This window comes from Vigna angularis, chromosome 10 (assembly GCF_016808095.1).
Source record: "Vigna angularis cultivar LongXiaoDou No.4 chromosome 10, ASM1680809v1, whole genome shotgun sequence".
In the NCBI taxonomy this organism is placed as follows: Eukaryota; Viridiplantae; Streptophyta; class Magnoliopsida; order Fabales; family Fabaceae; genus Vigna; species Vigna angularis.
Window position 1 is genome coordinate 29,137,509 of NC_068979.1, and position 53,612 is coordinate 29,191,120.

General features: G+C 32.6%; 4 protein-coding genes, 1 long non-coding RNA gene, 1 other non-coding gene and 1 pseudogene across 8 annotated transcripts; 5 read left to right on the top strand and 2 right to left on the bottom strand.

Annotated features, from left to right (window-relative positions):
• The first annotated feature begins 5,159 nt into the window (after positions 1-5,159).
• Positions 5,160-6,298, top strand: LOC128194352 (uncharacterized). The gene is made up of 3 exons (XR_008245783.1): positions 5,160-5,363; positions 5,481-5,623; positions 6,038-6,298. It is a non-coding gene; the product is annotated as an uncharacterized LOC128194352 (long non-coding RNA).
• Positions 6,299-13,495: 7,197 nt separating this feature from the next.
• On the bottom strand, positions 13,496-14,290 carry LOC108335016 (protein BASIC PENTACYSTEINE4-like; annotated as a pseudogene).
• Positions 14,291-21,615: 7,325 nt separating this feature from the next.
• LOC108335476 (transcription factor bHLH30) lies at positions 21,616-25,440 on the top strand. Of its 2 annotated transcripts, XM_017571495.2 has the most exons (4): positions 21,616-21,968; positions 22,203-22,853; positions 24,285-24,777; positions 25,135-25,440. In XM_017571495.2, the coding sequence occupies exons 2-3, from the start codon at positions 22,233-22,235 to the stop codon at positions 24,765-24,767; spliced, it is 1,104 nt and encodes a 367-aa protein (XP_017426984.2). In that variant the 5' UTR covers positions 21,616-21,968; positions 22,203-22,232; the 3' UTR covers positions 24,768-24,777; positions 25,135-25,440. The 2 variants fall into 2 exon arrangements, with proteins under 2 accessions (XP_017426984.2, XP_052725632.1); XM_052869672.1 differs by lacking the exon at positions 25,135-25,440 and having other exon boundaries at positions 24,285-24,901.
• A 6,603-nt stretch (positions 25,441-32,043) lies between these two features.
• Positions 32,044-33,564, bottom strand: LOC108335015 (putative pectinesterase 63). 2 transcript variants are annotated; one of them, XM_017570933.2, is made up of 4 exons: positions 33,060-33,564; positions 32,770-32,976; positions 32,453-32,694; positions 32,044-32,367 (listed from the first exon to the last, which is right to left on the bottom strand). In XM_017570933.2, the coding sequence occupies exons 1-4, from the start codon at positions 33,549-33,551 to the stop codon at positions 32,208-32,210; spliced, it is 1,101 nt and encodes a 366-aa protein (XP_017426422.1). In that variant the 5' UTR covers positions 33,552-33,564; the 3' UTR covers positions 32,044-32,207. The 2 variants fall into 2 exon arrangements, with proteins under 2 accessions (XP_017426422.1, XP_052725786.1); XM_052869826.1 differs by lacking the exon at positions 32,770-32,976.
• A 2,709-nt stretch (positions 33,565-36,273) lies between these two features.
• LOC108335014 (pectinesterase PPME1) lies at positions 36,274-37,813 on the top strand. The gene is made up of 4 exons (XM_017570932.2): positions 36,274-36,778; positions 36,862-37,068; positions 37,147-37,388; positions 37,474-37,813. The coding sequence occupies exons 1-4, from the start codon at positions 36,287-36,289 to the stop codon at positions 37,631-37,633; spliced, it is 1,101 nt and encodes a 366-aa protein (XP_017426421.1). The 5' UTR covers positions 36,274-36,286; the 3' UTR covers positions 37,634-37,813.
• Positions 37,814-40,605: 2,792 nt separating this feature from the next.
• Positions 40,606-40,712, top strand: LOC128194562 (small nucleolar RNA R71). Its single transcript, XR_008245937.1, has one exon. It is a non-coding gene; the product is annotated as a small nucleolar RNA R71 (small nucleolar RNA).
• Positions 40,713-42,471: 1,759 nt separating this feature from the next.
• Positions 42,472-46,693, top strand: LOC108335071 (SUPPRESSOR OF GAMMA RESPONSE 1). Its single transcript, XM_017571005.2, has 6 exons — positions 42,472-42,611; positions 43,340-43,481; positions 44,603-44,789; positions 44,871-45,349; positions 46,015-46,392; positions 46,471-46,693. Exons 1-6 carry the CDS (start codon positions 42,604-42,606, stop codon positions 46,525-46,527), a joined length of 1,251 nt encoding a protein of 416 aa, XP_017426494.1. The 5' UTR covers positions 42,472-42,603; the 3' UTR covers positions 46,528-46,693.
• The last annotated feature ends 6,919 nt before the right edge of the window (positions 46,694-53,612 follow it).

Genomic DNA, 53,612 nt, shown 5'->3' on the forward strand with positions numbered 1-53,612 from the left:
GATACTGATGAGCTTAATATAAAAATTCTGAAATCTTTAGACAGGTCTTGGCAACCAAAAGTGACTGCAATTTCTGAGTCACAAAATCTCAACACCATGACTATGGCGGCATTATTTGGAAAGTTGAGAGAGCATGAACTTGACCTCGGAAGACTTAATGAAGAAGAAGCAAAAGCCAAAAACAACAAGAAGAGTTTGGCGTTAAAGTCGGAGGTTGAAAGAAGTAAAGGTAAATCGGAAGATGAAGACTCAGACGAAGAAGAAGAATTGAGACTCATGATAAAAAGGCTCAACAGGTTCATGAAGTCTAAAGGTAAAGGAAAATTTAGATACGATAAGAAAGATAATCCAGTATCTTCCTCATATTACCGATGCTACGGTTGCGGAGAAAAGGGACATTTAAAAGCAGACTGCCCAAATCAAAAGAAGGGTGAAGAAAAGAAATGCTTCAAGAAAAAGAGAGCGTACATCGCATGGGAAGACGACAATGAGACCATTTCAGATTCAAGCTACTCAGATGAAGAAGCAAACATCTGTTTAGTGGTGAACGACGACGCTGGAAGCCAAGTAAGTACATTTAGCGATTCTGATAATTCTAGTCAAATTAGTGAAAATGAATTGCATGAAATTTATGCTGCTTTAATAGTAGAATCTGAAAAATTAGATAAAGCCCATCAGAAATTGAAAAAGGATTTCAAAAATTTAAAATTAAATTTTGAAAATATTTCTGAACAAAATAAAAATTTGAAATCAGACTTTGAAAATATTCTTGAAGAAAATAAGAATTTAAAATTAAATTTTGAAAATATTTTTGAAGAAAATAAAGATTTGAAAAATAATGTTTTATTTTTTGAAAAGGGTAAATTTACTAGTAGTGATGAATGTGCTTCTTGTGAAAATTTTAAGAAACTACTAGAACACACAACCTTAGAAGAATGTAGTAAAAATAATGAAAATAAGGTTGTTAAAAATAAGTATGTTCCTAAAATTAAACATAATAATAGAACCCGTAGAACATGGGTAGAAAAAGGAACAACTTATAGGAACACAAATGTTGTATCATGCTTTTATTGTATGAAAAAGGGTCATACATCAAACAAATGTAAAATTAAGCATTATGGTGTTCCAAGTGGTAGATATATTTGGGTTGTAAAATGATTTCAAATTTTCAAACTAACCCAAAGGACCCATACAAAATAGTTGGGTACCTATTGCTTAAAATTTAGAATTTCTTTAAAACAATATTTAAGAAAATTTTTAAAAATTGTTTTTGTTTTAAATATTTGAAAAGAAGAATTAAGAAATTTTTATTCCAAGGTAGATGGAACTATTTTTTTAATATACAAAGCATATATAGTTTTCAAACGGAAAACATTTGAAATAGAAGAATGTGTGCATGTTATCTTTGATGAAATTGTAGACCTTGAGGCAAAACCTCTTGAGTCAGTTGAATTACATGCAGGCAATGATGAAGATTTGTAGAAGACAACAAATGAAGCAAAGAATGATGACAATCCTCAAGATGAAGATCTCAACAATGTTTTATAAGCTCTTTCTCCTAAAAATATTTGCTTTAAATATCCTATTGTGCATGTTTGAATGAATCTTTAAATTTGAAATATTTTTAGCTCATATGCATACATGCTTTTATTAAGGGGGAGTATTATCTTAGGGGGAGAACATTCAACACAACTTTTTAATTATGATCAAAAAGGGGGAGAAAATGCTTAAAGCTTATTTGCTTATTTAGCTTATTTGTGTTTATTCACTAATGCATTGTTTCTTCCATAAGTTGTGTTTTAAATACAGAATATTACCAAAAGCTTTAAATCAAGAAGTTTTTGATCATCATCAAAAAGGGGGAGATTGTTAGCAAAATGATGCAGATGAAATTTTGATGATGTCCAAATCAAGTCAAGAGAAATCAAGATTCAAGATGTTATGAAGACTTGTATTGCTATGGAAAGCTTTTGTAATAATTGTAGTTTAGTATCTAGGACTTAGATTATTAGTGGTTTTATGTTTGCATTGAAAAATGATGTAAAAATGAACCAAGAAACAAAAATTTGTGCAGTGCTAATCGATTAGCAGGGGTATCTAATCGATTGTTCCAGAGACGAATGGAGAAGCACAGCAATGCAGACTAATCGATTAGCAGAGCAGACTAATCGATTAGCGTTAATCGATTAGCAGGGGCTGTTAATCGATTAACGTTAATCGATTAGCAGAGCAGACTAATCGATTAACACAGTGACCGTTTGAAAAACTAGCCGTTTTTAGAGCCGTTGGACTATCCGTTGGAGTGTTAATCGATTAACCACTGTAGCTAATCGATTTACACAGTCAGAAAGGCTGAAAACGAAAAATGGAAGAGCCTTTGGATGAGTCTATAAATAGACTCTCATTTCCTCTCAAGATGAACAATCAGAGACACAGAAACTCTTCCCTTGTGCTCAAAATACTCAGAAATTCTTGAGACTTGTGTGTTCTTGTTCGGCTTGTGAAACTCGTGTCTGTGGAGCTGGTGAAGTGCTGCTACGGTGACAGAGGAAATAGCCAGTTCATCCTTGGTGTGTCTAAGGAGGTGTTCGGAAGAGAATCATCCTTCGTGAAGTATTCGGAGGAGGTGTTCATCCTTTGTGAAGACTCAAAGGAGGTGTAGTTTCATCTCTTGTGGTATCAAGAGAGGTGGTTTCTAAACTCTTACAAATTGTTTCTTTGTGATTGTAATTTGTAATTGTTTTGTGATTAGTGAATTGTTTATCTTGCTTTGAGATAAACGACTGGACGTAGGATTGGTAAGATCCGAACCAGGATAAAATCATCTGTGCAAATTTCTCTCAACCTTACTCTCTTTATTTGTCTTTATTAATTGCTTGGTAAGTTTAATTGAGTAGAAATTAAAAGGCACACGTTTGTATTAAAAACCCTCTTGGTTTGTTATTCCACGCTAACCATTCCGCTGCAGCCGCTCCTGACAAGTTTCACCCATTCCTGGTTTCCACTAAACACATTTAACTTCACCAAGTTAAATGTAAAGTGTTTGAATTCTCTTCAAAATTTACAATCAAAAGATTGGTTACAATTCCATAGATGATAATTGTCGCAGAGAGATATGTGTGTAATACAAACTTACTGAATATTTTTTTTCTCTCTTCTTACAATTGTAAACTTATATATCAATGAAGCTTGAGAGTGTTTCTTTTCTTGAGCTTTTTAGTACTTTGACAAAAGTAGGCAACACGATTTTTCTAGCACGACTTTTGATGAGGAGAATATTCCATGAATGTCTTCTTTATTTCTAATGTCTACTTCTAATTTGTATAGGATGGACCAGGTTGATGCATGTAATAGGCAATCTGCACAAAGTAGAGTACATATGCATGCAACAGATATGTCCTTTCTCTTATCACTTTTGTTGTTTTTAAACGTTGAACATTTAATCATTTAATGCTTGTTCATAATAACAAAGTGCCTTTTACGTTTTTTATGGTAGGATTTGATAGTTTAAGCTTTTCACTAAGATACCCAGCAGTTGATGAACACTTCATTGTTGGATGAAGTAGATTGTTTGACACATGGTATCGTATAACATGTGTAAACACTTCTTTAAGTTTTCTCTGCTTTATTCAAGAATGCGTTTAGCAAGGTATCTTTCAACACAAGTTTTTGGAATATCCTTTGAGACTTTTAGTGTTCTTTCCAAAAACATTGTTTGACGCTTTTATCTATCAAGATATATTGAGAGTTTGTTTGACCATCGTCTAGCGAGGTATAACATTCGTTGCATTCAACAAGACTCTCAGGTGCATTAATTGGGGAAACCATTTAGTGATGCGTATGTTCATACCTAGTGTTTTTACTAAGGCTTTCCTTAATGTGTTTAGATTTTCATAAGCCACTTATATTTTAGTTGTATTGTTATTATAATTATAACATTGTCAAATGCTCATTTTGTTTAATGTTGTTTGTTAAACTTTAAAACATATGAGAACATTTAAAAGTTCAGTCTTATAGACGATATTGTCTTAACAATCTTTCCATTTTTGATGTTTAACAAATACACATCTAAACAATATGATTTTTCAGTTTACGCAGAAGTGCATTTATAAAACTTTAAAGTTTTTAGTCGTTTAAATATTTTGTTAATTCATTTTTATTATTAAGTTGTCTTACATGCATGCGGGTTAGTTTTCATAACAGTTGTAATAAATAATTAGAGCATGATAAATAATCAGAGCATATAATATATGTAAAAGACTCATATTTAAATACATAAACATGGTACATTAACATGAATGTGTATAGTGTTATGCACGAGAGCTTCTAAAAATCTGGAGACTTTGTGTTATCCTATTCTATTCATGTTGGTCTTTTTGGATTATATTGTTTATTCTTCCCTCTTATTTGCTAAAGGATAAAAAAGGACGATTCTATTACTCAACTAGGATAAGTCTACATGATGAATTAGATACGTAGAACATGAATAGTAACTAAATATATAGACACCAATTCAAAAAAATAGCTTACTTTTTCTTAATTCCTCTTGAGCTCTCTTGTATTTTATTAAGAATCTTAAGTTTTTCTTCTAATGAACCAAATAGATTTTCCTTTCAACTCTTTCTTTTTCTTTCTTTTCTTACCCATTCCTTTCTCTTATCTTTTTCTCTTTATACTCTTTCTTTCTTTCTTCCTTCTCTTTTTTTCTTTTCACTCAAGAGCTTTTTCACTTTTTTTTTTTCATATTCATCTTCTCTACTAAAGAATTCATCTTTACTTTTAATGAATGTTTTACCTCTTTTAATGAGTTCTCTCATCTCACACATTAGCTCTTGGTTTCTCTCAATTCACTAGTGGAAAAAAGGATTTTATGATGACTTATTATGACAATGTGAAATCTATATGTCATAATAAACTGACATGTAATATTCTTGTAATAAAAGTAAGAGTTATTATGATGTATTTTGAAATACCTATCGTAATAGTTGGACGAAGAAGCAAAATTGAAATTAAATTCAAAACGTATTAAGAAAAATCTAAGAAGACCTCTCATAGGCTTTCATAATAGGTTAGAAGTTCTAGTATTTTCATAATAAAGTTCAAAACTTATTATAACAAGTAGTAAACCACATGTCATAGAATCTGAATCCCTAATCTTTTTCTCTCTTCAAGTTCTCTTCATTTTCCCAATTTGATTTACACGTCCTCTATTCACGTTCTCTCTTTCTCAGTTCATCTTCTTCGTTCCTCTTGTTAATGTTGTTCTTCTCTTCTCTTTACGTTCTCCCCACATTGCATCAACGCCATATTCTCCCCACATTGTTAGTTCTCCATGCCGTCATCTCTGAGACGTCTTCTCTTACGTACAATCAACTTTTCTCCTTTCCTTCACTTAGGGTCACGAATTTTGTAGTACTTGTTGCCATTCAATATTTGCTTCAATGCAGAACTGTGATTGCTTTGTGGCCTATGCTTGGCAGATTCAAGATGACGCTTGTCCTCACAGATTAGCACTCTTGTCTTTCAGAAAGTGATGCGAACTCTGCTCCGAATCCTATCAAAGGCTCCTCTACTCCGTCTCCCACCGTTTGCCTTCTTCTCTCCGCCGCCAACTCTGCTTAAGGTGCTTTTGCTGGCTCCCTTTTCGGCTACGGTTCTCTTAATAATACTTATATTTTAAGATCGGTTTGTTTATTAATATAAAATGTTCATATACTCAAATAGATGAGAAGAGTGTGACCTTGTTTCCAATATCCTTAAAAAATGCAGTGAAAACTGATAAATTAGATAGTTGGAGGAAAAGTGTTTGTTAAAATGACATAAAAGAAGATGATGAAAGGAATTATGATATGATAGTATTCAAATGCTACGTGAAAGAGTATTTCAAAAAATATCAACAGAATACGTGTTCCTTCACCCAAGAGGTCTAATTTGGAAAAGCAAACTTTTAATTCTGTCAAATACAGTATAAGCTTACTTCAGAATCCTTCCCAGTACAATGTTCTTCACTCATAATGTGATTTCTTCACATCTGCAGCCATTAATGCGGGTCTAGCTGATGTTGTGCTGGTCTTGCTACAAGTTTTCCTGGTATCTTTTTTTCTAATAATTGATGAATTGTCAACATTTACTTGAAAATTTTGTTAACTTGATTGGTCCATGCACCAATTGAAATTAAGGATAAAAGCTCAGACTAATCTCTGCCTATTTTGATTGCATATATGTCAATAAAACAAAATATTTGCTTCACTTTTTTTTACATTGAAAAGTATGTTTGTAAACATGATCTTCAAGTCAAACAGTGCGACGACTATGTCTTCAATTGGTGACTGGGGAATGTTTTAAGGTTTATTAATAGTGTTTAGTTTCTATCAGTGATTTTAAATTGTTAACATATTAGAAATGGTTTCATAAAAATGGAATAGTTGGCTGAGTAACAGTTAATAAAATAAAAATGGTTTTAAGTTATTATGTAAATGGTTTCATAAAATAAAAATGGATGATAATGATTTCATTCACGAGATGGACAGTGGAGATGGCATAGTTGGCTGAGTAGCAGTTAATAAATGCAAATAACAAACTCTTATAAGCTTATTGCTTTCTTCTCTTCACATGCAGTGAACTGAAATCTCAGATTCTGTCCAGAATCTCATTTTTTTGTTTACTCATAAATGCGCCATGCGAGTGGTTGTGAGCGGTATTCTGTATTTATAATCACACTGCCATGCTTCCAAAACAAATTTTTATTGTTTTCAGAAAAGAACTTCCACAGTGTAGTTCTTAAGACGTAAAAAAATGTCAAAGTTCCCCTTCCTCCTCTTCACTCAAACTTGAATTTGAATTTATTTTCCTGCTATGAAAATTTAATTATGTCCTAATTTCATTTTACATTTGAGTATTTTCAATTAAAGTTTTATATTTTTTAGTTAAGTTTTTTTCTGTTTAATTTTTCTGTTGATTATTATTTTATTCCATCATCTTCTTTATTTGTCTTTACAAGTTAGAAAGATAGAGTTTTGTAATTAATATAAAAAGATATTGTGATTAGTGTAGAATATAATAAGTTATTTTTATTGATTTTGTAAAGAAGGTGTGAACAACAAAATGGTCATGTTTATTTTTCACTATAACTTCTACGTTATATTTCCTACAATGATCAATTGACAATAATAAAAATACATGAACAATAAAAAAAAACTATTATCCTTATACATTAATTTGCATGAGTTTTTCAAACATCTACAATTAGAATCGTCCCAATCAATTGGTCAAAGATTTCTAGTATCGAATTTATATTATGGAGCTTTTTGTTGTTAAGGATTTTAACTTCTTTTATTAGTGACTACTATTTTGTGAAAGTTTGAAATATCCTTTATTTATAATTATCAACCTACCTTCATAATTTCTTAATTTAATTAAAAAGAATTTTCATAATAAGAAATAAATAAAATATATAAAATTGTAAAGTACATAAAAATTAATCAAAATTAATTTTATTGTTGATTTAAAACAAAGTACATTTATTGATAATTATAATGTAAATATATAAAAAATAGATAATGTTTAAGGAACATTATAAGATTGACTAAAAAATCTAGCTTGATTGAAAATAACTCGATCAACTGAAAACACATGGGCTAATTGTTGATGACCTAAACCAAGTCATTAGAAAATTAGAGGTTTAGCTCGTGGAAATTTTTTGCACTTTGCAAGAGTGTAACAAATGGGTTTATAAGAAAATGTTTGAACTATAAATTTTGTAATGTTCTATTCTTAATTGTTAATTGAAGTTTGACAGTTGTTATCCAAGATGTAAGACAATGAAGGTGATGATTTTCTCAATCAAAAATGTAGCACCAAAGATAGGTTTGATGCCTCAAGTTTATCGGTTCGATTTGGAGGTCAAATAAGTGATTTCTCTTCAGAGCAGAAGGTTAATTGATGGAAAAAATGATCGATTGTTGGAGGTATTGCATTATTGTAGGCCAGAGGACACTCGATGATGCAATCCTGAGACAACAAGTCTTGACATTGTAAATCAAAAAATTGTTTGAAACTAATAAAAAAAAAAGACTATAACTTAATTTAGTTTTATTGTATCTTTATTGTTAGTATTAGTAACCATATCGACAAAATTAGCTTTTTTTGAAGACTAGTGTGTCCTCCAAAGCAAAATCGTTTTTATCACCAATTTTTCACAAAGCAACATAGTTTGTCACTAATAAGATAGTAAAATTTGCAAAACAAAACATGACGATTAAATATAAAGAAGAAAACCTTCATAAGACAAATATGTGAAAATTTAGAACATGTTATAATAATAATAATAATAATAATAATAATAATAATAATAATAATAATATAGAATTTAGTGAAAACAAAAAGTGTATGTTTAAGATGGTATAATGTATAATTGATGTTTATATATATATAATATGACAAATGATAAATGAATTTGATATCTCATTCTAATTATGATATTAAAATTCATAATAATGTTTGACATAGATTTTATTTTTAAGAAATATATAAATTAAAAGTATATTAAAAGTAGACATCAATGGAAAGAAAATATAAAATTTAGTTTTCGCACTTATTAAAACAATTGTTTTGACATTCATTATTTATTTACAAAATGCTTCATTGTGAAAAAATATTAAAAAAAAATTATAAATTTACAAGATATATAATATAATGAAAAGTTAAACATTTTATACATATTTATATATATATATATATATATATATATATATAATTTGGAAATATACAAATAAAATAATCTTAAAAAAATGGTTTTTATGTAAGAATGAAAGGAAAAATAAAGCAACCCACTAGGCTTGATTGCCTTAGAGTCATGTGATGTATGCAACCAAAAGCATAGGCATAACATGGAAATCTCATAGTCTTAAGGGTCACAATTGAGCCAAATAAAATGGGATAGGACCAACTTTCATTGAATTAATTGTCACAGCATGTGGGACACAAAAAGGGGTTTCCATGGGCATTAAAAGGGGTTCTTGCAGAGATTCAGGGCATAAATGGTGCCCTATTTAATGGAAACACAAATGGAAAAGGAAAAAGCGTGTGCAAAATGAGACACCACAAACAATAATTCCTATACAGCTGAGCTTCCTTTGCATCTTCACTCCATTTTTTTTCTATATTTGTACAAGTTCCTTTGTAATATTTTAAAAAAATAAAAATAAATAATTATTTTAATAACCTAAAATTAAAAGATCAGAATTGTATGTCAATTTTTAAAAGTTAAATTATGTATCAGTTAATTTTACTCTATGAAAAAAAAAATTTCTTCTTACTTTTTTATTCATAAAGATGTAAACTTATTTCAACAATTTTCGTATTTATGAATATGACAGGGGAGCGAAACTTCTACTTAGTTGCTCCACTCACATGTAACATATCTCATGTCCCTTTATTATCTTGTGTCTCTAAGTCCTACTCTACCACCCCAAAATTAATATAAAATAGTTTTAGAGAGTTTCATATAATTAATATCTCTATTGGAGTGTGACCTTTATATATATGGCCCAATAGTTACGTACAACAAGCAAACTTTTGGGGCCTTCACCTCCATATGTTTTTTCCTGCACTCCAATATAAATAAATTTCCCATTTTACCCTTTCTGAATTGCCCGTATAAAACTTGTTCTCAAAATTTATACCAAGAAACGGTTGGACATTTGACATGAAAACTGCATTATTTCTGTAGTTAATTACGAAGAAGATGAAGAAGATTTTGTGATTCATATTTATAACAATTCATTAACAATATGGACAAAAATAGTAAGTTTCTTCGAATGTACGAAAAAGTACGTGAAAGTTTTGAATGCAAGACCTATTTCCCTATGTCTCGCTGAGATAAACATATTAATATAACTCTCATTACGGGTAGTTCGGCTAGATTGGTCTCTTGACACCAATTAAATTTTTTTGATAGGTTGGTTTATATGCCATGTACCCACATGCGCGCACATGCACATGCACAAACGCACACACATACATAGGCACCCACACACGCACGCGCACATACATGCGCGTACACACATACCCACACGCAGACATGCACACAAACACACACACGCACATACACACACGCATGCACACATATATACACGCACACACACGCAGACACATATACACAAACACACACACATGCACACCCACGCACCCAAACACCCACACCATCACACATACACACACAAACGCACGTAGACACGCACACACACACACACTCACGAACCCACACACCCACACCCCTTACACAAACACACATATGCACGCACACTCACACGCACGCACATACGCGCAAGCATGCACACACATACACGCAAGCATGCACACACATACGCACGCACTCACACACACAAAGACACACACACACAAGCACACATGAATACACGTTTGCACACACGGCCCTACACACCCACACACACAACACACACACAAGCACACCCATGCACCCACACTAACACACCCCCCACACACATACATAGATGCACACACACACACACACGCACGTTCGCACCAACGCACAGACACACCCACCCACACACACTCACATACACACACGCACACACACACACACACACACATACGCACGCGCATGGAAGACCATACACACACACACCCCCACGGGAATGCACACACACACACACAAGCACGTATGCATACACGTTTGCACACACGCACCTACGCACCCACACACCCATAGACACATACACACAGTCACACAAGCACGCATGCATGCACACACATGCACACCCATGGATCCAAAGAAACACACTCACACACACACAAACGCACGCACATACGCACACACATAAACACGCACGCAGGCACGAACGCGCACACATACACACACACACGGACACGCGCACTGACTCATACGTACAAGTACACACGCACGAACGCAGGCACAACCACACACACACACACTCTTGCACGCGCACATAAACGCGCACACATACACACACAATGCACACACTCACACATATATTGAGACACACTCACACACACGCACACACATACCCGCACACACACGAAAATACACATACACACACAAACACACACACCCACGCAACCACACAAACGCACGAAGAAACGCATGCACATGAAAGTGCACACACTCGCACATACGCACATACACAGACACACGAACGCACAAAGGCATACGCGCGCACGTACGAGCTTACATACCCGCACACACACGAAAACACACTAACACACGCACACACGAACACACACACACACACACACGCACACTCACACACGCACAAGCACACCCACTCTCCCACACAAACACACCCCCGCATACACACAGATGCACACACACACACGCACACAAATATAAACACACACACACACGTACACACATGCACACACACACGCAAACACACACACAGACACGTACACACACATAGGCACACGCACATGTATGCACGCACGCACTTACTCACACACACACACAAGCACGTATGCATACATGTTTGCACGCACGCACCCACACACCCATAGACACACACACTCACACACGCACGCACGCATGCAAACACATGCATACCCATTCACCCAAACAAACACACCCATACACATACAAACACTCGCACATACGAACACACACAAACACGCACGTAGGCATGCACGCACGCACCCACACACCTTCACACCCACACCCCCCCCCCCCCACACACACACGCGCACGGACTCATACACATACACGCATGCACGCAGGCACAGACACACACACACACTCACGCACGCGCACATACACGCACACAATGCACACACACACACACACACACACACACTCACGCACGCACACAATGCACACACACACACACACACTCACACATATATAGACACGCACACACAAGCACACCCACGTCCCCACACACACACACACGCACACACACATAAACACACACACACATTCCGACCAACGCACTGACACACACACACTCCACCCACACACACACGTACACACATGCACACACACACACACATACACACGTACGCACGCGCACGGAAGAGCACGCACACACACACATACACAGGCACACGGGCATGCACGCACGTACTCACGCACTTAGTCACACACACAAACACACACACACACACACATACAAGCACGTATGCATACACGTTTGCACGCATGCGCACGCATGCACCCACACACCCTCACACCCATAGACACACACACTCACACACGCATGCAAACACATGCACACCCATGCACCCAAACAAACACACCCACACACACAAACACACGCATATACGCAAACACACAAATACGCACGCGCACACACACGCACGCACGCACCAACACACCCACACCCCACACACACACATACACACACACGCACACACGCGCGCTGACTCATACACATACACGCACACACGCAGGCACAGACACACACACACACACTCACGCACGCGCACATACACGCGCAGACATACGCACACAATACACACACACACACTCACACATATAGACACACACACGCACACACAAGCAGATACACGTACACACACACACATACACTCACACACGCGCACATACACATGCGCACATACACACGCGCACATACACGCGCACACATAGACACACAATGCACACACACACACACTTACACACATGTAGACACGCACACACACACACACATACACGCACATACACGTACACACACACACTCACACACGCGCACATACATGCGGACACATATGCACACAATGCACAGACATACACACGCACACACTCACACACATATAGACATGCACACACGCACACACACACACGCACATACACACACACATACACGTACACATGCATACACGCATACACACGAATACACTCACACACGCGAACACACACAGACGCACGTACGCATGGGCACACACTCGTGCACGCACGCTCTAATGCACCCACACACCCACATACACATGCACGCACGCACACATGCACTCACACACACACACACACACACGCTTATACACAACTACACAGACACGCACACACACACACACACAGACGCACACACGCGCACACACACACGCGAATGTAGTCGCACACACACGCGCACACACGGACTCCCACGTACACACACACGCACGCAGGCACGCAAGCACGCACACATATACATGCACACACACGCACACAGAAACACGTACATACACACACACATGCAGGCACGCACACACATAGATACACAATCACGCACGCACGCATGCATGCAAGTGCAGGCACCTGCACGCACTGGCACACACACACAAAAACACAATGATCTTTAAGCTTTTCAGAACAATATCCATAACATCCAGAGTTCCTCCAATTCATTTCGTTACTAGCTTCCTTCTAGTTTTCTGAAGTATATGAAGTCTGTATTAAAACAAAGTACTTTGGCCACATATTTTACATATTTTAAGCCACTAGTTCATCACAACCCAAGACTTAACTAGTGATATCACATTCCCAACATTAATAATAACTATTCAGCAATAAATTTCTTTCATTAGATGTAACCAAATTCAGGCCAACATCTTCCCTATGCCATTCAGATCGGATTTTTGTACCTTCAAAATAAGCCTTCCTGTTTAAATCCTCGCCCATTTTCTTTACTTTACTTTGTAGGGTAGGTTTGATGCCTTAGGACCAATTGCCTTATTCTCCTTTGCTCTATTTACTTGATGAGATTTAACAACTTCAGAAGGAATAACTGTAATCGGGAAGGCATCCTTTGTTTTGTACGCAGCTTCAAACATGATACACAGATGGTTTGAAGAATGATGAATTCGTTTTGATCAACATTGAATTCCACTGCCAAAAGGGAAGGTGACATAACTGTTCTGACTCTGAAGGGTTGTAAGGGAATTATCCTGTTCCAAAATGGCATTATCTCTTTGAACAAGTGCTTCATCCCTCTCTTGAATGGCTTCATCTTGAGCAGCCAAGGCATTCTTTTCAGATATTGCAGCCTCCAGTTCAAGCTTTAGAATAACAGCTTGTCTTTCAGCCATAATGGACCTAATCTTCTTATTCATAACTAGTGCATTTGGCTCTTTAACTTGATGCTAGGAACCAATATTCCACTGCAAATGCAAAATCCAATTCAATTAATGAATAAAGTGACCAGTTGTGCAAAGCTGAAAAAAAAAAGATCACAAATTCATGTATTCTATTTACCATGAAATGTGGTCCTCTGTAGTATTCCATCTTATGTATGTCATTTTCATTTTGACGGCAATCCTCCATTTTTCATCCAGAGGATTTTGTAAGAGATGTGGTAGTTGAAGTCAAGAAATCAAGGGATTTAATCAATCAACAATCTCCAGCTGAAAGGAGAATCCTGTTAACAATGAGAAAAGAAAAAGTGTAGCATTAGGTCAATAAGCAAAGAAAATAGAAATCAACGTTCCCAAACATTGTTCGAATACAATCTGAAGAATTTAGCAAACTTAAATGACTTCTAAATAGTTCTTAATTTTATGTTGCACATTACAGACAAAAATACATACAAAGAAACCATTTATTGAACAAAATCTTAGGCGTTAAATGGAGATTCTACCAGTCTACAACAAGAACTGCACTCAACCTTTCCTATTTCCATTTTATCTAACACTTGTGCGACTGAGCAGTGATCTTTAGGCTTGAAGACTCATCCTCAAATAAGTTATCTCAGGAAATACATTTTTGTGTCATAATCATACTAATAATTGTTTTGGATTATGAACCCACCCTGTTTTTAAGTTTATCAAAATTCATCCTTAATTTTTCTTTTTTATCCCCATTCTATATATATTTTAAAAAATTAATATTTCCTTTTTATTATTATTAGTATGATTATGACACAAAAATATATTTTTGTTATTGTGTGACATTAGGGAAGTATGTATAGTGGGTACCATGGATTGCCCCTTTCCTTTTCATGTTTTGTTAGTGGGAAATTTAATAAAAGTAAAAGGATTAGTCCACAAGCCAATATTGGCTTACAGGGTTACATATCTAACCTGGATTCTCACACTCATAATATATAATACCAAACCAGACAGAATATGCGTTTTGACACATTCATCCTTTTCCCACCGAATTAAACAAATCATCGTACGGAAGACCTCTCCACTATTGTTAAATCAATCAATACGCATTCATTAATACTTAAATGTAGACAGTGCTTCACACATTCTTTTCTGAGTAAAAAAATACACACCCACTTCTTATTAGATTTCTCATAATCTCTCAGCTTTGAAAGATCTTTAGAGAAAATTCTATCAACACGTTGTTATTCATATAAGCTAACGCACAAAGTAGATATGGTTTGCTCTCTTCAAAGTGATTTTTTATTTTTCTTAAGTTGAGTATGGTTGAGTTGCCATTTCCGGAGATAGATATTCAGAGAAAATTTAGTATTAATCAATGAATAATAAATAAATAAATGCATATAAAAGATTATGACATTATTTAAAATTTTAATATAATATTTGTAAATCTTTTCTAATTATATATTATTTGAATCTAGTGTTTGATTTTAACTCATTTGACTATAATAGATTGTTTATTTTACATCGATTAAAAATATAATCACATTAAAATATATATAAATAGAGCGTTAAAAATTCACTTTTAAACATGTATAAAAATTTATTCTAAAAAAAAAAGTGAAAGCCTCGCCATCTATACAGATAAAAGAAGCTTTTTCTTATATTTTTAAAAGGTAACATATAATTTGAGGTGAAAAAAATTGGTTCTTAATAATAAATAATAATTAAAAAATTTTGAACTCATGGTTATAATTTTATATATAATTAAATAAAGATTTCTGAAGTAGTATAAATTACCTGGATTTAAACAAAATGATGAGTATACTTATATTAGTATAAATAATTTTATCACATTGAATATATACATACAAAACACATTCTATCATTTTTATCAATTGTTATAATACAAATTTCAAGTGAAGAACAACATAATAGCTTCAAGTGACAACTAATTAAAATAAATACTAATATGTTGGAGTTATGATTTATGTATTTGATATATCCAATCTTATTCATCAAGATTTGAAGATTGACAAAGATAATGGACATGTTGAAGTGTCTAGGTTGTGTTGTCTTCATTAGAAACTCTTGTAAATCTTTTTTTCTTCATGATTTGATCCTAAATTGTAGTTAGAAAGTTTTTTTAAATGAATTAGAGCTTGGTGATAAACTTTTTAAATGTTATAAATGATAGGAAACAATGATTTTGTACATTACAATCGCGAAGAGAATGACTTGAATAAGTTAGAAAAATATATGAAAGAACATATATCTATGTATATATAACTATTAATTCTAAACACATTAATTTTTGTGTTTATAAGTGAGTTCTAACTATAAATTTTTAACGTTCATTAAAAATATATAATTTACTATTCTTTTCTTGAAAAAATAGGTATAATTAAACATAACTTATGAAGATGGTTGATTTATCACAACTTTTTTTTATAATTTATCTTTTTCAAATTGATTAAAAAATTTCAAATTACGTGACTTAATAATTCTTTTCAATAATTACTCATCTTGTTATGATCTTTCCTCGGAATTGTTTAGAGACAAAAACAAAAACGCATGAGTTTTTACGAGTCAGAAATAGGGATGACAAGGGGTCGGGTCGGGCACGGACAATGCCTACTCGCAATCCGATCCGATAAAAAAAAATTCATCCGCTATCTGACCCATTATTCGTACGGATACCCGCTTAAAAAATATATATGGATATTTTAAAATCCATGGATACCCGTGGATACCTGCAAATACCAGCAAATATTTAAAAAAAAATATATTTTTATAAATTATTAAAATAAAATTACAAAAAATATATAAAATATAATATAAATTTAATTAAATATAAATTAAAAATTATTTTTAATTAGATTTAACCTTATAAAATATAAATTAATGTTAATTTTAATTAAATTTAACTTAATAAAATATAAATAATTTTTTTTTCGGATAACCGATATCCATAGGTACAGATAATATAATACTCGAACCCGACCCGTTTATAAACGGGTATTAAAATACTCGTTACCCGCAACATACGGGTAATAAATATTTGTAAATGCCAACTATCATCGTGGATTTTATCCGCGAATATCCACGGACGCGAAATGTTTTACCATCCCTGATTAGAAAACTTATGAAGAAAGCAAGGGGAGAATGAAATCGAAAACAATTGTTAAGGAAAAACCAGCATTTTCTAAAATTGAAGAGGGTAGACGTCATGATAAGGTGGGATTGATGTCATGGTGAACACAACCAAAAGGGTCTCTTCTTCATAGTGGTGGTGCAGCTATCATCAAATGTTTGAATATAAGGTTCTTTGAAAACTAAAATCTATACATAAAACAAAAAGAAAATACATCTGTGGAGGGAATATTACAGAAACATCGAAAATAAAAATAAAAAAGGCAGCAATGGGACCAAAACATACATGCCTGTACCTGTGACCACAATGTGCCCTAAAAAAACAACCCACTCTCTCTCTAACCTTTGCTCATGCCTCACGACAAAAGGTATACCACATCTTAAAGAGAACTTAAAAGCCTTCCATCATGAAGTATGTTAAATGGACGTGCATGAAAAAAAACAAAAACTTCTTTGGAGTTACGACGAAACCGTGTCATAGCATTTTTATAAATTCTTCTTGATTTATTTTAATAAATTTGAAAGATAGTTTAATAAATGAATTGCCATGTAGTAAAAGCTTATTAGAGTTATAAGTGTAGATGTTCGTGTATTGAGTTCTTTATAGAATGTAATGTTTCGTCGTTATTGTCAAAAATGCCACCGCTAATATCTTTCAATGAATTGGTTGTAGTAAAAATTTGTTTCTCTTTCTCTTTCTAAAATTCTTTTAATCTATTAAGAAGTTAAAAAATTCTTTTCAATACCAAGATTCAAAAATACATGAAAAAAATTACAAGATATAAAAAAAAATCAAATACATAATTTGTTTAAAAAAATACTAATTCAATTCTTTAAAAATTTACATCTAGTTTATCTAACAACCTTAGTTATATTACCTCCAAATCAAAAGTTTACAGATTATTAGATACACCTATGTAATCTCTACTATATACAATGAACCTTGAGATAACTCTCAAGAACAAAAACAAGACCAATGTTTCACAAATCGTTTATACAAATATCACTTAAGCTGTGACAAATTACAAAAGAATGATTAACAGACCAAAATACAAAGTAAAGATAGAAAAAATATGTCACCTGATATGAAGATTTTACACTTAAAACCTATGTTAAGCAATAACCCTTTAAAACACCTCATGAAATCACAAGTAGTACTTTAGAAAGGAGGAGTTTGAATAATGTTTAAAACTTTTTCACAAAAAAAAGAGAGTTATAAACTATTTGCATGGATTAGACAATCTGCAAATAGTATTGAACATTTAAGGATCTTAAGAAGCATTCAAAAAGCCTTTAAAAATAATAACAAGAAAAAAGATTTATTTTTATACTGGTTCACTAACTTTGAGAAAATTACACAACTTTAATTACTCATGATTTTACACTAGTTCAACAAACTAGATGAGTTTCATCAACTTACTATATTGTTTAACTCGACTGAGTTAAACAACCAAGTATTTTAAATTACTTCTCATTCTACAAAAACAACAAAGTGTTTTTTATGAAAAACAAGTATAGATAATAATTTCGTACAAAGGATATGTTTGTAATACAAAGAATATTTGAAAAGGTGTAACAAAGATTTTCTTTTCAAAGAAAGCTTTAAATGATGCAAGCGAAAGAGAGTTTTGATAGCGTAAGAGCAATAATGATCATTGATTCTTCTTTCTTCTCTTCATGTGATCCTATAAATAGGCTTTTTTGAAAAAGATTTGTTACTCAGAACACTAACTTTCATGTAGGTGTATAGCCCTTTTGATAAGAGATCATATGTTATGTTGCTTTTCCAAAAACAATTGTGTTGCTTGTACATATACGATATTAGACAAAATGCATTGATGAAACATTCACATAATGTCTTAACATGACTTGAAGAAATAATCCAGATCATAATGAAAAATGAAGGATACGCCGTTAACCGTCCTCCACTATTTAAGGGAGAATTGTTTAAGCACTAAAAGCAAACAACGATCATTTTCTTTGAATCATGTCATCTTGGCATGTGAGACATAACCTCGTTAGCAATTTAAACGACATCAGTACAAAAAGACTAAATTGAATAATTTTTACAAAAGGATGAACCACTTTAAACATTTAAAAAAAAAGTGAGGATTATTTTGAACAAAACTAACTAATATAGAGACCAAAATAGGTTTTAAGCTTTTTAATTTAGTTGTATTTTCGTATATGGTTCATAATTGAAGATCAAAGGGAAAATCAAAGGGAAAACAATGACCGGAAAACTTGTTTTGAAGAATAAAGCTATTATTATAATAAATAATTTTTTGTAATTGTATAAAAGAAATGAAAGCAAAATAGTCTATGTTTGTTGGTGGTGTAAATATATCATTTCAGTCTAAACCACAGCACCAACTCCTTAACATTGAATAGGGAAACGTAAGTGTGTAGCCTTTAATGATTTACATTTTACTTTTACTTCTGATGGCCAAACTGCTTATGGGAACCGTGTAATTTGCTTGCAGACTTTGCCGGTGACGGTATGAGACTTGCCTTTTAAGCCTGGGCTAATAAATTACCATGCTTACTTTTCTTACCATAATAAAAGTCCTACTAAAAAGATAACCAAAACCATATTATGTAATCCTCTTTTGGACCAACCAGGGAGAAGCACAACAACAGCTACTGGTACAACATAAGGTAAACAGTAAGTATATTTAGAAGAGAAGAAGAAAAGGTGTGAAACTAGAGAGACAAAAAATAAATTAAACTAGAAAAGAAAAGTTAAGAGAGACAAAAACAAAAGAAAGCTAACACTACAATAGTATGCTATATATTTATAGCTAGATAGATACGGAGTTTCGAAAACTGTGCCACTTGTCAAAAGTAATTGGAAACATCTATTATTTCCTTGTGTGTGTGGCCTTTTCAAGTTGTAACATTTTATAACTATTCTTTTCATAAGAATTTTAGATCATCTTTTGGCACTTTCCAATAAACAAAAATGTCATTACATTATTATAAATCCACATTAATTGCCATCCTTTAACTTTGAGTCATCAACGTCATGGTGGTGACTATGGATAAATTAAAATACAAAGACAAGAAGTTGCCAAGAAATTAAAGTCACGTATTTTTTATTGTTTATTCTAAGAGAATATGCATTTTGCATCAGATTTGATATATATATATATATATATATATATATATATATATATATATATATATATATATATATATATATATATATATTTCATATCTACTTTTGCGCATAACAACAAACATGGAAAGGTATGCGTCCATTTTCCATATTTCTAGAATAACGATTTCTTTGTTCGTTTTCTTGAGAAGGAAAAAATTACTACAGAAGATGGCACGGTGGTGAATGGTTTTGCAAGTTGATGATTACCAAGTTGAAGGGTCAAGACTGAGACCAATAAAACGAATAATTTCAACTTAGTTGATGTTCATAAATGATGACTTGCTATGATTATAATGGAAAGACAAAACCCTGATGATCCTAAGCTCAATTTAGATTAAACTTGAAGTTTGGGTAACCGATGTTGAAGAAACATATTACTGCATGCCCACGTAAAATGAAGGTAATGCTGATCCACTATCTCCTATTGCAAGTTTCCACATCAAAAGGTGAAAGAAATTTCAAGCATTAACCTATAAGCTGTACTTTATTTTATGTTCATGTGTTGTCGTTTACTCGTGGACCACCTCCACTGCACTACTAGAAAAATATAGATCATGTATATGAACAAGTTCGCCATAACCCCCCAAAAGGATAGGGTAATGAGAACCACACATATAAATATGCATAAACATACACACTACACAGCTAGTTTCAACTGAAACCAAGACACTTATTAGGAGAAGCAAGGAGAGAGAAGAGAGGGGGAAGAGTGTGTTCCAAGACACAATGATTACATGGTGTTGGGGAAGCAGAAAGGGTGGCGTGGACATAGTCACATAGCTAAGAGTATGGAAGAACGTGGGGCTTGACCATGGAATCGCCAAAAGGGAAAGTGCAAAGTATAAAAATGACCCCCCAAAAGAGGGAAAATGAAGTAAAACAAAAAACAAAATGGAGAAATATATATATATATATACACTATAAAATTGTACTACTAACCCAAAATTAAAAAAATGAAAAAGAGAGAAAAGGTTAAGCTAAGCTTTTTTATCATGATGATAACTGTTCAGCCTTTCTGGTCCTTGGTCGGTCGACAATCTTTGTTGTGTTCACTCTGTTGTTCTTGCTTGTGTTTCCCATCTCTTTCTCTCTCTTACACATAGTGCAATTATACACTTTGAACCAATCGGAAGCAACGAAAAATTAGTGTTACTTTATGAGATTATACTATATATTTTATGGCTGTAAAACATTATATATTGTAGTTTTTGCTGTGTTAGAAAGATGCCACTCCACAGACAGCCCTGAAAGCTACATGGAATGATATAGATAAAGTTAATGCCGTAGGAAGAAAGGAAAGGGGACTAGCAGTAGTCAAACAGGCTCTATACATTTTAGAGTGCAGAGAGAAAAAGAGAGAGCAAAGACCAAACATAAGTCCAAAAAGACACCAACACAAAATAAAGGAAAGCTCTATTGGTGGTAAAGGATAAAAGGGATCATTAACATACCCTTGTGGCAGAAGTATAAACTTACCAAGTGAAAGAGATTTGATAGAGGGAGAGAACAAAAGGAAACATAGAAAGAAACTGATTGATCGATAGAATTACAAGACCGAACTAGAAGAGAACACAGTCAGTCATTCTGCATCAAAGGGATTAAGGTTTGTGTCTTTTTATAGTTTGATTAGTTCTCTCTTGCTCTTTCTCCTTGTCAATGTCCATGTCATTTTTATTCCTTGAGGAAATGAAAAAAATATGAAATATTCTTCTCGATACCCTTTTATCTTTCAGCTCTTGCTCCCTTTTTTCTAGTATTAGACAAAACAGAAAATACCTTAACCTTTCTGACTTTTGAACCCTTAAATCTTCTTCTGTTCACTCCATCACATATAAAGCTTTGGAGTTTGGATTCACATCAGAGGGAGATGAAAAAGGAATTAGATGATCAAGGACAGTGTTCCTCTCAACCAATCAACAACAATAACAACAACAATATTCAAAGCTACCAAGAACACCTTCTCCTTCAACAACAGATGCATCAGCATCAGCATCAGCAGCAGCAGCAAAATAGTGACAACATCTTCGGGGGTTCAAGAGGGTTAATGTTCCCTGAAGTTACTCCAATCATGCAACCATGGTCCATGCCTCCGGTTCACTCATTCAACCCGGGTCCGGTTCACTACAACCATATTAACACCAACCCTGTCAGAGACCATCATGACCAAACGTTTATAGTCCCTCCCACACCTTCACCCTATGCGAGCTTCTTCAGCAGAAGGGTCCCTTCTCTACAATTTGCATACGAGAGTCCTTCTTCTGATCTCCACCATCTAAGGATCATATCTGACACCCTCGGACCTATGGTTCAACCCGGTTCAGCACCCTTTGGACTCCAAGCCGAGTTGGGAAAAATGACTGCTCAAGAAATCATGGAGGCTAAGGCTCTTGCTGCATCAAAGAGTCACAGTGAAGCAGAAAGAAGACGTAGAGAGAGAATCAACAACCATCTTGCCAAGCTTCGGAGTTTATTGCCCAACACTACAAAAGTAAGTATATTCAATACAAGATCTTCAATACTATTAATTACTAAACCATTTTTAACTAATATAATTCTATAATAGTTATTATAAAATAACGAGTTTAACATATATATAATGTGATTGTTTGACTTTGCAAGACCTTTCACACATCATGCATAAACTATTTGTTCGTATGTCTCTCAATAAAACACATGCATGAAATTGTAACCGAACCCAGATTTTCAAATATTATTGCTGTTTTTTGATTAATAGAGTCATTCCTAACTAAAAACGTCATCATGTCATTTCTAATTTAAAAGGACAACAAAACTGACAAAACCTCGTATGAAATCACCTAACATGCCTTCCTTATCAGAGACCTGAGAGTATATAATAGGAGAATTTTCAACATGGTGCATGTTTTTAACCAAAATGGCATATAAAAAATAGGGTGCATGCAAAAGGTCTTGTTTGTTTCTCTTACTAACCTGCGTTCTTTGGCTTTCCATGCTCTTATTTTGTTTAAAGGAAGAGCGATAGCAACATTTTCATACATACTTACATGAGATAACAGATTTTAATTAACAAAAGACATGTTTGAAAGAACAAGCATGACATATATGTTTAGTGTTTTTAGCTTACTTGTTTTGGTATGACTGTGTGTGTGGAAGTTTCAGACGAGTTTAATAGTAAAAAGGGTGATTAAAGATGACAGAAAGGTATTAGTGTTAAGGTAGGTTGTTGATGCAATAAAGAGGAACCAAGCAGCAGTTGAAAAAGCTACAATGGAAATTTCTTGCCGGATATTGTCATCGGTCAAACTCAGCTCGATAATGAAAAAGAAATAAAGGCAGAGAGACAAAGTAGCACCCTTTTCAGGCACACACACATGCACCCACTCACTATTCTATATACCTATCTATCTCATCTCATCTTTCTCTCTATCTACACATGCTGCATGCCACTTCCACCATTCAAAATACCCCCATTACTTCCATTTCATAATCATCAAGCTACACCCCTACCTACCTCAACTTCCACACAAACCCCTCAACCTCTTTTCAAACATTGCACAACTTCCAACCTTTGCTATTAATCATGAGAGAATGTTAGCACTGATTACTGTCTTTAAAATATTCATTATTGCTAAAATATGTTACCGATTTGTACTTTACCATAACCACAAATATTTATCTATACACTTTAACTGTGATTTTTAAGGATAAAAAACCATTTATTTACTGCTGTTTATCAACAAATTAGTTTTATTCTCTTATTCACTGATCATTACCCAGTAAAGTAGTTGTTAGTGAGCCTCTAATGTATTAGTCTGTTAGAAAAGTTCATTATGTCACTAATATTTCACAATTTACCCTGAAAGAAAAGATGTTTGCTTTGTGCAGTTCAATCTTATATATAAAAAAGTTGTCTTGACAAGTTTTGATTATGTTGTTGCAGACAGATAAAGCTTCGCTGCTAGCAGAAGTGATTCAGCACGTGAAGGAGCTGAAGCGGCAAACCTCTCTGATAGCAGAAAGCAGTGCAGTGCCAACCGAGGCAGACGAGTTGACAGTAGATGCAGCAGACGAAGATGGAAAGTTTGTGATCAAAGCCTCACTGTGCTGTGAAGATAGATCAGATCTCTTACCCGACCTCGTAAAAACGTTGAAGGCCTTGAAGCTGAGAACCCTCAAGGCTGAGATCACATCGCTTGGTGGGCGTGTGAAGAACGTGTTGGTCATTGCTGGTGACGAAGAAAGTTCAAACACCAATGGAGAACAAAGCATTCAGCAGCAACAACAACAATACTGTATTACCTCAATACAAGAAGCACTGAAGGCAGTGATGGAGAAGAGTGGTGGTGGAGATGAATCAGCTTCTGGGATTGTTAAGCGCCAAAGGACTAATAATACCAATTTTCTTGAACAAAGATCTTTGTAATTGTTCCGAGGTAACACTAACACAACACTTTTTGTTGCTAAGGTTTTGATGTCAAAAGATGTTGTTGTATGTGAAAAAACAAAAGGATTATCATGAATACTCTAATTCTTTAATCCTACAATAGGATCTTCTCCTATTTTAGGGTCAAAATAGTTTATAAATTTTTTCTTTCCAACATGAAATTTTAAAAAAAAAACAGTAAAATTAATTAAATAAAGACTTATAATATATATTTTGATTGTCTGGCTTAAATATCTATATAGTATTATATTTTTTGATGTTATTCTGCATGGTCATGATGAAGTGATGAGGTAATGGTATAATGTGGTTTTGTACATGTACTTGTTTGCTTGTGCTGAATCCAAAGAGAGACAAAAGGGGTGGAGTTGGTTAAGGAAAGGAGCAGAGAGGATCTTTTTCGTGGGAACAGAAACCTTATATTGAATCCTAACATGGAAAATGATGCATTGATTGCTCTGTAAGAAGAAAATGAAAATGGCATCTGCATTAAATTCAAACATACACACACTATGTCTGGTGCAGCAACTGGTAGGAGCTGTCATTGTTTTGTTATGAAGTATATGTTTAGTATGTTTGTTTGTTTTATTGTCTTCACTCTCTGTATTCAGAAAGAGGAGAGAGCGTAGCCTTGCATCTCATCATGACTTTCAAGGAGCACATCACCAAATTTTTTATATGATGAATTATACACATCAACTTTTATATACATATAACTTCATTTCATTTTTGTTTTTATAAATTGTATAAATGAAAATAAATAATATATTATTTTTTAAATTTAGTAAAATATTAGTTATTTCATTAAATTTTATAGTATAAATAATATAATAGTATAAAGCTACAATTTATAGATTAAATCCACAACTTATTAAATGTTTAATGTTTAAAAGTTATGTTAATATGATTAAGTTATTTTATATGGTCTAATAGAAATACATATATTTACTACCTTCTTTTGTAATAAAGGATTAATTATTATAATAACTCAATAAAAAAATTATTTTTACAATTATGAAAACCTTCTTAACAAAAGAAGTTATATAATAAATTAATTTTTATAATTTTGTTGTAAGTAATTTTTTCTATAATGAAATGAAGTTAATTGAGTTTAAAAAAGAAAATAATAAAAACAAATATGTATATAAAAAAGAAATTACAAAATTGTAAACAATTATGGTCACATGCGTACACACACATATAGAGAGAGAGAAATTAAAGTGATATTATTGTTAATTAATGATTTTATTATTATCCAGCAGTTTTATTTATATTAAAAAAAATTATTATTTTTATTAAATTTAATCAATTTTTATGCATAAATTATTTTAATTTCGTACCTCCTCTTTTAATTCTTTTATCAGTATCAATCACACTAAATCCAAAATTCTGTGGAGCAACTATTGGAAAACTAAAACTATTTCAACTAAAAACATTAAAATAAAAAAGTTGTATACTCATATTTTAACTAATTTATTTTTAAAAAAATGATAAACATGGATCTTGATTTGTAATTGTAGAATTCTATCATTCTATAGTAGTTATACTTCAATATCTGATCTCTATAATTTGAGAGAATTTGATTATAGTTAATGAAAGCTATTGGACAGAATTTTTGAATCAAATGTTAAATATTAGACTCGAACAATTTCATAATATTTGGTTGGTACCTTGATTAGGTTTAGTATAATTTTATATGCTCTTAATTACAAAATATAAGTTACACAAATGATAGTGATCTAAGATTAGAAGAGATGTATTTTATTACAATGAAAAAAATTAGACATTAAAATTTTCTTTATACTCTATTTAATTTTTGTTAAGAAGGAAATTTTAATTTCATGGCAAACAATTGATAGATATCATTTTCTAATATTTTTATTTAGAAAAATTTAACACGGTAAGATTGACTTTGCAATAATCAATCAATATATAACTTTACATTAAAGGAATTTAATTTTTTGAAGAAATGTTGGAATGATAAACATTTTAGGAGATACGTATCTCTTTTAGAAATTTTATGGCTTTCGATTATCAAATGGGAGATATATATCACATATGCTTAAAATAATTTCATCTTGGATCTAAGTTTTAGAGTGTATATTAATAAGTTAACAATCTATTAGAATTGAATCCATAAGGTTAGAAAATCTTTTTGATTATTAACTCATAACTAGCATTCATAACTAGCATTCGTTGTATATACTCGGTTTAAAAGCAGTCCAATATCTTTAGCCTAAAAGCTGGTTACGTACGTACCCAAATAATGGAAGGCTCATTATAATAACCTGAAATATTGGGAAGACATAAAATTATAATTTATTTATCAGATATTATTCGCAAATATATTAATACTGATTTAAAATGTCTATAAATAAATTATTATCTTATTCAATACTAATATCATTTTAAATTTTTACATTATTCATCTATTCTTGCTCACACGTAAAAGAGTTTTTATAAGTGGAATTTCCCTTCGCTTACATAGATGAGACCAAGCTTCGTCTTGCCTCAAAGAATCAAACATTGGAAATATTTCATCTACACTAGTGTTAGTACTCTTAAAATGGGTTACTTGGTCCATTTTGGACCGGTGTACCACAGTTTGGTCACTTAGTGAGCTAACCCAACCCGACTCATTTATTAGCAAGCCAAAAAAATTTGAACCCAACTCGGCACACCATGGGTTGATGGGTTAAACAAATTTGCTGACTGACTCACTTAATTACAAGTTTTTTTTTAAATTAAAAAAAATTATAATTTTTTTGTAATTCAAATTTAAATAATTTTATTCTAAAATGATGTTAAACGTGCAAGACAATTCAAAATAAAAAAATTTAAAATATGTAAGGTCTCGAAAATTTAAACCACCTCCACCTGTCAAATCACGTCATTAATGCTCTAAAATCCTTCCCTGAAATTTTATTAAGAAACGCACCACACCCTCTCGTTCTGAGCACCATTTAATGCACCCTTGCCACACGTGCAGTACCATTAAAACGCACTCACACTTATTCTGCATGCAGCTGCCAAGTGTCACTTTGGAACATTCGAAAACGTTAGTGGAATCCAAGTGGCAGCAGGTGAATGGACGTTCGTCCTACGTGGGGAGAGAAATTACTTTTCTGAAAAACACTCTCCCACTTCTCTGCATGCTTCGTCTTCTTCCCTAAACTCTTGATTTCCAAATTCTCTACCTTCTCTCTAGAACCTCCATCTTCTCTCTACCATAACTTACTATCTTCTTCTCCGATCAACTTTCAGAAACCGTAGGAGCGTTCTCTGAGCCGTGAGCTTCAATCTGAACCGAACAGATCCAAGTTCTGTAACCGGTAAGTCGCTCGACTCTGGACGCTAATTCCTGGGTTACATGCAAGGGTATAAACTGAGTTCTCTGAGTTTCTTTGTTTAGATTTAGTTGAAGAGCGTAAGAAAATCGTTGGGGTTAGAAAGCCATATTTGAACGAGACCAAGTCATACTATTAGGAGTACACTGCTATCCAGGTAAGGGAAGCTTGTTAAATTTAATTCTTGAGTTATACTGTGATGCATGACTGTTCTGTGAGTTATACTGTGTCGGATGCATGTTCTGTGAATTTTATTGAGTATGATCTATGGTATCAGATTTTACTATATGATTTTGTTGATGAGATAATGTACGAAAAGTATGGATTGTGCTATGATAATGAACGATCGTTATCGAAACGGTCTTTGACAGATCGGTACTCTCAGTAACTCCTTTGAAATAGTTGAACTCTTTCATTTGGGAAGAGTTCTGGTTGAGGATGAGTTGTGTCGATCCATCTGTGTCGACCTACCGTGTCGATCACCCTTGTTACTACAGATCATCCATCTGTGTCGACCTACCGTGTCGATCACCCTTGTTACTACAGATCATCCATCTGTGTCGACCTACCGTGTCGATCACCCTTGTTACTACAGATCATCCATCTGCGTCGACCTACTATGTCGAGCACCCTTGTTACTATAGATCATCCATCTGTGTCGACTTACCGTGTCGAGCACCCTTGTTACTACAAATCATCCATTTGTGTCGACCAACCGTGTCGAGTACCCTTGTTAATACAGGTCGTCCATCTATTTGGTAGTCGGTTCTATTCTGTTTTGGAACGGAGTAAATTCTTCGGTCTTGTTCTCCACGTTTGTCCTCATTGTAAAGAGGGCTGAATGTTTGTGATTTTATGTACTTGGACTGAAAGACAAAAATGAAAATAAAGGTGAAAGATTATAAATGATGAACAGTATATGAGATGAAACTATGATTATGAAATTTGAACGAGCGTTCCAAGGAGGAACGTCTCTATGATTTGAATATGAGAAGTTGTGTAGTATGACCATGGTAAATTTACTGATGGCAGTTCATCCTGATATTCCGTGAGTGCTCGTCCTCAAGTAGAGGGGAGTAGGTCATGTGTGGGAATGGCAGGAGGTCCTAGTCCTATTGAGTACTTTGGACTGATAGGACTAACCTCGGGTGACAGCTGTTGAATGTTTACAGTTATCACATCACCCGGGTGCATGAACGCCTGTAGGTACATGGATTCATATAGTCCGGACGGTCTGTCTTATGAGAGTTTGAGCTGATTTTATGTGTTGTAATCTTTTATGAATATGAAAATGCTATGTGTATGAATGACTTGTGAATTAAATTCAATAAGCTTACCCTGTGTTATTTCCTTGTGTTGTCGTTCGTCCATGAACGTTCGTCTTGTCTATGCAATGATCATCCGTGTGGATGTGAGCAGACGGAGAGGCGTTGCTGGAAGAAACACTGGAAGAAGAAAATTTGGAGGACGCCAATCTGGTCGAAGTAGAGGTTAAAGCCGAGCCCTAGAGCGCTTGTTAAGTTGTAGTTTTTATCTTTGCTGTTAGCTTTTGGACGTTCGGTTAAAGTTTGTAAAACCGTTCGTCTCTAAACTTTGAAATACTACTGTATGGTATTTTTATCTCTGTACGTAAGCACGTTCGGATTTTGGAATTTTATCTTTAGTGTAAAACTGCATGTTTTAACTATTAATTGTAATTAATTCTAATTTATGCTAATTACTATATCTTGGGATGTTACAGCATACAACTTAAATATAATCCAAAAGCAACCCAAAAAGCGAATAAATAAGTTTATGAAAATTTTTGTGTGACTTATCCATTTATAAGATTAGAGTCTTGAATGGATAAATTTTTAATATTTGGCTCTCTTGAAACATATTTTTCTCTATTCCTATTTACAATACAATAAAAAAATGTTAACTAATAATATTGAAACAGAAAATAATAAATAATTAAATTAAACTAGGTGGGTTGGTGAGCCAACTCGGCTCACCCCTCACCACGGGTTCAACTCGGGTGAGCCGGTTTGAAAATTGACCCGTATAAAAAAATTTCATTTTTTTCAAACCCAATCTAGCTTGAACCCATGGTGGGCCAGGTTGGCCTGCAGGTTCTAACCCATTTTGACAACACTAACTAGTGTAAAAAATATTTTTTATAACTATTATTGGTTATAATCCACCAGGTATAAAAACTGGGACGATGACATTATAGTAAATAAGATAACATTTTTTATATCAGGTATAGTTATAACATGTGTAGAAAGTAGACACAATGACATTTTTATAATAAAGAAGAAAACTTTTTATACGATTATAACCTATAACAGGTATAAAACACAGACGTGGTGACATTTTTTTAATAAATAAGAAAACTTTCTATATCGATTCTAATTATAATTGGTATAGAAAGTGGTTTTTAATTCATCTATCGTAGACATATGATGAGTGCATATTTATGCTTTCATTTATCCTTTAATCTTGGACTCTTAGTTGGTTTTATACTTTAAAAGAATATTTTAATTAAGATTTGTTATAATTGAGTTTATTGGGTATGAGATACAAAAACATGATAAGAAAAACACCAAATATTAATGTTTAATGTACAATATAAAACACAAAAAAACTATGAAAATATTAGTTTTAATATTTTATTATTAAATATTTTTATCAGTTATGTTACTTTCATCTCTACTTATAAATGAGTCATGCATCTATTTCACACTACAAAAATTTACAATTTTTTCAGGGGTTATTTTTTTCATTTCCGACGGTTTTAACCCCCGAAAAATGCATTACCCGCGGTTCAGAAACCTCTGGGAAAAGCTACGTCGCTAAATAATTACCAGCGGTTTTTCAAAAAACCGCTGGTATTACCGCAGGTTTTGGAAAAACCGCCGGTATTACCGCAGGTTTTGGAAAAACCGCCGGTATTACCGGGGGTATTATTTGTGTTTGTGTTTATTATGTTAGAACACTCATACATTTGTTTGTTTTATTTGTGTTTGTGGTGATGATCGTATAATGTGTTATATGGAAGTTCATGTAGGAATGCATATGTTGCTGAAGTAATGTGATTGACGAGATAGGGGTTTGCAATAGGAGTTTATTTAATGTTTTGTTTACTTTATGCCGAGGATTAAGGATTTGTAAGAAATTATTTATTTTTCGTTTCGGATTTGGATAAATGATAATTAAAGTTGTAATGACTATATTTATTGGGAAGTTTTAATTATATTATGAATTTATCAAATTCTTTAATATTTGATATGCTAAGTGACTCCTAGATTTTGGAATGTTACAAAGAACCTTAATCACGATTTTGTTAATTTTGATTGAAGTAAAGACTCCTAAAGAACCTAAATTGAGTTTTGATTAAAGAAAAGACACATGTATTTCTAAGTGGCACATCGTTAGCTAGGTCATACAAAATTTAACTTCGTTGGTGATCGAAGACTAAATCCACGAGTTTCATAAAAAAGAGGATGAAAATGAAGCAAAATTTAAAAGAGAAGTTAAAACAAAAAATACATGATAATTGAGAGACAAAAACATATTTAATCATACTTTTATTCACATGTATAAATATTATTCAGAAGTCATTTTAAATACTCATAAATCTTATTTTAATATTGTAATGACGGTTTCTAGGATAAATTACTATTATCTATAATCAATGTGAAATGTCTATAATAACTATAAGACCCCATTGAAAATTTTCCATTGATGCAATCAAATATTGTTACAAAATTGAGAATTATTTCTTGTATTGAATGTGCAGCTTACATTGTTGATATTCACAATCATCGCGCTTGAAATTAAAATAGAATTCATATTATTATGGTAATTACAAGGACATAAATACTATTATAAAAGTATTATGCAAGAAGAAAGGAGAAGCTTTGATGAATTTTCTGAAGGGTGTTAAGACTATATGCATGCACAAGGTGGCATAGAGTAATCATAATATACCTAATTTGAAAATAAGCTGGAAGAACAAAGTTATAGGAGACCAGAATTGGAGAAGGTGAGCAATATTCCCCAATTCATGATGCATGAGAATATTAGTAATTAATCATACTTTAGGAGGTGGAAGTATCCATTTTGAGCCTTCTATCATACCAAGACCAAGGTAATTTTGAACCTCTGAGTATTGAAGTTTCCTTGTCAATTTAGAACGCCCTGTGGCATCTGCACCAGGTCCTGTGTTCATGTACTCCCCAAAATAAAGAGTTCTGCAGTTGGAAACAAATATTTATTAGAAGTATATAATTAAAATAAAGAAAATAAGAAGTTTATAATTGCGAATTAGAAAGTTACTTGTCATATTCCTTTTTATTGTTGTCACTCCATCCTTCCTTGTTGAAAATGTTGCCTAAGTTACAGTAAGAAAAGATCACCGTGGAATAACCATACCAGGCTCTTCCCAAGTAAACACCTGTTCCAGTTCCAGTAAGTTCACAATGGACAAAGGAGAAGCCATTATCCTCTTTCGTACTTTTTCTTGCTTGTGCTGTTATAAAAGTTAACCCATCATCGCCTAGCGTTCTTAGTTCACAATTCTGCATAAAAAAAAACCTCAATGCTTATTTTGAATATTAAATGGAAATGGAGTTCAGGAATTCTTATATATATACCACATATAGTGACTTTCCACTTCCAAAAATGTAATCAACAGTTCCTTCAATGAAGCAGTCTTTGAAAAAATGTCTATTTGCATCATCTAATAATGTGTCTTGGTAACTATAAAGCTGACAATTATAAAATGTGGCTTTGTCTGCAGAAATTCGTAATGCGACTGCTTGACCTCCTACCGTGTTTAGAGTAGGTCTTGGTGCGGAGTTCTAAAACATGACATAAGAAATATAGTATTGAGGCATTTCTATCTTTTGGTTGATATGATTTTTAAGAAATATAGTATACTAACCCGAACTATTATGTTTGCCCCCACAAAGTAGTCTGATAAAATAGACAATGTCCCACTTTCAACAGTGCCATATTGTTTTGCCGTGCCCCCATAGGTCAATGTTGGCATTTGCCCAAGGGTCCCGTAGAAGGTGATGAAAGGTTTTGTGCTCTCAACCACGATTTTCTCTTTGTAAGTTCCAGGTCCAATATGCAAAATTACACGCTTCTTATTTCCGCTAGGTATGCTTTTAAGGGCATCGGTGATGGTCTTGAATTGCCCTTTGCCATCTTGACTTACCTTAATAATTGTCTTCCCTTCTTCAGCAGCTACTAATTCCTTATCTAGGGTACTCTTTCTGCTTTCTAAAGACTTTACATTATTTGAAAACCATTGTCCCAATTGAGTCTTATCAGCCGGCATTGGTGTATCGGTAGACAACACAACTTGCGTTGTTAGAAAAACTATCGTCAGACTCAGCTTGATGCAAAATTCTGTATGTTTTGAGGCCATATTTGAACCTATTTTCTTGGTAAGAATTGTTTTGTTTTTGTGAATACAACATTGCAACTCAATTTATAAGAGCAGGGCCTCTAATTTTGGCACATTGCTTATATCTAGGAGTGTTATTTTTATTCAATGGCCCTTCTCGTGTGAACCTAAAATTAACCTAGAGGCAATTCAAGTTATTACACTAGATCATACACGTATATATATTCAAACCGAAAAAATTTTCTCCACACAAAAAATAGCACAAGAAAAATAGGTCATAAACCAATTAGCAAATTATGTAAGGTAAACTTATATACGTCATTACGTAAAGCAAACTTAATATATTTTTCCTATTCTTTATGATTCGGTTTTCTTATAAAAATTTATTTTTATAAAGTATATCATGTTAGGTATCGCACCATACCTATTAATATTTATTCACAATTTTAAGCTTTAGATTAATATACACGTACTCTATGATGGTTAATAAATTATATTTCTTAGTGTTATAAAATGTATTTATGAACACATTTTTTCCAATTTCTTTTCATTATTAGTTAAAACATGCTACACTATATGAAATAGATGCATGACTCATTTATAAGTAGGGATGAAAGTAACATAACTGATAAAAATATTTAATACTAAAATATTAAAACTAATATTTTCAATTTTTGTGTGTTTGATATTATACATTAAAAAACATTAATATCTTGTGTTTGATATCTAGGTGACACATTTCAAAAGTACTAAATGCCTCAATATCTAGAACCATGAAAGCTAATAACACTTACACATTTTGTACTTAAAAACACAACTTTTTATGACCATGTGGATCATACAAATTTTATGTTTTATTTTTATCTTGATGTTAGATTGTGGCCATGACTGAAGGGTTCATCTTTGGAAGAATGATATTGTACGAGAAGAAGATGATGGTGCTACCTACATATGCGATTTGGAAGTCTATGTTAGGTTACTTACTATATATGGAGGGTGGTTCTTTATTAATGGTGCAGTGGTTATTCGAAAGGATTTAGGGTTTCACGTGGGTGCTTCTACCTGATTGGTTGCGTCGCAATTCTATTGCAGGTTGCTTGTGATTTCGAATAGAGGTGACACTGTTTATAGTGGTAACGACAAGATTTTTGCAAAGAGGAACTTGTAATGTGCGTATTTGTGAGAGGGTACTACGGTAGTTCATGCTGGTGTTGTGATTCTGTGCGTGGAGGTCAGTTATAGTGCATTGAACAAATCCGGTGGCTCATGGTGGTGGCAGCTAGGGTTTTTGTGCGTGGAAGTTAGTGGTGGTGCATTGAACGAACCTAGTGGCTCATGGTGGTGACAACTAGGGTTTCTGGTGGAGAAGATGGAAATGAAGAGGATGATAACATGACAACCTATCATTGGTCAAATTTGTTTATGGTGGATTACCCTATAGTAACATCTTAAAGGATCTGATTTTTACGAGTGGTAGGATGGGTAAAAATATAAAGATAGGGAGTATATAAGAAAATGCTGATTGAATGACTCATTGACAAAATAGGGAGTGTATGAGTAAAAGTTAGAGGTGTATAACAAATTTTTGGAAATTTGCTAATTTTGGCCTGAAGCTTTTGGAATAATTTATTTTCATTTTATAGGGAATCAAATTTAACTTCATCTACATCAGTAATGATTATATTATTCAAAAATAATTTATGCAGCAAAAAATCACTTTTGAAGATATTTTTATTTCACAAATTTGATAAGTTTAATTGTCACAAATCTTATCTAATTCAATTTTTTATAAACAAAAATTTAATTAAAATTTCAAAATTAAACCCAGAATGAAAGCATAAATATGCACTCATCACATTCCCGCATATAAAATAAGTAAAAGGAGAATCGTTGCACGCGTTCATCATATAGATACGAAAAGTTCACTAATACAAAAATAGTCTTTTAAGTCTCTTAATTTAAGTCTGTTTTCAAAATAATAGACTTAATAAATGTGTCGGGAAATTTTTGTAAATAAATGTCATATTTTAAACGTGTCACCTGTATATCAAACCCTTGATATTATTGTGTAATGTATAATATAAAAATATTATTAAAATATTAGTTTCAACATATTTTTATTAAATATTTTTATCATTTGTTACTTTCATGAGATTTACTTATAAATGAGTCATGCATCTATTTCATGTAGCATGTTTTAACTAATAATGAAAAGAAATTGGAAAAAATGTGTTCATAAATACATTTTATAACAGTTTAAGAAATATAATTTATTAACCATCGTAGAGAGTACGTGTATATTAATCTAAAGCTTAAAATTGTGAATAAATATTAATACGTATGGTGCGATGCCTAACATGATATACTTTATAAAAATAAAATTATTTTCCTTGTAGCATTTTTAATAACAAAACCGAATGATAAAGAATAGGAAAAATATATTAAGTTTGCTTTACGTAATGACGTATACAAGTTTACCTTACATAATTTTCTAATTGGTTTATGACCTATTTTTCTTGTGCTATTTTTTGTGCGGAGAATATCTTTTCAGTTGGAATATATATACGTGTATGATCTAGTGTAACAACTTGAATTACCTCTAGCTTAATTTTAGGTTCAGAAGGGCCATTGAATAAAAATAACTCTCCTAGATATAAGCAATGTGGCCAAAATTAGAGGCTTTGCTCTTATAAATTGAGTTGCAATGGTGTATTCATAAAAACAAAACAATTCTTAGAAAGAAAATAGATTCAAATATGGCCTCAAAACATACAGGTTTTAGCATCAAGCTGAGTCTGATGATAGTTTTTCTAACAACGCAAGTTGTGTTGTCTGCCGATACACCAATGCCTGCTGATAAGACTCAATTGGGACAATGGTTTTCAAATAATGTAAAGCCTTTAGAAAGCAGAAAGGGTACCCTAGATAAGGAATTAGTAGCTGCTGAAGAAGGAAAGACAGTTATTAAGGTAAGTCAAGATGGCAAAGGGCAATTCAAGACCATCACCGATGCCCTTAAAAGCATACCTAGCGGAAACAAGAAGCGTGTAATTTTGCATATTGGACCTGGAACTTACAAAGAGAAAATCGTGGTTGAGAGCACAAAACCTTTCATCACCTTCTATGGAACCCCTGGGCAAATGCCAACATTGACCTATGGGGGCACGGCAAAACAATATGGCACTGTTGAAAGTGGGACATTGTCTATTTTATCAGACTACTTTGTGGGGGCAAACATAATAGTTCGGGTTAGTATACTATATTTCTTTAAAATCATATCAACCAAAAGAGAGAAATGCCTCAATAATATATTTCTTATGTCATGTTTTAGAACTCCGCACCAAGACCTACTCTAAACACAGTAGGAGGTCAAGCAGTTGCATTACGAATTTCTGGAGACAAAGCCACATTTTATAATTGTCAGCTTTATAGTTACCAAGACACATTGTTGGATGATGCAAATAGACATTTTTTCAAAGACTGCTTCATTGAAGGAACTGTTGATTACATTTTTGGAAGTGGAAAGTCGCTATATGTGGTATATATATAAGAATTCCTGAACTCCATTTCCATTTAATATTCAAAATAAGTATTGAGGTTTTATTTTGTGATGCAGAATTGTGAACTAAGAACGCTAGGCGATGATGGGTTAACTTTTATAACAGCACAAGCAAGAAAAAGTACAAAAGAGGATAATGGCTTCTCCTTTGTCCATTGTGAACTTACTGGAACTGGAACAGGTGTTTACTTGGGAAGAGCCTGGTATGGTTATTCCACGGTGATCTTTTCTTATTGTAACTTGGGCAATATTTTCAACAAGGAAGGATGGAGTGACAACAATAAAAAGGAATTTGACAAGTAACTTTCTAATTCACAATTATAAACTTCCTATTTTCTTTATTTTAATTATAAACTTTTAAACAATATTTGTTTCCAACTGCAGAACTCTTTATTTTGGGGAGTATATGAACACAGGACCTGGTGCAGATGCCACAGGGCGTTCTAAATTGACAAGGAAACTTCAATACTCAGAGGTTCAGAATTACCTTGGTCTTGGTATGATAGAAGGCTCAAAATGGATACTTCCTCCTCCCAAAGTTTGATTAATTATTGTTATTCTCATGCATCATGAATTGGGGAATATTGCTCACGTTCTCCAATTCTGGTCTCTTATAACTTTGTTCTTCCAGCTTAGTATTTTTAAATTAGGTATATTATGATTACTCCATGCCACCTTGTGCATGCATAGTCTTAACACCCTTCATAAAATTTATCAAAGCTTCTTCTTTCTTCTTGCATAATACTTCAAAATAGTATTTATGCCCTTGTAATTACCATAATAATATGAATTCTATTTTAATTTCAAGCATTATTGTGATTATAATTCTAATTATTAAATACATAATCAAATTGATATTGATGATTGTCAACATCAACAATGTAAGTTGCACATACAACACAAGAAATAATTCCCAATTTTGTAACCATATTTGATTGCATCAATAAAAAAATTTGATTGAGGTCTTATAGTTATTATAGACATTTCACATTGATTTATAGATAATAGTAATTTTCACTATATGATTCTGAATATTGATGATAATATACTATGAACTCTCTAATATCATTACCATCATTATTAAAGTATGTTACTTTATCTGTATTGTAACTATATTTTATTCCATTAATAAAACAATCTTATGTTATTAGACATTTCAAATTCATTATAGATAATAACAATTTACTCTACATAAATAGTGTTGGGACCAAAAACGCTATGAGACATCAACAAAAAATTACATGTTAAGACAGATTTTGGAATGAGTATCATAGTTTATTATGGAAAAATTAGCAGAAAAACATAAAAAAGACTCGGTCTTAAAAACCTTGACATCGACAGCTACTTATGCATAAGAAAGGTGTTAACACCCGAAAATAATTACTCGAAGATGGTACCTTTAATTAAATGTAAGTTTCCAAAATATTTAATTTTCTCCTAAATAATAGAAATATATACAAAAAAATGTATTTTTTTTAATTTAAGGGATCGACAAGAATTAATCCCCGCTCCCATGTATTTCATTCCCAATAGAAGATCAGGGTTCACTTAGTTCCTAAATATCCATTTGAAAAAATATTGATTTTGAATTTTTGAAAATTTTATATTGTTTAGGTGTTTTTGAATTATTTCAAAATATGTGTCACACAACATGAGCAACAACTAAACAAAAACCAAAAGAAATGACTAACAAATTGGAAATGTATAAATAAAAACAGAGAAAAATTGACAGTAGCATACCTCCCAAACTCAATATTCACTTTAATGTTACCCTTCGTCTCATAACATAAAATGGAATTTAGAGGTAAAAGAATAATATAAAGAAAAAGAGTGGCCAATGTTGCCACATAAATGAAAGGGAATTAAAAGTTTCGACAAAACTAGTACCAATGGTAGTCCTACTTGCAAACTAGTACGTATGGTGGTCCCACTTGTTTATTTCTACATGCAAATCAAGCAATTATCCATGTACAACCTTTACCACCCATAAAGCAACAACAAAAATATGTATCCTTATTACTAAATATAAAACGAAAGATTACAACATATAAAAAATCATTTTTGTATATAAAGAATGAAGAATAGATATTCTAGTTAAACAAAATCAAATATTTTGTCAAATATTCTATGAATTATGACTCTTGATTCTAACTGTTCACAATATTAATTTTCATTATTGTATAATATCACAGTAATTACTATAATCATTGATCAACATTAGTTTAGGAAAGTATTTGACTTAATTAGTATAATTATAGGATCTTGATGGTACATTACTTCTTGTATTTAAACACATTCAATACCATTTTCTAATATGATATATCATAGCCCTCAAACAAATAACTCTTGACCTATAACCAAAAGAATAGTGTCGGCAATGAAAAAAATACCTCTCATCTATAATCTTTATCAAGTTGGACATAGATTACTATCCACTATGAAAATATCTAGTCCTTCTAGTGATTTGAGGTTGCAAACTTGATTGTTATATGCTAGGGACACTAGAATGTCCAAACCAATTCATTGTTGTAGACAACATAGCAACGAAAATCAATCCTAGTTATGAGGATTGGCAAGCCCAAGATCAAACTATTCAAGGATATTGATGAATTTTATGTCAATTGACATTGCAACTCAATTTCTTTATTGTGAAACCCCCAAATAGCTTTGGAATGAAGCTCAAAGTTTTGTTGGTGCACACACCATTTCCATAATCATCTACCTGAAATTTGAATTTTACAACAATTAAAAAATAGACATGAAGATGGAGCAATATCGTGGCAAGATGAAAAACCTTTTTGATAAGTTAAAGTTAGCAGGTTCACCAATATCTAACTTTAATTTAGGGATTCAAACAGTAAATGGTTTGAACTATGATTACAATTTAGTAGTTATCAAGTTGTTTGACAAGATTAACATTATTTGGGTTGAATAACTCAAATGTTAACCTTTGATAGCATATTAGATCAACACAATAATATAGCATCGTGTCCCCACAGATCACCATGAAGCTTTCCAGTGTGTTTTGTCCTCACTCGCACACTTTCTGGGAAAACTTCCCAGAAGGTCACCCATCCCAGAATTACTCCAGGCTAAGCACGCTTAACCATGGAGTTCTTATGAGTCAGGCTACTGAAAAGCAAATGCATTTGGTGATATGAGTAGCCAAATCAATACCTTTAAGTTATCCTTCAACTGTATAGTCTCATACCTATACAGTCTCCAGATCCCTCTCATTCCGGTGTATGTTCGATTCGTCCATGTACCCCTTCCACCCGAAGCTGCCAGGAGCCGCTCCTTGTCTGTGTCCCCTGCACCATGCCTCTTGCACCGGCGTCACTCCCCGCCCTCGTTAGTGCCCGGATGTCACAATCTCTAGTGGCTAATGATTTAGTGATAGTTCTAGCTTCCTCAACACTCTTCATCGTCATTGCACCTTGTGCTGATGCGTCCAACAACATTCGGTTTTGTGGCCTTAATCCACTGTAAAACATGTTATGTTGAGCTACTTAATCAAATCCATGGTTCGGACATTTCTTGAGTAAAGCCTTATATCTTTCCCAAGCTTCATAGAAGTGTTCATCTAGGCCTTGAGAAAATGTTGCAATAGAAGCTTTGACACTCATATACTTAGATGGAGGAAAGAATCTAGCTAGAAACTTCCTTTCCATGTTTTTCCAAATCGTCAAGCTTTGGTTTGGGTGAGATTGTAACCAAATTTTGGCCTTTCTTGTAACTGAAAATGGAAACAACCTAAGGTAGACAACTTCCTCATCATTAGGATATATTCCTAAGGATTCACACAATTCATAGAACATGGCCAAATGGTTGAATGAAACTTCTTAATCTAATCCAACAAATTGATTTGTTGTGGTAATTGTTAAAAATAGGAGCTTTTATATCTCCATCCATGAGAGGGATGAATTGGATTTAAACCTTTTTCTAAATCTTTAAAGAGTTCTTGAATCTTGAAATCAATAAACAAAGTTAAATGAATCAACCAAGTAAAGAAAGATGAAAGAAAGACCAAAGCACACATATTTATACTGGTTCACCTTCTCAGAAGCTTGCATCCAGTCTTCTCCCAACAACTTGAGTTGAGAGGGAATCCACAAAATCAAATTTAAGTTTGAGAATACAATGAAACTCTCAATTGTCATCATCATCACTCTCAAATATGAATACAACACAAACAAGAGAGGAAACACTCACTCTACACCAATACAAGAAATGAAACTCTCAATCTCTAACCTGGCTAACCTAGTACAGGTATCACAACACTCAAACAAATGATAAATTGATTAAAACACATTCTGATAGTACATATGTATTAGTCCAAATGAAGTCCAATTGATTTTGAATGAAATTTTGATTACTTGATCATCAATGAAGCTTGAAATCCTCAAAGAAAACTTCTTGAGAAAACCTATACTCAAAACTCATAGAGAATGTTAGTATATGCCAATTAAAACGTTAAAGAATCATGTCTCAAGTATAACTTATATAAAAAACCAAATCATGTTGCAGTTTAATCGATTATGTTAATAGCATAATCTATTAAGTTTTTCTTTTTGTTTTAATGAATTATTGTACTTATGTAATCAATTATTTAGACATTTATGTTTATAACTGCCTCTTTCAACTAACCTATAACAGATAAGGTTATTTGTATAATGGATTAGACTTTTCTCTCTATTTTAATTGATTATGGAATTTATATAATCGATTATTTTGCTAGTTAACTATGTTAGTCATCAATTTGTCTTTCTTAATAGATTATGTTATTTATATAACAAATTATGTATTTCTACCTGTTTTAATCGATTATGTAACTAATTGCTCATATTTTACCTTCTAAGTATTCTGATACTTCTAACACTAACGTGTTAATAATTTAAACAGGAACATATTACACAAATTCAAATTCGTGTTATTACCAAGTTATTAATTGGCCATAGGATTTTAATGTATCTTTCATATTTTGTAAAACTATTATTGAAAGAATTATGTAATTGTTGTTTTAAAAAAATAAAGTTTTCAATTATTTTAAAATGAAAAGTTATTTAATTATTTATTTTGTTAGATAAATAAATAAATTATTTTTTATTATTAATAGATAAAATTATTCTATTAAAAACAACACGAAATGTAAACACATCCAGTTGACTTAGATTGTCCGAGATATTCAAAACCCAAATAGAGTGATTCCAAGTGATATGAAAAAGTCAGTCAAACTCGGAGCGCCACTATTATAACGATGATTATTGTCCTTATAATTTAATTCTTATAATTTAATTTAATATCTTAAGACAAATCGCACTCACACATAACAGTACGGAACTTTCAAATTTTAAAGAATTATATAAAATCCTACGAAAAGAAACTTGGATGAAAATTGAAAAAACTATTAAATCACTTTTTATATTGTTTATTTCTTCTTAAATTACGCGGTTTCTGTCTCTTCGAAAGCAGAAAAAGAAGATTTTGAACTGAATCATCATCAACCACTCTCCCATGGCTGGGTATGTAACCTTTCTCTTGCTTATCATGTTCGATTATTGGACTCTACTTTTCATTAGGATCTTCCTTTTGGAGCAATGCTGGGCTCTTTTGATAGAACCTCATTATTATGGCCCAAATAGGGTTACTTAGTAGCATATGAAAAATTGTTTCTTTTTCTGTGTTCTGGTTGTGTTGCTTCATCTCTGTGGTTCTCCTTGTTCTATGATGGGTAAAGAAGTGGAAGTTCGTACATGGGGTTAGTTTTATGCAAAAAAATCAAAGCTTTTTGTGTAATGGTGGTTGGTGAGTTTGTCTCTCCGCAGTTTAGTGTTCTATAATTGATAGAAGATTCGAAGGTCTTACATGAGGTTATGTGAAGAATATTTTTTTTTTCGTATTGGTTGATTTTCAGTGTTGGGTTGATCTCTAACTACCGTGGTAATAGTTTAAGATTGAAAGGCAAATGAAAAATCATGAAACCAATTAAAAATTTATCTTTCTTTTTTGGTTTTCTTTACCTTTTGAATGTTGACCTTATTATTTGATTTAACTTCACCAAATTTGAATAAAGAGATCATCAACTAGTACTTGCTTGTTTGTTGTTAACTTAAAAGGAAATAGCAGTCCACTGCGTAATATGTGTCGAGTTCTGAATTAAATGCTTAAATCCACGCAATGGCCTTATGCAGTTTTGCTTTCACAACCAAATAATAAACTTTTTATCTTGATAATGCCCTTGGTTATGCAGACCATCATGGTTGGTTGACAAAAGTAGAATTGCGACCAAAATTAAATGTGCATCAGGAACATGTGATCCTGAAAAGATTATATGGAGCAGCAATCCTACAAAGCCTTGCCCAAATTGTCAACATGATATTGACAACAGTGATGTATGTGCAGTTTCCTTTTTAAAATTTCATTGTTTATTTCCTGATTTCATATCATCAGTAGGTCGGTACATTTTCTTTTGTTAGACATTGCATTTATTTATGTGGACTCCATTTCTCGTGTTCATTTTCAACTTCCCTTTAGTGTACTTTTATATACTTTAGCGTGAATAAAGATTTTATGCAAGTTTTGTTTGTATTTTGTAGTGATCCAGTAAGATCAGTTTAAATATTTTAATGTAACAAAAATGGAGAGGTTCAGCACTTATTCCGAAGTTGAGGCTTCCATGAATAGTAACTACGTGAGATTGGAGTTTCTGTTTTAACTGAACTAAATATAAATTTAAATGGGAAAGAATTTGAGTTTTGACTTATTACAGCGAATGCAAATGGCAACTTTTGTTCCATGTTAATTTCATTAGGAGTAACATTCATGTTCTATTTTATCAGATAAAGTACTAGTTCTTTGCCCTTACTTTCAGTTTCAAACTATTGCAGCGTAAGTCTATTACTTTTGGGTACGAGATGTGCTTATTTGCTGCTATTTCATCTTTTGTGTTGAATATCATTTGCTTGGACGTAAAAGTGCTCAATGTACTTATTCTACACTAAAATGGTCATGGTTATCATGCAAAAAAATCATAGGTTATGGTTGAGTGCATGAAGCCGACATATCTGAGGATTGAAATAGGGCAATATATCAGGTCAATATTGAGCATACAATGAGTGAGTGACAGCCTGAAACCTATATCGGAAGATTGAAAATAGAACATTTGAATGACTATAAAGTATGCATTTTGTGGTGCTAAGTTGGTGTCTTTGCATTTAATAGCATGTAATGAAATGTGGTAATGTTATCTATACTTCCGTGGGTTTAGTTAGGTTGGAATTTCCTAACTCAAACTAAATGTCCTACACGATCTTTGTTGCTAGAGTATTTTCTTTTTGTTCTTTTCAGTTTTCATGCCACATATTTGAATTCCAAGAAAGATGTCGTAAAATTGGATTTAGCATTTAAAAGTTAAAACTGAAAAGCATAACGAGGTTCATCCCTTAATCCTATAGTGCAAGTCTAACAATTGAGTATGAATGCTTTGACATTTGATTTTTTTTTCTCGTGATAGGTAGCACAAGAGTGGCCTGGCTTACCAAAAGGTGTCAAATTTGATCCATCTGATCAAGAGATAATCTGGCACTTGCTTGCAAAAGTGGGGGTAGAAGGTTCCAAACCTCATCCTTTCATTGATGAATTTATTACTAGTCTTGAAGAAGATGATGGGATTTGCTATACTCATCCTAAAAGTTTACCTGGTTAGTAGTGCAAATTTTCCAAAATTTGAATTCTCAATTATTTTTCAATCAATACAATATAAGCTATGATGAAAATTTTAGGTATTAAGCAAGATGGAAGTGCTTCGTTCTTTTTTCATAGAGCAATCAAGGCTTACAACACTGGCAACCGAAAGCGTAGAAAGATAACAAGTCAAGATTTTGGTGAGGCCCGCTGGCACAAGACTGGAAAGACTAAACCAATTGTCTTGGGTGGGGCTCGAAAAGGATGGAAAAAGATTATGGTTCTGTATGAAAATAATATAGGAGGAGGAAAAGATGAAAAAACTAATTGGGTTATGCATGAATATCATCTAGGAGCAAAAGAAGATGAAAATGATGGGGAGTACATTTTCTCTAAAGTGTTTTACCAGCAACAAGTGAAATTGGGTGATAAAGATGATCAAGATGTTACTGAAGCAACTGAAGCAACAATTGTGAAGGTGGTTCCAAACACTCCCAAATTGGTGACACTTGATCCTCCTTGCAACAAAAGGCATTGTGCAAATCTGGACCAAGGACAAGAAACACATAGTCTACTGGTAACACCTTCAACCGTATTCTCTTGTTATCAAATATTAGTTATGAATATTTTGCCATGAACACTATTGTTATTGTTTGTTTTGCTTATGTTATCGGTAGAGGAAATGTATAAAAAAATTTGATGAATATACCGTTTTAAAATGTAGGTACATATTTGTCCTCGGTAGAAGTTCTTTACATTTACAAAGTTTCATATTTGTTTTCCTGTTAGTGACCAAATAGGTCATATAGGATGGTAGTGGTCTGGTATCATGTTGAGAATGGAGAAATTGAGAAAGAATATAATTGTCATGATTATAAAACTAAGTAGTTGATCTTATATAATCAGGGGATATTAAATCTCCTCTATTTATCGTATTGATTCTTTTTTCTCAACATAAATAAAGCATGCATGCTGAACCAAAATGACTCAGTTTTAGCTTAATGTTCTTCTCTCATATGTTGTGGATCCTGTCTCAGCAAGTACATGGTGGTTGGTTACACTCTTAGTCCCGGCACGTAAATTAACCATGCAGCTAAACTTCTAACACGTTTTTTTCTGAAGTTATGGTATTTCTTTTGCTAGGTGCTGCCTGCGACGATGTAGTTTAGTGAAATTATGAAATACCACTGACTGAAGTTGATTATTTCTTTCTGTTTGTGTTCTGCTTCGTTCATTCCAAAGCTGTCTCAGATGGATTGTTTACATGAAATTCAAGATGATTGCCAAGAACTTGCAACTGAATCTCAAAATGAAGGGGTGGAAAATAAAGAAAGTAATGCTGAGGAAGGCTCGAAATGGTGGGACAGCCAGTCACAGAATATGTTGGATTCGCAACAACTGGTTGAAGCTCTGTCTCTGTGTGACGATCTCCTCTACAGCCAGTCTCCCAGTAGAGATGGAAAACATGAAGATCATAAGAGCCAACCTGGTCTTTCTGTTTATGCTCAGCTAGGACCAGAATGTCTGAAGAAGGATATTGAAGAGTGTCAAAATCTTGTTGTCCATGATCCTGCAAATATAGTGAATGATAACCCTTCAGAGATTCGACTAAGTCAGCTGGTATTTTCGTGTTCCCAAATATTGCATGAAATTGAAATAATTTTAATGTCATTCTAATGCGTTTTCTTGTTTTTGTAGGAATTTAGTTCACAGGACAGTTTTATTTCCTGGGGATACAACAAGGCTGTGAACTAATTTAGTTCCTCACCTTGGCTAGGGAAATACTTTTCGTAGCTGCATTTTGTTGTGTCCTATCTTAATTATGGGCTAAAATATTTTCCATTTTGGCTGAAGTAAACTCAATTATTACTCGCTGTCTGATTGGACTGTAATGAAAGACAATGAACTTTATTGCTTGATACTTTGATCAACTGGTGCTGTAATTGTACCTTGTTTTGGCTTGTCGGAGTTATTGTAAGAAATAATAACTCATGTTCCAGGATGTAATAAGATTACGCATGCTGTTAACCATTAAATATGTTACAACCACCCAAGGATATGCAACTTGGATATGCTCAAAAAAGTTTTTGAAAGCTAGCCTAATCGACTCTAGAAACTTGCCACCTTCAAACTACCGTAGTAGAGTTGAAGGGGTGCTCCACAATTTATAAATGAATGTGAGGGATAATTGCATTGAACACCCGTTTGAGTTACTTTTTAAAGATGTTCTGTGTTATGGTTCGAAATATGAGTAGTATTAATCTTTTTTTAAAATTAACAGTAGTTAAAGGAAAGCTATGCTATTTTTTAAGACAAGCAGAGTAAGTAGAATTTTAATGTTAACATCAAGGAAAGTTATCGTTTTAATGATGCAATAAGTCAGTAAGTTCTTACAATTTTTATAGGGTCTTTAGGGCTAGTAATATTGCTGCTAAGAATTAGATGTTTCTATAGGCCAACTTTAGGCACTTTAGTGACAAAGAAATAGAGTATCAAGGACTTAATTTTCACGATCAAAGAGAAAATGTGGTTGAACAAATTTCATACAAGCTGTAAGCTGTTTTTATAAACTATCTTAATGAATTTATATCGGAAGTCTACAGTTGGCTTGCTCTAACTTTGATTGCACACACTCACTAAATTGTGGGGCAAATTGAATTATGAAAATTCTTATTTCAGAAACTGAAGTTCTGAACAACCAGATCTACACATTTAGTTATGACTTCCAACCAATTAACTTGCTAATCATTCCTATTTATAACTCTGCTCACTTCCAAGTAGTGCTATCAAAATGAGTTAGAATCTGCGGGTCAATTCATCCGACCCACCACAGTTCAGACTGGGTTGGGTTTGAAAAAAATATTTTTTTTATACAGGTCAATTTTCAATCTAGCTCACTTAGTACCCGGTTCAACCCGGGTAAGCCGGATTGACTCACCAATCCACCTAGTTTAATTTATTTATTATTTTGTGTTTCAATATTATTAGTTAACATTTTTTTTATTGTATTGTAAATAGAAATAAATAAAAGGATGTTTCAAGAGAGCAAAATGTTATAAATTTATCCATTCAAAACTATAATCTTATAAATGGATAAGTGACACAAAAATTATCAATATTATAAACTTATTTATTTGCTTATTGAGTTTTCTTTTGAATTACATTTGACTTTTTTATTTTTTGAATTTTCTTTAGAGTTTAATATCATTTTAGAGTGAAATTATTTAAATTTGAATTACAAAAAACTTGTAATTTTTTTTAATTTAGAAAAAACTTGTAATTAAGTGAGTTAGTAAATCAACCTGTTTAACCTACCAACCCATGGTGGCTTGGACCGGGTTCGAATTTTTTCGACTCATTAATAAATGAGCCGGATTTGGTTGGCTCACTAAGTGATCAACCCATGATGGGCCGGACTGGGTTAAACCGGATGGTCCGTTTTGACAGCACTACTTCTAAGTATTACAATTTATCATAATAAACTAAAAATGAATTTCGGACATTTCATGTTTTTCTTCATAAGCTCTTAGTAAACAAGTTCTTTCAGTTACACTAATCCGAAGGCTTTTTTATGCGTAAGTCAGTAATTCTACCAAGTATCAAACAAAAAAATGAGCCTCAAACATACAACTTTTGGCTGTCTAATAAGTGAATTATTATGGCTAGCTGAAGGGTGACAAGTTGATAAAAGAAAAATGCTTGCCTCTAACATTCTACTATCTCTACACTGTCCTGCTTTTGTTAGTGTTTTGGGATGTTATAGCAGCTGTATTTCATAATGTACGTATAATGCAGTATGACTAGTCATATGCTTGCCTTATATTTGTCTTGTCTTAACTCATGCATTTGTGTATCGAAAACAGTCTTGTGTCTTTTCTTTTCTTTTCTTTTATAATTTTCAGTAGCTTTAGATTATTTTAGCTTTCATTTCACTTCAAAACATAAATAGAAAAAGTGTAAGGTCCATCCGCAAGAAAACTTGGACCATTTTGGAACTGATACATCCGAATCAGAATGAATTACAACTCACACCAATCTTTCAACATGGCAACAAAATGTTGTAATCTTGCAAAGGTTTGTTCATGAACTGTCCAAAGATTCCCTGATGGACCAAAGCTTAATGCTGGCTTTGCTGTTCACTAGTCGGCACAGACAAATATGGACATGAAAACCTCTCTGGCTGTGACAGTGACGAGGCTCACTCTTTCAACTAGATTGCATTATCCATTGTACCTTATCCAAAATTCACAACAAAGTATTCCAGACATGGTAGAGTAGTCAAAGGAATCATGACATATTTCTCCTAAGTTTTGTTGCTTAACCTTACTCTTCCCTGTTACTCTACAGTTTTCAATAAAGTTTTGCTTGGTATTTGACAACAGCTTGATGGAAATTACACCAGGTAAAGTGATATAGGTCAATCCTAGAATCATTCAATTCTCTTAGAATTTGACCTAAGGTTACAGGAGGAAAATATGTTATGATCATTAAATTGGGGTAACTTTGGAAAAGGAATATTAGCCAAATACTTACATTTTTCAGAAAACATTTTTTTTTAAATCAGAAGAGAAGATCATTAAAGAAGATGTGAGTGAGAGTTCGATTTTGTAATTTCCATACTTTCCATCAAGAAAAAAGAGAGTATGTTTTAGAATATTAGGTCTGGGATAAAAAATAATTACATACTGTATCCATTCTTTTTTGTGATGAAATAATGCAACTGCTAAATAGCATATTGTGACTTAATAATCAATCTTATTAAAAAGTGATTTAGTTCTTCAAAATTAAATACATAATTAAATAGTTCTCGTCAAGATTTACAATGAAGCTTGAGAGAATTTTTAGTATTTCATTTTATTACTCTCTCTTATTTTTTTTTATAGAAGTAAGCTAACATTCTGATGAAGCCTGAGAGTATTTTTTTTCTTCAGCCTTTCACTTTTCTTATATCTTTGGTTAGAGGAATTTTACTCTGATAGATCAAAGAGATTTCATTGCTCAATTTTGATGATGTTATTTTTTCGTATTCTTCTCTTCTTTTCCATAATCATCTTCTTCTTGTTAAGCTTCTATTAATACACCTTGATGATATAGTTGTTTTGGCGATGTTTGTTTTGAGATTTGATAATATAACCATTTGACGAAGCTTGTCTCGAGATTTGATCACTTCTGGCTATTGATGTAGGTGTCTGTCATAGGATGAAGTATTTTTTGTCAAAGCAGACAAGTTTTTCATAATTTTGTCAAAAGCATATTTGACTTCTCATTTGGCACGACTTTTGATTAACAGATCATTCTTCTTTTATCTTTTTCTTTCCAACGTTCATTTTTTATTCCCATAAGATAGGGTAGATGAACGCTTGTAGTAACTATCCTGCACTAGATAGAACGAATGTCTATACAACAAGTATGTCTTATTTCCTATTTACTTTGATGTTTTTAATCGTTGAACATTTAGTATTTGTTTAGAGTTTTTTGAACAATTATTGTTTTACTAAGAGTGTGTTTGATATCTTTTAGTCCGTAAGATACTTTTTCTTGGTCAGTGTTTAATAAGAATTTGTTAGGAGTAGGTTGTACTGTATTTGGGTCATGATTTTCTAAGGCAAGACCATTCATGAATGTCGTCCACTTATGTTTCATTTAGGTTTTAGGTGGATGCGTGTAGTACATTCATTAGATATCTTTTGTCACTTTTGTTGTTTTTGAAGGTTGAGCATTTAATGTCATTTAATGATTGCTCAGAATAACAAAGTGCTTTTCATTTTCTATCGTTGAGGTAGTGTTTAACAATTTCTAAAGATACCAATCATTGAGAAGAAAATTCATGGTTGGACGAAGTAACAATTTTAGCTCATGGTATCATCTAGACTGATGTAAACGCATTTTGTGATTTTTCCTTTTTTAGAGCAAGAGCGTTTAACAAGTTATTTTGCCTATTAAATGACCGAACGACTTCATAAAGCCCCAAACAGCTCCCACAGATCAAAGTACATTATTTGCATCTATGAACAACAAAATCATGATCAGAGTACGCCATTAGAACCACTGATCACCGGAGAGTCGCATAGGAAACTTAGATGACACATGCAACCACAAATGGTGTGCATGCAAAGGAAGAGAAATCAAACCAAAGAAAAAAACAGAAACTGACTTACATTTTTTCAAAAACTGATTGGTTAGACTTAAAGATCTCTACACAAGGATCACTCAAGCGGTCTCTGATATTCAAACAAACGAACAGAGAGCTAGAATCCTTAAAAAGAAGCTAAAAAACTCTAGAAAAGTGGTTTATAGAGAGATTGGTATTTTTAAAATAATGAAACTCATTCATAATGGAAGTATTTATATTAAAACTATTTAATATTAAAATAATTGATTATCATTATTTTTAAACCACCATCATTTCTAAAATGTCATGACTTTACAAGTAACTAACCTTAGTAACCAATTTTGAGAGCAAATCACTATAATAACCAATTTTAAAATTATTTTAGTCACCTAATAATTTTTAGTTTATAAATTAGTCACTAGTGATTTTTTTTGTCACTAATCATTATTTAGACATTTGATTATTTTTACTCCTTCATAAAAAAATTATTTATTTTTTATTTTTTAAGAAACATTTTTAATTATTAATTTAAAGTGTTTCTTTAACATAAAGATAATATCATATTTCCTTTGTTATAATATTTTTTGTTAAAAAATATTTCTATAGACGAAGATGAGGCAATAGGTTAAATATAAGAAAATCATGAATTTTTGGTTTGGAATTGGAATAGAGATAGCCAAACCCGTAAAGAAGTTTTGCACATTACCATCCCTGTTTAAGATAACAATGGATAATAAACACAAACTTTTATAAATTATTACAAGAATGGTCTTTTAAATCTAGAATACCAAAAACAGAAACCTATCCTAAATTTCACAAATTAGAAAGATACTTAAACAATTAAATTTTGTAAGTAAAAATGTATATATAATTAAAGAGTTGAGATAATTTTGGATCAATGCATCTAGTTATTATTAATAAATTTCTATTTTATTAAAAGTCAAAGTTAAATAGAGGTAAACAAATTGTAGTTGAAAAAGATTCTTAATTGAAAGTGATTCATGACAAACATTAATTTTCAATAAATTGATGTATAGTTTGCACTAAATATTCATGTCACCTAAAAAAAAAATTGAAGACAGCTCAATTCTTGACCTTATATGCATTATTCAAATCATTAGATTTTTTTAGTGGTTATGATCCTATCGCATGAGGAGGCAGTATGGTGTACAACAATGCACACGTGAAAGTGGGGGTGGAACCAGGTGACTCAGACAGGCCCACAACACATGTTTGACCACAAAAGCATTGCATTTTGTTTGTTTCTTTCTTCCGTGAACCATATTGGTCGTGTCTGCTGTTTCCAAATTTCTTAATGAATAATAACACTGAAAACAAATTAATGTTGAACCATTCTCACTCTTCAAATAAAGGGTTGATACATGTGTTGTTAGGTTGAAGACATCGTATTATTATCAAGATTGCATGACAACAATATCTCAACATCTCTTATTCTATACCTTATAGTGTGGTTGAGCACATTTCATGTTTCCTTGTATCTAATCATCAAACTTTTTTATTTTTAATTTTTAACACTATACAAAAATAACGTATTACATCACTCCTTTAACGTCTAACATAATAAAATCGAAAAAAAAAAATTCCGATAACAAAACTTTATATATTAAAAGTGATTCTTAAAATTAAAAACACTATCTAACTATTAATTATTGCTTATTTGGTTAATCTATTAGGTTGTTCCCAAATGTCTTTATATAATCTCCTTACATGGGTTGACCAACTGTATGGATTTTTTCATTCATGATATGTATCATGACAAGGGTTTGGTGTAGGAATATTTTTAATTCATAACTGTCCTTTGATCCTATTTTAAATACTTTGCATTAAAGTTAGTGTTACTTTAATTAATTTTTTTTTCTAATTTATATTTTAAATAGGTTTCTGATACTAAAAGTTGGATTTAGTTCTTATATCTGCATTATCTTCATGTTTTAGTTTCTTACACTTATAAACTAAAACATTTTTCAACTTCTAGTGTCAAAGTGTGCAATTTTATCCATTTTAATACTTGTAAGTTTTATGATTAAAAATTAAAATGAATTGAAAATGTATGGATGTAGTAAAAAGATAAATATTATGCAGTTAGAGAAATCTAAGAATAACTAAATTTAAAAGTATATAAGAAATCTTTGAACTATAGTAACTAGTTTTTTAGTCAATTCCATTAGAACTAAATAAAAGTATTTTTTATCTTATTAAACTGCAGGGAATAGTTTTATTTTTAGAATAATTTAAGGGTGAATGATTAGAACAGTTACTAAAAGAGTGACCCCACAAAGAACCATTCTATTGTTTCATTTTGGTTTAAGCTGCAAGCACTTTATAGATATGACACTTAAGGAAAGAGGGAGAAAAGAAGGTGTAATCCATAAACTGCAATGTCAATGAATGCCTAGCAGTTTTCACACTCATCAGCAAATTATCCACTTCAAATGATTAATGGATCATATCATTGTGTCAATATTTCGCATTTAATTCTAAAATTATGCACATTTTTATCTAAGTATTCTTATTTTATCACCTGAGATCATTTTACTTCTTGCAACAAAGGTTAAAGATATAAACCTTTACTTCTACTAAAAGACTCATACCTAAGCAATTAAGAAATTAGGTTAGGACTAGGGACAAGTATGTCAGATATATATATATAATTAAGTGTACAACATGCTGCAGTTGTGGGTGATCATTCAAACACAATTATTTTTCC

Bases quoted from the DNA above. Each gene is read 5' to 3' on its own strand.
- LOC108335476 (XM_017571495.2), top strand. From the start codon at position 22,233: ATGAAAAAGGAATTAGATGATCAAGGACAGTGTTCCTCTCAACCAATC. The intron at 22,854-24,284 runs GTAAGTATATTC...ATGTTGTTGCAG, and splicing joins TATTGCCCAACACTACAAAA to ACAGATAAAGCTTCGCTGCT.
- LOC108335015 (XM_017570933.2), bottom strand. From the start codon at position 33,551: ATGGCCTCAAAACATACAGAATTTTGCATCAAGCTGAGTCTGACGATA. The intron at 32,695-32,769 runs GTATATATATAA...TTTTTTATGCAG, and splicing joins GTGGAAAGTCACTATATGTG to AATTGTGAACTAAGAACGCT. The intron at 32,368-32,452 runs GTAACTTTCTAA...TTCCAACTGCAG, and splicing joins AATAAAAAGGAATATGACAA to AACTCTTTATTTTGGGGAGT.
- LOC108335014 (XM_017570932.2), top strand. From the start codon at position 36,287: ATGGCCTCAAAACATACAGGTTTTAGCATCAAGCTGAGTCTGATGATA. The intron at 36,779-36,861 runs GTTAGTATACTA...GTCATGTTTTAG, and splicing joins GGGCAAACATAATAGTTCGG to AACTCCGCACCAAGACCTAC. The intron at 37,389-37,473 runs GTAACTTTCTAA...TTCCAACTGCAG, and splicing joins AATAAAAAGGAATTTGACAA to AACTCTTTATTTTGGGGAGT.
- LOC108335071 (XM_017571005.2), top strand. The intron at 43,482-44,602 runs GTATGTGCAGTT...TTCTCGTGATAG, and splicing joins ATGATATTGACAACAGTGAT to GTAGCACAAGAGTGGCCTGG. The intron at 45,350-46,014 runs GTAACACCTTCA...TTCATTCCAAAG, and splicing joins AAGAAACACATAGTCTACTG to CTGTCTCAGATGGATTGTTT.